General features: G+C 42.4%; 2 protein-coding genes across 2 annotated transcripts in view; one reads left to right on the forward strand and one right to left on the reverse strand.

Annotated features, from left to right (window-relative positions):
* LOC120046297 (60S ribosomal protein L19) overlaps positions 1-937 on the reverse strand; it is a 4,105-nt gene extending 3,168 nt beyond the window's left edge. Inside the window, exon 1 of the mRNA XM_038991386.1 lies at positions 887-937. Within this exon, the coding sequence (XP_038847314.1) occupies positions 887-891 (5 nt within the window). The 5' untranslated portion in view covers positions 892-937. The remainder of the gene's footprint in view (positions 1-886) is intronic.
* A 12,077-nt stretch (positions 938-13,014) lies between these two features.
* Positions 13,015-59,907, forward strand: gpam (glycerol-3-phosphate acyltransferase, mitochondrial). The gene is made up of 21 exons (XM_038991387.1): positions 13,015-13,148; positions 30,423-30,551; positions 30,847-30,966; positions 31,381-31,454; positions 32,192-32,305; positions 32,739-32,888; positions 33,292-33,391; positions 36,815-36,951; positions 37,333-37,432; positions 41,293-41,505; positions 41,700-41,813; positions 44,512-44,597; positions 44,899-45,014; positions 46,503-46,573; positions 47,015-47,279; positions 47,586-47,737; positions 51,409-51,486; positions 51,668-51,805; positions 55,069-55,258; positions 55,611-55,669; positions 55,900-59,907. The coding sequence occupies exons 2-21, from the start codon at positions 30,456-30,458 to the stop codon at positions 56,014-56,016; spliced, it is 2,490 nt and encodes an 829-aa protein (XP_038847315.1). The 5' UTR covers positions 13,015-13,148; positions 30,423-30,455; the 3' UTR covers positions 56,017-59,907.
* The last annotated feature ends 3,290 nt before the right edge of the window (positions 59,908-63,197 follow it).

Below are 63,197 nucleotides of genomic sequence, written 5' to 3' on the forward strand. Positions count from 1 at the left end.
GCGAACTTCTAGCAACCCAAAGGTTGCGTGTTCGAATCTCATCATGGACAACTTTAGAATTTTAGCAACTACTTACTACTTCTTAGCTACTTACAAAGTTAGCTTACCCTTCCCCTAGCCTAGCTAACGTTAGCAATCACAAATTGTATTTCGTAACATATCGCATGAATTGTAATTCGTAAAATAACATACTAATTGTAATTCGTAACATATCATACAAAATGGATGGACATCCACAAATATTTAATGCATACCACATGAAACATAACATTAAACAAATTATTATTTTGGCTTTACATACAGAATAATACAAAATGCTCTGAAACCAGGTTGGGCTTTGTACAACCATAAGATTACACTGCTTCTCTTTTAATGTGACTACTGACAGTGTAGGGAGCTCGTGGGCAAATTGCTAATGTCAGTAAGTAACGTTAGCTAGCTAGCCAACCACAAGTATAAGAGCCACAAATGAAGCATGATGATCGCTACCTAGAGATAACGTTAGTAACGTGCTGGCTATCAAGTTAACACTACTAAAACTGCTAAAAAGACAGTGGTACATTTTCCCTGTGCACTACACGAAGAAGTGTACATAACTATTAAACTATGCTGGTTGGCTAGATATCCACGAATCTAGATGACCATTGCATTAACTACCAACTTTGCAAAGCTAGGTTCGAGTACGAGACATGTCTCGACATGTTATGTTAGATGACATTTCCGACCGTGTACAAGTCAGCGTACAGCAACATCAACTGTTTTAGCTAGCTATCATGTGATGAGTTCAATGCATTTGTGCCACATTCATTGCCTTCATGTTACCCAAAACCAGGAATACACCTGTAATTTAAACGAGTAAAGTCATAACATATGTCTAGACCCTTACCTCATGACTGCGAATCTTAGAGCGAAAGGAATGACGTGTGGAGTACGGGGGCCCTACCATTATAACGGAGAAAAGATTGTTATCCATTATCGAGATGTGCACGGGGCTTAACTTAATTCGTGTTAATTAAGCAAATAATATGCGTCTGGTAGAATTTAAAGGAGTGTTTCTACATGGTAAAAATGTAAATCCTGTGTTACGATTATACAATAATATGATTAAGTACAGTCTCACTATCCTTTGTCACAGTGGTACATTCCAAATAATACAAATTGCATTATGGGATAAGCGTACTAGAGGGAACACACCACCAGATGGCATTGTTTATAAAAAATTTGGTTCAGCGTCAACATTCCAACATCTCTTGTGCCATTCTCTTTTATGTGCTTTCTCAGTTACAAACTGTACGTTTTCCAGTAAATTCAACTAATTAAATAAACCCTCAGATTTTAAAGAATGTGACACAAGCACAAAAAGTTGTTATTTTGGATGTTAATGATGGTCGAGTTTGTTTTGCATGGCCCTGTGCCCCAGGTGGGTTGAAATTTCACTTACTAATGGAATGGTCTAAAATGAGCAAACTTCGACCACCTCGTCGCCATGGAAAATTATACAAGGGTGGGTTAAAATCGAATTCCTGCAGGTGTCTATTACACGAGTTACCACCGGCTAATAAGTCTATGACATTAAAATTACAATTTACTCTGTTCCATCTGACTGCGCAATCCACTGTCTCATCAGCCCAGCCTGGCAATTTATAAACTATAAAAAGCATCTAAACATTATCTCACATTACTTTTAGACAAACATTTAGTTTTCAACAGTGCAGATTTGTGTAAACCTTGTTGTCTGTCTCCGACATTTGCAACATTGTTTCAATATTCAAGTTTGATCTCCAGCTGTCCCATAGTAAGGAACGTGTCGGGAGTCGGGACGAGACAGACAAGCAGGCAGCGTTTCTCAGCCAGTCGAAACCATGAATCAGTTGGCATCATTTTTATGGATATATACAAAGAAATGTCAATTGAAAAAAGGTAAAACGAAATGAAGTATGGCAGTGGAACATTTAGAACAAATGACTGGGTCACGTCAATAGATACAGAACAAAAAAGACTGAACAACTGGGTCGCGTCTCTAGCAACCAAACTGATAGAACGAACGACTAGCCGGCTTGGGTAGCAACCCTAGATTTGTGTTGGGACTATATCTTGTGGAAGGATGAAATAGTTAGAATAAATTTATTAAAATAACGTTTTTATTGAAAATATCTCAATCATTATTTGAATATGTTGGTAACCCGTTGTATAAAAGTGATAATGCCCTCAAATTCAGCGTTTGGAGGATATATTGGCACAGTTTGCCGGCCCTCGACTTCGTATCGGGCCTAACAACACCTGCGCCAATATATCCTCCAAACACCGGCTTCGAGGGCATTATCACTTATCCAATGATGCTGTAGACGGGTTGGCCAACAACATCACGAAAAGTATGCGCATCGATGAAGCAGAAGGCCTTGTTGTGTTATGATTTTGAACGGTCAGATTGCTAACAATAATAGCAATAAGCTGCCATGTGGGCAATCGTAGGTTTTTATTGTACACTGCTCAAAAAAATAAAGGGAACACTTAAACAACACAATGTAACTCCAAGTCAATCACACTTCTGTGAAATCAAACTGTCCACTTAGGAAGCAACACTGATTGACAATAAATTTCACATGCTGTTGTGCAAATGGAATAGACAAAAGGTGGAAATTATAGGCAATTAGCAAGACACCCCCAAAAAAGGAGTGATTCTGCAGGTGGTGACCACAGACTACTTCTCAGTTCCTATGCTTCCTGGCTGATGTTTTGGTCACTTCTGAATGCTGGCGGTGCTCTCACTCTAGTGGTAGCATGAGACGGAGTCTACAATCCACACAAGTGGCTCAGGTAGTGCAGTTCATCCAGGATGGCACATCAATGCGAGCTGTGGCAAAAAGGTTTGCTGTGTCTGTCAGCGTAGTGTCCAGAGCATGGAGGCGCTACCAGGAGACAGGCCAGTACATCAGGAGACGTGGTGGAGGCCGTAGGAGGGCAACAACCCAGCAGCAGGACCGCTACCTCCGTCTTTGTGCAAGGAGGTGCACTGCCAGAGCCCTGCAAAATGACCTCCAGCAGGCCACAAATGTGCATGTGTCTGCTCAAACGGTCAGAAACAGACTCCATGAGGGTGGTACCCGCTAACTAGCTAGCCATTTCACATCCGTTACACTCACCCCCCTTTCCCGCAGCAACCAGTGATCCAGGTCAACAGCATCAATGTAACAGTATAACTTTAAACCGTCCCCTCGCCCCAACACGGGCGCGAACCAGGGACCCTCTGCACACATCAACAACGGTCGCCCACGAAGCATCGTTACCCATCGCTCCACAAAGGCCGCGGCCCTTGCAGAGCAAGGTGCAACACTACTTCTAGGTTTCAGAGCAAGTGACGTAACTGATTGAAACGCTAGCAGCGCGTACCCGCTAACTAGCTAGCCATTTCACATCCGTTACACTTGCAAGCCGAAGAACACCATCCCAACCGTGAAGCACGGGGGTGGCAGCATCATGTTGTGGGGGTGCTTTGCTGCAGGAGGGATTGGTGCACTTTAAAATAGACGGCACCATGAGGTAGGAAAATTACGTGGATATATTAAAGCAACATCTCAAGACATCAGTCAGGAAGTTAAAGCTTAGTTGCAAATTGGTCTTCCAAATGGACAATGATGAGCAAGGAGGCCTACAAACCTGACTCAGTTACACCAGCTCTGTCAGGAGGACTGGACCAAAATTCACCCAACTTATTGTGGGAAGCTTGTGAAAGGCTACCCGACACGTTTGACCCAAGTTAAACAATTTAATGGCAATGCTACCAAATACTAATTGAGTGTATGTAATCTTCTGACCCACTGGGAATGTGATGAAATAAATAAAAGATTAAATAAATAATTCTCTCTACTATTATTCTGACATTTCACATTCTTAAAATAAAGTGGTGATCCTAACTGACCTAAGACAGGGAATTTGTACTGGGATTAAATGTCAGGAATTGTGAAAAACTGCGTTTAAATGTATTTGGCTAAGGTGTATGTAAACTTCTGATTTCAACTGTACATAAGTATCAAAAGTACATGTAGTTGCTCAAATATACTCAAGTATCAAAAGTAAAAATATAAATAATTTCACATTCCTTATGTTAAGAAATCTGTATTTTTGTTACGGATAGCAAGCGGCACACTCCAAAACTCAGACATAATTTACAAACATTTGTGTTTAGTGAGTCCTCCAGATCAAAAGCAGTAGGGATGACCAGGGACGTTCTCTTGATAAGTCTGCGAATTGGACCAATTTCCTGTCCTGCTAAGCATTTGAAATGTAAGGAGTACTTTTGGGTGTCAGGGAAAAATGCATGGAGTAAAAAGTACATTATTTTCTTTAGGAATGTATTGAGGTAAAAGTTGTCAAAATATAAATAGTAAAGTAGAGCTACTTTAAATTATTTTTACTTAAGTACTTTACACCACTGGTTTTGTTGCTAAACAACCAACCCGTCTATGTTATCATATCCGCAGCATCATACACATGGCATGCTGCTGCTACCTCTCTCACTCCGACTGTACCATGACCAAATTCATAATTGACCATGACTCATGACAGTCTACTCAGGTGCTGTTCTGGTCAATGATGTATACAAACACTAGATTGGTTATGCTACTGTATGTATTGACCAATGTGAGGCTTTGAAACCACTGTCCGCCATATTGGTACGACTCAAATGGAGCAGTCCTGCATAGGAATGAATGACATTCTGCGTCGGGGTGCGTCACTTGAGTGGGTTGAGTTACTGACGTGATCTTCCTGTCTGGGTTGGCGCCCCCCCTTGGTTTGTGCTGTGGTGGAGATCTTTGTGGGCTATACTCGGCCTTGTCTCAGGATTGTAAGTTGGTGGTTGAAGATGGTTGAAGATATCCCTCTAGTGGTGCGGGGGCTGTGCTTTGGCAAAGTGGGTGGGGTTATATCCTTCCTGTTTGGCCCTGTCCGGGGGTATCTTCGGATGGGGCCACAGTGTCTCCTGACCGCTCCTGTCTCAGCCTCCAGTATTTATGCTGCAGTAGTTTATGTGTCGGGGGGCTAGGGTCAGTTGGTTATACCTGGAGTACTTCTCCTGTCTTATCCAGTGTCCTGTGTGAATTTAAGTATGCTCTCTCTAATTCTCTCGTTCTCTCTTTCTTTCTCTCTCTCTGAGAACCTGAACTGTTCTGCCTGCGGTTACGGAACCCCTACCTGTCCCAGACCTGCTGTTTTCAACTCTTAATGATCGGCTATGAAAAGCCAACTGACATTTATTCCTGATTATTATTTGACCATGCTTGTCATTTATGAACATTTTGAAAATCTTGGCTCTCTCTAATTTTCTCCTTCTCTCTTTCTTTCTCTCTCTCGGAGGACCTGAGCCCTAGGACCATACGTCAGGACTACCGGGCATGATGACTCCTTGCTGTCCCCAGTCCGCCTGGCCTTGCTGCTATTCCAGTTTCAACTGTTCTGCCTGCGGTTATGGAACCGCCACCTGTCCCAGACCTGCTGTTTTCAACTCTTAATGATCGGCTATGAAAAGCCAACTGAAAATTATTCATGATTATTATTTGACCATGCTTGTCACTTATGAACATTTTGAACATCTTGGCATAGTTCTGTTATAATCTCCACCCGGCACAGCCAGAAGAGGACTGGCCACCCCTCATAGCCTGGTTCCTCTCTAGGTTTCTTCCTAGGTTTTGGCCTTTCTAGGGAGTTTTTCCTAGCCACCGTGCTTCTACACCTGCATTGCTTGCTGTTTGGGGTTTTAGGCTGGGTTTCTGTACAGCACTTCGAGATATTAGCTGATGTACGAAGGGCTATATAAAATAAACTTGATTGATTGATTGATTCTGCAGTATTTCAATGTAATGTTTCAAGGACAAAATTACATGTATTTAAGTATTTATTTGTTGTATATATATTTTTAGTTCACATAATGTAGGTTAGTTTAAAAGTATGCTTTAAGGTGTCTGTAATAGAATATACTTGGCAAAAAGGAATGTAGACATTAACTAAAACTAAAACTAAAACTTTCAAAACCTTATTTACGAATGCCAAGAGTGTGCAAAGTTGACATCATTGGAAAGGGTGGCTACTTTGATTTGTTTAACACTTTTTTGGTTACTATATGATTCGAAATGTGTTATTTCATAGTTTTAATGTCTTCAGTATTATTCTACAATGTAGAAAATAGTAAAAATAAAGAAAAACCCTTGAATGAGTAGGTGTGTCCAAACTTTTGACTGGTACTGTAAGTCATGTCAAAATGGGTAGAATTGCAGGAAATTAGCTTTAAAACTGAAGTCAGCTAGAGTCACCAGGAGTAGTATGGTGATGATTTATTGTGTCGGAAGAACAAAAGGAACGTGTATTGTGGCTCGGAAAAGGATGGGAGCATGAAGTGAAAAGCTTTGACTTTCTGAGCAGGGCAGCGGTAAAAGGTGTCATCTTTGGCGTCTCGTGGAAATTGAGGCTCAATGTCTTATACACCACATACGAGGAGTAGTAGAGGCACTTCGCCTGAACCATATGGTATGGTGGATGGAGGAAGAAGGGAAGCCTATCAGTATTATTACTATCTGATGAAGAGTTTCTCTCACACATGTATAGCTGGGGTATATGAGATACGCGGTGAGAGCTTTTCTGAACAGGCCGTTGCAATGTCCTAATTGTAAGAAGGTTTGGCCGTGTGTCAGACGGTAATAAATACTGCATATTGCTGGATGCACGGTGCTGCAATTGTGGTGGGAACCACATTCCTGAGTTCCATTAGTGCTGTGTAAGAGTGAAGGAGGTCAAAGTAGGAAGATTCTAGGCTGTCCAGCAGGTCTCCTGTGCAAAGGCATTGGAAATTGCTGAAGGAGCAAGTTGAAATGAGGAAGAAATGTCAATAGATGTTTTGCAGCCTGCAGAGAATTTAGCTTATCAATTGAAGGATCCTGAAACTTTGATAGTTAAAAAAAGGTGGATTTTGTTGTGTTAATTGTGCAGGCGATAAATTGTAGGGGAAAAACCAACGAGAAATCAAAGTAGTTAGACATCATTGTGAATGCGACTAAAAGGTTTTGGGATCTACAGGACTTTGCGGGGAATACTGTCTGAAGATGTTCCCACCTTGCAGGCCCCAGAGCTTGTGTAGGGTTTTGAGTAGACATTTGAATCTGACTGAAGGAGAAAACGTGTTTTTATTTGATTTTTTTTTAAGTTGACAGTTTTTGCCCTACCTAGTAGGTAGCGGCAATGCACATTTTTGATTGTAGTACGCCATAAAACCTAAGAGAAGAAGAAGAAAGGCGAGCATTTTTGCTAGCTTGGAAGCCAAACATTGTGCCAAGAAAAAAAGATAGCAGAAGTGAATATTCTGTTCAAAACTGATGGCACATCGAGTGGAGATGCGAGTGAGAAGAAACGGATTACAGTGCGAACAAAAATGAGACGAGAAGTAAAGTCTAGTAAATCTAGTAAATCCAAGGCTAGTTCTGACTTTTTTTTGTTGGAGTGAGGCTTTTGGAACGATGGAGTTATCTGGGAGATTAGTTTTGAGTCATATTTTTGGGTTATGTGATATACCCTGTAAGACTTTGTGCCAAAACCCATGCAGTGTGACAAATGCAGAATATTTGGACATGTGTCAAGTGTATGTAGACGGGAGGAGTATCGTATGCCAGCTGAGGTTAAATGCTGAAATTGTGGTGGGGAAACATGTGCCCGAAGTCCTGAACTGCCCTGTTAGGGTGAAAAGGTGGCAAGAATAAGGACTGTCCAGTGTGTCTCCTATCTGGAGGAGTTGAGAAGAGGGAACGGAGGAAGTGACGTTGAAAAAACAATGGTAGTTGGATTTGAGAGAGAAGTAAATGTTCCTTGCCAACAGAAGGATCCTGACATGTTGCATGTTAAAAATGTGGACTTTGTAACGTTTATTGCAATGGTTATAAACTGCACAGCGCAAACAGAGAGAAAATCAGAGAAAATAGGTGTCATTGTGAGTGCAGCTGAAGGTTTTGGGGGGATTGTACAGCAGCGACATCACAAGGAATCCCGTCGATTAATGTTTCGCCCTCACAGGCCCCTTGAGCCTGTCTAGGGATGTGATTTGGACTGCGAGTGCGATGGGTTTTGATTAATTAATTTATTTTTATGATGTCATGTTTTTTTCAAGCTTTCCCGGTCATGGCTAGAAGGGTTACGGCTTATGTCAAAGTGAAGTCACCCTCATGCTCTGAACTCAGACATTGAACAAGTCATCTACTTATGCTGGCTGGCTGGCGTTAATGAAAAATTGTAAAATAAAGTTATGCTTATTTCTATGGGGGAGGTGCACTTGCCGACATGAGTTGCTTCCTACTGTATCATTATGTCGCCGGCGGTAGCTAACATGGCCAACTTTTTTCCTCCCAAGATGTATTTATTTCGAGTAGGGTGGCAGCCTACATGCGAAATATATTGTAATATTGGTACGATAATTAGTTAGTAGCACAGTGATCAAAGGAGGCTGCTGAGGGTAGGACAGATCATAACAATGGCTGGAATGGAGTAAATGGAATGGTATCAAACGCATGGTTTCCATGAGTTCAATACCATTCCATTTATTCTGTTCCAGCCATTACTATGAGCATATCCTCCTCAATTAAGGTACCCCCCAACCTCCTGTGACCGTGATACAGTTTACTCAATCAATGTGGAGAGGGGAGCATGCACTATCCTTTGCTCCCATTTGCCGAGCACTGCTGTACAGCAAGGGAAATACCTTGTCAGTTGTACAACTGAATGCATTCAACTGAAATGTATCTTCCGCATTTAACCCAACCGCTCTGAATCAGAGAGGTGCGGGGGGCTGCCATAATCGACATCCACGTCTTCGGCACCCAGGGAACAGTGGGTTAATTGCCTTGCTCAGAGGCAGAACGACAGATTTTTACCTTGTTAGCTCAGGGATTCGATCCAGCAACCTTTCGGTTACTGGCCCAAAGCTCTAACCACTAGGCTAGCTAACGTTAGCTAGTGTAGCCAATATGGGTGACAGCTAAAGCGCCATGATTATAGGGATCTTCACCGAAAATGTACAACTCGGACATTAACGTCAACATTTTTGTGGGAAAAAAATGAACAATCACTTTGATCAAAAGAAAAATGTATGATTCTGAACAGTCTCCCAATAGTGCATGGGCCAGAAGGACAAATTTAACACATTTGAGTATGATAGCCACGTATCGAAGGTAGCTAAATGTGGTTATCACTGCATTATATGTTATGACCCCTATGCGGTTAGTTGGGCCAACAGGATTGAGGGTATTTCATGTAATTTTGTATTATCAGGGAACAATCTTCTCAAACTAAGGCAATTTGATATGTTATTAATTTCATAATAAATCAAATCAAACTTTATTTGTCACATGCACCAAATACAACAAGTGTAGACCTTACCGTGAAATGCTTACTTACAAGCCTTTAACCAACAGTGCAGTTCAAGAAGAAGAAAATAGTACAACACATATTAAGGTTTGAAAAAATAGGAATGGGAATGTCTATGGGCCCACTTTGGGGGGGGTCAAAGGTCATACATGTATGCATTTTGGGTTATATTGAGCCAGAATGGACAGTTTTGGGATGTGTTCTATTATCACATGGTACCCTAGATCAGTGTTTCCCAAACTGTTGGGCACGAGGGATGTCCAGATCAAATGTTCAGATCAACTTGCCCATGTCAGCTAACGTTTTTTAGCTAGGTTTTTTAGCCCATAGATTTTGTTGTAATGTTTGAGTCACTCAAATATCACATGAATAAACATTAGACATGGAAAAATGCATAACATTGCAAGAAAATTTGCATTAAAACGGCACAATTTTGGGAACTCCTGCCCTAGATGATGACTACACCAAATTTCACACAAAACAAGGAGACCCATTGGGGAAGTTTTTAAGTAATAATAGATTTTGTCAATAATTAGTCCCATAAGCCTACTGTTTTTAAAAATGGCTGCCATTCATTTCAATGGGGAGGAACTGCATTGATTTTGCATGGCCATAACTGAATTTATAATTGGTGTAAAAGACCAATAATGGATTAAAATGTGTGTTACAACGAAGATAAACCAAAATGATGGCCAAAGTATGTCAGAATGTATTCACACCTATTGACTTTTTCCACATTTTGTTGTGTTACAAGGTGGGATTAAAATGAATTTAATTGTAAAAAATTATCTCAAACACAACCAAAACAAATAGAAAATGCATCCAACTAATTTGTAGAGTTACAACTTTGATGTAGTCATTGCGTGCTATGAATAGGGGACCAAATACTTAACTTTTGACTACTTTAATACACATACGACACCATTCTGTATACTTCTGGCCCTTCTTTGGACACTGTGTTAACTAACTTCCAGACGAGTTTCAATGCCTCTCCTTCCGTGGCCTCCAACTGCTCTTAAATGCAAGTAAAACTAAATGCATGCTCTTCAACCGATGCCCGCACCTGCCCGCCCGTCCAGCATCACTACTCTGGACGGTTCTGACTTAGAATACGTGGACAACTACAAATACCTAGGTGTCTGGCTAGACTGTAAACTCTCCTTCCAAACTCACATTAAGCATCGCCAATCCAAAATTAAATTGAGAATCGACTTCCTATTTCGCAACAAAGCATCCTTCACTTATGCTGCCAAACATACCCTCGTAAAACTGACCATCCTACCGATCCTCGACTTCGGCAATGTAATTTATAAAATAGCCTCCAACACTCTACTCAACAAATTGGATGCAGTCTATCACAGTGCCATCCGTTTTGTCACCAAAGCCCCATATACTACCCACCACTGCGACCTGTACGCTCTCGTTGGTTGACCCTCGCTTCATACTCGTCGCCAAACCCACTGGCTCCAGGTCATCTACAAGTCTCTGCTAGGTAAAGCCCCACCTTATCTCAGCTCACTGGTCACCATAGCAGCACCCACTCGTAGCACACGCTCCAGCAGGTATATCTCAATGGTCACCCCCAAAGCCAATTCCTCCTTTGGCCGCCTTTCTTTCCAGTTCTCTGCTGCCAATGACTGGAACGAACTGAAAAAATCCCTGAAGCTGGAGACTCATATCTCCCTCACTAGCTTTAAGCACCAGCTGTCAGAGCAGCTCACAGATCACTGCACCTGAACATAGCCCATCTGTAAACAGCCGATCCAACTACCTGATCCCCATACTGTATTTATTTATCTTTCTCCTTTGTACCCCAGTATCTACATGCACATTCATCTTCTGCACATCTGCCATTCCAGTGTTTAATTGCTATATTGTAATTTACTTTCGCCACCATGGCCTATTTATTGCCTTACCTCCCTTATCTTACCTCATTTGCACTCACTGTATATATACTTTTTGTTTTCTTTTTTTCTACTGTATTATTGACTGTATGTTTTGTTTATTCCATGTGTAACTCTGTGTTGTTGTATGTGTCAAACTGCTATTCTTTATCTTGGCCAGGTCACAGTTGTAAATGAGAACTTGTTCTCAACTAGCCTACCTGGTTAAATAAAGGTTAAATAAAAAATATAAGTGAATTTGTCCCAATACTTTTGGTCCCCTAAAATGGGGGGACTATGTACAAAAAGTGCTGTAGATTTCTAAACGATTCACCCGATATGGATGAAAATACCCTCAAATTAAAGCTGACAGTCGGCACTTTAACATCATAGTCATTGTATCATTTCAAATCCAAAGTGCTGAAGTACAGAGCCAAAACAACAACAAAATTGTCACCGTCCCAATACTTTTGGAGCTCACTGTAACATGTAAGGTTAGAGAGCATAATATTAAGATCATGATGGTCAGGGACAGAATAGATTATAATCACCAATGTTCCTTTTTAGAGATAATTTGTGTTTACCTAAATCTTTCTGGGGACAACTCAACAAATGACAGAGCACACCTTTCATTTTAGCATGATGAGTATTGCTATACAACAGACTATTACAGGTGGCAACTACTGTAGAAAACACAAGATGCTACTGTATTTACATCTCATGGACTATTATTTCCCAGTATGACCAATTTCCATAAAACAAATATGTAGTTCTGCTATTTGTAACACTGTTGTTTCAATGATGAGTCAGGCTAGGTAAATCATTAGATCTGATGGCAAACATTTACCAAATCCACTCCACTCAATAGAATGTTCCATTGTTGTTTGATACAATAATTTTCAATGAGCATGTGAACGTTCCAACTTTTCTCCTTTATCCATAGAGATCCTAATAAATTACTATTAAGTATTCTAATTCCTAATTATATGCCTTTATCAGCCTGTGACCATTGACTCCTATTTAACAAGTTAGATAAAGGTGTGAAAAACATAGAACGCTTCCGTAGAGGCTATCATATATCAATTTGATCAGGGGCTTGTAGGGAACAATTTAGCACCGTCAAACCTTTGCCACCCCAAAGGGAACATTTTCAAACTCTCGCGGGAGCTATCTTTCCTGCAATGGATTTTTTTTTCTTGTTGTTCACCCGGTACAGTAGGTGGCGGCAATACACCAGTATGAAATAGATTTCTAACTAACCTACTTTGTTCAATAGATTGTAGCACAGAAAAAACAATGAGCCAGATATTTCACCGGATGTAAAAATGTGAAGCAACCGGTTCCCGTTTCCACTCACTACCAAATATGGTGATGAGCGGAAGCCCAGTGGCCGGCAGTGGGAGAAGATGGAGCGAGATGGATTTTGTCTGCCATTCTGCATATTTTCTCATATATTAAACATTTGATCTCCTTACAGGTTTCTGATTCAGAAACTAGAATCTGTAACAAACCGAGTGGACTGAGTTTGGAAGAGTTTGCCAAAGTAAAAAAGGCGTTTAGGAGTGCATGGGCGAATTGAGTTGTTGTACACGTGCACTTTACATAGTAGGCGTTCCCTAATGGAAATATGCAAATAAATGCTAGAACACGCCAATAGGATCTCACCTCTCGTGTTTGTCTCTGCCCACCTCCTTGCTTGTTCGGCCAACTAGGATAAATTTTCTGCCATTGGAAACGACAGGCTCTGGTCTATCTTTAAAAAAATCTTTGATGATGGTCTGCCATTAACTCTCGAAGAAGAACATTGCGCCAACGGGGGTATATTCACAAGACATGGTGGTGCAGCTAGAGGTCGTATACAAGGTAAGACTGAGAAACTTTTTTATTTAAATATTAACGCTAGCTAATATTGTGTTGGCTTGTACCACGACGTTGATTAAACGGTTCGGTGCGGTTGCCTGCGGGTTTCTGTATAGTCGTTCTAGCCACTATGCTAGCTAGCTAAACTAACGGTAGCTAGCTAGCCTGAGTGAATGGTGTGAATTAGGTTGACCATTGAATGAAATAGCGTCATAGTACTAGCTTATGTTAGCTTAACGTCAACTGGTTTTGTCTAGAAGGTTGCAGATTTTGTCAAAATTGACTTTAATAACCGGTTTAGGAGGATTTCCATGCACTATCGGCTGCCTAGGCAACTTCTATTTTACGCAGCAGGTTATAATTATTAACGTATTATGTTAGGATCATTAGGATAACAAGGTCAGGAAGAGGGTTAAGTTAGCTCAAATGCAAAAACTATTTTCGACGTAATTTGACAAAAGCTCTATCCCATCTAAACAACCGAGCCAACTGTGATTTGATGACCAGGCAACAATGTGAGCTAGCCTGTGCTGTATAGCTAAACACTGCACCTGTCCTTGCCTATGCAATTTACTCAGCCATGAAGCTACTTCACACGTCACTTTTATGTTCACTATAACAACTTGCGAAATCATTTTTGTTAAGATTTCATTATCATCCCCCACCATGGCATCTGTCTTGTCCGGCTTCATTTGACCTGTTTAGTGAAGATTAACAGGCAGTTTGTGAGTCGGATTAACCTAGTTAGTAGCCACCCACGCATGGATAAAATGTTTTGGCATGCAAACGACCTACTCAGCGTTCCCTTTCTAGGAAGAAAACATTAATGTATGTTCATGAGTCCAATAAGCGATGTGTGCAGTACCTTTCATATGTATGCCTAGCTTGCAAGATGTTTGAAAGGTCAATGTACCACATCTATAATTTTTTATTTTACCTTTTATTTAACTTGGCAAGTCAATTAAGAACAAATTCTTATTTTCAATGACTGCCTTGTTCAGGGGCAGAACGACAGATTTGTACCTTGTCAGCTCAGGGATTTGATCTTGCAACCTTTCGGTTACTAGTCCAACGCTCTAACCACTAGGCTACCTGCCGCCCCATACGTCCTTTCAATTGAAGCATTAATAGGATTAATGATAATAGCTCTCTTAGATTGTTTTGTAAATATTGATGGCCACAGGCAATTCATATGCCTATACCAGGATCAGTGAAGTGTCCATACGTGTTAAGATTTCTATGAGCAAAGTCCCAAACCCCTGTTTGCCCTGCTTTTTTTGGGGCAGGCGTAGTGAAGCCAGTTTTTTATTTTTATTATAACAAAAACAAAACACCTTCAAAAATGTTATGAAGCCTGTGTTTGGTGTTATGATGCTAGTCCTACCATCAATAATTTCCTCACCACCCCTGTTTGAACATGGCAGGCCATTGACCTTTGCAAACCCAGCAGAATTCTAGTCACACTTCTGTCATCAATGTGCGGGTCACCTACTACAAGAACACAAAGGGACAATGCAGCAAAGCTCAGTATGTCATTCATTGCTTGCTTGAGCTGGGCAGGAGCATTTTGGCTTAGTTTATGTCCTATTCAGTGATTAGCCCCCCCCCCCCCCCCCACATACACACACACACACACACACACATACATACATACTCACACTTACAAACATGCACGCTTGTTGGTGTAGCTGTCCATTTATAAAGAGATTCTCTCAGCGTCTGATGGTGACCTAGTTCTAAACTGGAAGGCACTACCCATGGTGTGATTTTCCGATTAATTACATTAGGAATTCCTCCCGAAGCTATCTGTCCACAATTTAAGTTTTGTGTGTATACCCGTTTTCTTGTTTGTCAATGCACAGTGATTAGCATAAGCCTACCACAGTGAATGTTGAGCTATTATATTGCCCATGGATTTATACTGTAGCCAGGTTCATTTTAGTAATAGGCTTGATGAACTGTAGTAGCCTTTCTGCTTCAGGATCAGAACCGTATTTCAAGCCAGTGAATCAGCCTCATTGAAACTGTTTTTATATAGACTTGGCATGAACTGCCAAACATAAGAAATGGAATGATCAGAAGAATAGTCTACATGTCACTCAGCCCGACTGAGACTTGCCATTGACCTACATCAAAAACAGAGGGACAAAGGGACCAACGGAGGGAAAGGAAAAGCGAAGGAAGGGGGGGGGGAAGAAAGGTTCACTTGACTTCAATTCCACATGGTCCCATAGCTTTGTGCCAGACCTACGTTTCTGAATAAGGATAAGTCATTTTCAATAGGTTGGTAGCAACTAACCTAATGCTTTTTATACGAATGCTTTCCTTCGATAAAGTTAAGCTGCCAGGTTACGTACAGCAGTAAGGGCTTTTGTGAGGACAAACACTGTTCTGTTGATGACTCAAGCTAGAAGTACTGACGATGGGCTTTTTATGATACTGCATCTCATGTCACCCCAAGGTTGGCTTGCTGCTATGTTACAGTGAGTGGGTTCATTTGACTGCAGGACTACAGGGAAAGGCAATAGTACAGAATATGTTGCTCTTTGTTTAGTGCAAAGTTCCTCTTTCCAGACTGCCCGGGCAATGTGATAACAAGAACTTCGGCTACAGATGCGTATCAGATTGGAGGAAATTGTATTCTCATTGTGCGCTGTTGTATTTTCGCTGAGCTCACTTGGAATAGGCAAACTCCCTTTTTTGCTCAATTTTAGAGGAAAAGACAAGCTAGATTTTCTGTCCATATTTTCTGTTAAACAAAGAGCCATTTTTCAAAGTAAACACAACATGGTTCCCAGGGTTTGGGTTAAGTAAATAACATTTTTTTTGTGCAGCAAGAAAAAACATTTATTGCAACGCAGCTGCAAGAGCAATTGTGTTTTGGTGTTAACCTAGGGTTAGGCGATTCCATATTGAAGCAATCGCCTGTTCTCCCCTATTTATGACCTTGGATCAGATGAGACATCCCGCTGAATTTGAACTCAAAGCAGAGTGAAATTGGAAGAAAAAAAAGTCTTATGTTTACCCGTTAGAGAAATGGTTAGAATGTGATTTCTGGACCTGCCATGTGTATTTATTAATTAGATAATGTAATGTTGAGTCATAGGGAAGACCTTGCCCAACAGCAGTAGACTGCCAAGTCATCATCCCAGTATTGTAGAGATTTGGAAGGGGATATTTCAAGGGTCAACAAAAAATATTCTTATTATGGCTAGTAGGGCATGGAATTGCCAGGGACCTCACGATACTTAGGTGCCGATAGTGCATTTGGAAAGTATTCAGACCCCTTTACTTTTTCCATGTTTTGTTACAGCCTTAGTCTAAAATTGATAAGGGAAAAATAAATGTTATCAATCTACACACAATACCCCATAATGGCAAAGTGAAAGCAGGTTTTTAGAAATGTTTGCAAATGTATTAAAAATGCAAAACAGAACTTCCTTATTTAGTTGCTGTCACTGGCGGTGCAGTTGCCGTACCAAGCGGTGATGCAGCCCGACAGGATGCTCTCACTTGTGCACCTGTAAAAGTTTTAGGTGCCACGCCAAATTTCTTCAGCCTCCTGAGGTTGAAGAGGCGCTTTCACCACACTATCTATGTGGGTGGACCATTTCAGTTTGTTAGTGACTTGTATGCCAAAGAACTTTAAGCTTTCCACCTTATCCACTGCGGTCCTGTCAATGTGGATAGGGGGTTTCCTGAAGTCCACGATCATCTCCTTTTGCTGATGTTGAGTGAGAAGTTGTTTTCCTGGCACCACACTCCTAGCCCTCACCTCCCTGTAGGCTGTCTCATCATTGTTGGTAATCAAGCCTACTACTGTTGTCGTCTGCAGACTTGATGATTGTGTTGGAGGCGTGCATGGCCACGCAGTCATGGGTGAACAGGGAGTACAGGAGGGGGCTGAGCACTCACCCTTGTGGGACCAGCATCATTGCGATGGTTAACACACTTAAATGTCTTACTCACGCCGGCCACGGAGAAGGAGAGCCCACAATCCTTGGTAGTGGGCCGTGTCAGTGGCACTGCTATCCTCAAAGCGGGTGAAGAAGTTATTTAGCTTCTCCGGAAGCAAGACGTCCGTAATTGTCTGTAGACCCTGCCACATACGTCTCATGTCTGAGCCGTTGATTTGAAACTCCTTTGTCTCTATACTGCCGTTTTGCCTGCGATTGCCTTACGGAGGGAATAAAAACACTGTTTGTATTCGGCCATGATCCCAGTCACTTTACCATGGTAAATGCAGTGGTTCGCGCTTTCAGTTTTGCGCGAATGCTACCATCTATCCATGGTTTCTGGTTAGGGTAGGTTTTAATAGTCAGTTGGTACAGCATCTCCTATACACTTCCTGGTAAACTTTATCAGTGTAATCGTCGATATTATTCTTTGAAGCTACCCTGAACATATCCCAGTCCGCGTGATCAAAACAATCTTGAAGCGTGAATTCCGATTGGTCAGACCAGCATTGAATAGTCCTTAGCATGGGTACTTCCTGTTTGAGTTTCTGGTCATATTTGCCGAAAGGAGGGCGTGGGAGGGCCTTGTAGGCATCTTGCCAGTTGGAGTAGCAGTGGTCGAGTGTACTACAGTCTAGAGATCGACCGATTTTAATCGGAATGCCAAATTTAATTAGGGCCGATTTCAAGTTTTCATAACAATTGGCAATCAGCATTTTTGGACACCGATTATGGCCGATTACATTGCACTCCACGAGGCGACTGTGGCAGGCTGACTACCTGTTATGCGAGTGCAGCAAGGAGCCAAGGTAAGTTGCTAGCTAGCATTAAACTTATCTTGTAAAAAAAACAATCAGTGTTGACATAATCACTAGTTAACTACACATGGTTGATGATATTACTAGTTTATCTAGCTTGTCCTGCATTGCATATAATCGATGCGGTGCCTGTTAATTTATCATTGAATCACAGCCTACTCCGCCAAACGGGTGATTTAACAAGCGCATTCGCGAAAAAAGCACTGTCGTTTCACCAATGTGTACCTAACCATAAACATCAATGCCTTTCTTAAAATCAATACACAAGTATATATTTTTAAACCTGCATATTTAGTTAATATTGCCTGCTAATATGAATTTCATTTTAACTAGGGGAAATTGTGTCACCTCTCTTGTGTTCTGTGTAAGCAGAGTCAGGGTATATGCAGCAGTTTGGGCTGCCTGGCTCGTTGCGAGCTGTGTGAAGACCATTTCTTCCTAACAAAGACCGTAATTAATTTGCCAGAATTGTACATAATTATGACAACATTGAAGGTTGTGCAATGTAACAGCAATATTTAGACTTAGGGATGCCACCTGTTAGATAAAATATGGAACGGTTCTGTATTTCACTGAAAGAATAAACGTTTTGTTTTCGAAATGATAGTTTCTGGATTTTACCATATTGATGACCTAAGGCTTTTATTTCTGTGTTATTTATAATTAAGTCTATGGTTTGATAGAGCAGTCTGACTGAGCGGTGGTAGGCAGCAGCATGCTCGTAAGCATTCATTCAAACAGCACTTTCCTGCATTTGCCAGCAGCTCTTCGCTGTGCTTCAAGCATTGCGCTGTTTTTGACTTCAAGCCTATCAACTCCCGAGATTAGGTTGGCAATACTAAAGTACCTATTAGAACATCCAATAGTCAAAGGTATATGAAATACAAATGGTATAGAGAGAAATAGTCCTATAATAACTAAAACATCTTACCTGGGAATATTGAAGATTCATGTTAAAAGGAACCACCAGCTTTCATATGTTCTGAGCAAGGAACTTAAACGTTAGCTTTTTTACATGGCTCATATTGCACTTTTACTTTCTTCTCCAACACTGTTTTTGCATTATTTAAACCAAATTGAACATGTTTCATTATTTATTTGAGACTAAATAGATTTTATTGATGTATTAAGTTGGTGTTCATTCAGTGTTGTTGTAATTGTCATTATTACTATATATATATATATATATATATATATATATATATATATAAAAATCGTCCGATTAATCGGTATCGGCTCTTTTTGGTCCTCCAATCGGTATCGGCGTTGAAATATCATTATCATATCATAATCGGTCGACCTCTACTACAGTCTGATAGAACTTCAGCAGCCTTTTTCCTCACATTTGCTTTGTTAAAATCCCCAGCTACAATAAATGCAGCCTCAGGATATGTGATTTCCAGTTTGCTTAAAGTCCTGTGTAGTTCCTTGAGGGCCATCGCGGTGTCGGCTTGAGGGGGGATCTACACGGCCGTGACTATAACCAAAGAAAATTCTCTTGCGTTAATAGTTGGTATTTTTGGGGGGTTTTCTAGGTTGGGTGAACAAAAGGACATGAGTACCTGTGTGTTATCACAATTACACCATGAGTCGTTAATCATGAAACATTCACGCCCACCCTCGCCACCCTTCCCGGAGAGATGTATTCCTGTCTGCGCGATGAACTGAGAACCCAACTGTCTGTATGGACTCTGACAGTATATCCCGAGAGAGCCATGTTTCCGTGAAACCGAGTGTTACAATCCCTGATGTCTCTCTGGAAAGATATCCTTCCACTGAGCTCCACAACTGTATTATCCCAAGACTGAACATTAGCGAGTAATATACTCAGAAGCGATTGTGTGTGCGCCTAAGTCGGACTAGAAGACCACTCCGAGTACCTCTCCTCCACCGGCGTTGTTTAGGGTCGGCTTCTGGAATCAGTTTAATTACCCTGGGGGGTGCGAACAAAAGATCCGCTTCTGGAAAGTCATATTCCTGGTCGTAGTGCTGGTGAGTTACCGCCACTCTAATATACAATAATTCTTTCCGGCTGTATGTAATAACACATTTTCTGGGGGTAACGATGTAAGAAAAAATACTGCATAGTTTCCCAAGAGCTAGAAGTGAGGCAGCCCTCTCTGTTTGCGCCATTATAAAACATTCTCATGGTTCTATAGATATTGCAATTTGCTCACTGCAGAGAGACGAGTCATGGAGATAAAAGTTCTAAAAAAACATGTTAGTTCACCATTTTAAAAGTTGCTTAGTGCTTTTTTTTTCTTTTTAGATCGGTTCGATTCTATAAAAATTTTCACATGTTTCGGTTTAGATAAAACATTTAACGTTTTAAAAACATTATGAAATAATGACATTAAATTATTTTTTAGCTTTTTAATGGAAGTTCCAAAGCCCAAAATGGTGAACATTCATTTCACAAAATATTCTATTGTCTCTGTCAGGTCCACATTGGGTATATTTTGCATAGTTTTTATTTTACTTTATTTTCCATTCCTTTAAGCCCTAAAAATCTAAGCTGTGGGGAGATTCTACCAAGTTTATGTATGGAATTGATTTAACCTTTCTAGGACACACGTTCCGCTAGCGGAACCCCCCCCCCCCCCCCCCCCCCCCCAACATTCCGCTGAAAAGGCAGCGCGCGAAATTCAAAAATATTTTTTTGAAATATTTAACTTTCACAAATTAACAAGTCCAATACAGAAAATGAAAGATAAACATCTTGTTAATCTACCCATCGTGTCCGATTTTTAAAATGTTTTACAGCGAAAACACAACATATATTTGTTAGATCACCACCAAATCCAAAAAACACACAGCCATTTTTCCAGCCAAAGATAGTCACCCAAAAGCAGAAATAGTAACTATTTCTGCTTTTGTAAACTAATCACTAACCTTTGATAATCTTCATCAGATGACACTCATGTTACACAATACATTTATGTTTTGTTCGATAATGTGCATATTTATATCCACAAATCTCGGTTTACATTGGCGCCATGTTCAGAAATGCCTCCAAAATATCCAGAGTAATTACAGAGAGCCACGTCAAATAACAGAAATACTCATCATAAACTTTGATGAAAGATGCATGTTTTACATATAATTAAAGATACACTGGTTCTTAATGCAACCGCTGTGTCAGATTTTTAAAAACCTTAGTAAAAAGCACACCATGCAATAATCTGAGACGGCGCTCAAATATAAATAACATTTCTCCGCCATGTTGGAGTCAACAGAAATACGAAATTACATCATAAATATTCCCTTACCTTTGATTATCTTCATCAGAATGCAATGCCACGAATCTTATTTCCACAATAAATCGTTTTTTTTGTTCGATAATGTCCATTACTTATGTCAAATTAGCAACTTTAGCTAGCATGTGTAGTACACGTGTCCAAACACTGGCGCAAGTGAAGGCAAACGTCGGACGAAAACTTAAGTTATATTACAAGTCGAATAAATTGGTCAAACTTAGTAGAGAATCAATCTTCAGGATGTTGTTATCATATATATCCAATAACGTCCCAACCGGAGCATTTCTTCATGTCTGTATAAGTAATGGCGCACATTGCCATTCCATGACTAGCGCGCCAGACCAGTGACTGAAACACCTCCCATCCGGTCCCACATCACACTAGAGGCTTCATTCCACGTTCTACTGACTGTTGACATCTAGTGGAAGGTGTATGAAGTGCAAACAGATCCATAAATTACAGGGAATTGAATAGGCGATGACTTTCACAAACTTCCTGTTTGGAAGTTTGCCTGCCAAATAAGTTCTGTTATACTCAGACATCATTCAAACGGTTTTAGAAACTTCAGAGTTTTCTATCCAAATCTACTAATAATATGCATATCCTAGCTTCTGGGCCTGAGTAGCAGGCAGTTTACTTTGGCCACTCTTTTCATCCGGATGTGAAAATACCGCCCCCTAGCCTAGAGAGGATATTAGCTTTCTTAGACAGCTTAGCAAATATATACATTTATCCCCCTTTTTTTATGGTACAAAACTGCTGACCTACAAACATGGCTACAAAGAGAGGCCCATTAGGACAATTCAAGTTGCTTTTACAATGGCAAATATACTTCAAATGAGTAGACAACACTCTCCAATAAGCCATCCATTGTCAACAGCTCCCTCCTGTAGGTGTATAGGCCAACATTGCTGTTCTGCAGAATGAACGAGTTGTGTGTTTTTTGCCCTTCACATAACCCATCACCTGTACATTAAGAGTGGAGGCCTTTTCTGTTCTAGTTGAACTAGTTTTGAGATGGTGCTTTTATGGTGATGTGGGTTTCCACCGCTAAGGGCGTGCGTAAAAGTGTATACTTCTCTATCCGAGCCGGAAAGAACGGGCACTATGGATTAGGGTCTTAGTAGTTAATAACTACGTTTCTGCGCTGACCGGGTTGAATATTTGCTTAATGAAAACAACTCCCTTTAGCCCAGCGTCCCACATAGTCCTTGACTTCATTTCTCTCGTGAATTATTTGATTTCTCTACAGGAATGGCATGTTGGGCTCCCAAAAAAACGAACTAAATGGAACCAACGTTGTTTAATAACCAAAACATTTATAAAAGTTAGTGACTCGCTCAGCACTAGAATTTGGAGAACAAGCTATACGATGAAAAATAGTGGCTTTTTGGTGCGGATACAGTCGACTAGCACTAGCTAATGCTAAAATGAAAACACAGTTACATATATCGATACTTTGACTCCAAGTATCGATTTGCAAAAAACTATACTTGGAGTCAAAGTATCGATATGTAACTTTTTATTTTTTCATCACTAATGGCTAGGCTATATTTAGCAATAAGGCATGCAGGGGTGTGGTACATGGCCAATATACCAAGGCTGTTACTATGTACAGTGCACTGCAGAGTGCTTGGTTACAGCCCTTAATCGTGATATATTGGCCATATATCACAAACCCCTGAGGTGCCTTTATTGATATTATAATCTGGTTAACAACATAATTAGAACAGTAAAAATAAATGTATTGTCGTACTCGTGGTATATGGTCTGATACCACGGCTTTCAGCTAATTCGCATTCAGGGCTCGAACATTATAATAACTTGATGATGGGCCTAGCCTAGATAGTCTATCTTAGTCAGTGTTCAAGAACACAGAGCAGCAGCTCCACATGCGTGCACACAAGCGCAACACACACAGCCCTGTGGCTTTGGTGGACCCTGCCTCTGCCATGCCCCTCCATAAATACGGAGTGTCGGGACCCCTATTCCCGATAGCTAAACAATCAGGCGCAGGTGCTACTTTACACACACACACACACACACACACACACCCAGGCTCTGGCCCCCGTCGCTGCTTCTCCATTCCTGTTCTCACACACCCCGTGGTGATTGGAGGTCTTTGTCTGGTGTGAGACATGGTCTGTTCTGTTGTATTTTCATCAGATCAAAACTGAATCAATGTCTGCTTGCATTTTTCTCTCGTGGCCCAAACTCAGCAGCTTGCGCCATTAGGCCAAATTATATGCTTTGATTGAAACAAAACATGGTGGTTGGTAATTGGCGTGCAGATGCTTTATGGACGTTTAACCGGTAAAACGTGTTGAGCTATCCAGGGATTGGCGTTAGTCTGAAAGGCACTTGCCCATCAGACAAGTCAGCAGTATTTTTTTGGGGGGGGTTGCGATAAGTCACTTGCCTGAAAATGTGAGAAATGGTTCTTCAGTTTTGAGACTCTCCTATTCATTTAAATGAAACCTGGGTGTGAGCATGCCGGCTCCGCGAGAGGCCTGCGCTGCTGTAGCGTAAAATTACCTTCAGGTTTTTGTTTAACATTTCGACACACAGCTCATCCCCGGGATCAAAAGGATGTACAGTGCATTCGGAAAGTATTCAGACCCCTTGACTTTTTCTATATTTTGTTATGTTACAGCCTTATTCTAAAATGGATGTGGTGAAAAAATCCCCCTCAATCTACACACAATAGCCCGTAATAACGAAGCAAAAACAGTTTTAATACATTTTAAAATTTACGTAAGTATTCAGACCCTTTACTCAGTACTTTGTTGAAGCACTTTTGGCAGCTATTACAGCCTTGCATATTTTTGGGTATGACACTACAAGCTTGGCACACCTGTATTTGGGGAGTTTCTCCCATTCTTCTCTGCAGATCCTCTCAAGCTCTGTCACGTTAGATGGGGAGCGTCGCTGCACAGATGTTTGATTGGGTTCAAGTCCGGGCTCTGGCTGGGCCACAAGGACATTCAAAGACTTGTCCCGAATCCACTCCTGCGCTGTCTTGGCTGTGTGCTTAGGTTTGTAGTTCTTGTGGAAGGTAAACCTTTGCCCAAGTCTGAGGTCCTGAGCGCTCTGGAGCAGGTTTTCATCAAGGATCTCTCTATCCTGACTGGTCTCCCAGTCCCTGCCACCAGAAAACATCCCCACAGAAAGATGCTGCCACCACCATGCTCCACCATAGGGATGGTGCCAGGTTTCCTCTAGATGTGACGCTTGGCATTCAGGCCAAAGATTTTAGTCTTGGTTTCATCAGACCAGAAAGTCTTGTTTCTCATCGCCTGAGAGTCCTTTAGGTGCCTTTTGGCAAACTCCAAGTGGGCTGTCGTGTCTTTTACTGAAGAGTGGCTTCCTTTTGGCCACTCTACCTACTTCCGGCGCCGACAGAGATGGCCGCTTCGCGTTCCTAGGAAACTGCAGTATTTAGTTTTTTTATGTGTTATTTCTTACATTGGTACCCCAGGTAATCTTAGGTTTCATTACATACAGTCGGGAGGAACTACTGAATATAAGAGCAACGTCAACTCACCATCATTACAACCAGGAATATGACTCTCCCGAAGCGGATCCTGTGTTTTGCCTTCCACCCAGTACAATAGATCTGATCCCAGCCGGCGACCCTAAACAACTACGCCGTAAAAGGGTCAAACGAAGCGGTCTTCTGGTCAGGCTTCGGAGACGGGCACATCGCGCTCCACTCCCTAGCATACTACTCGCCAATGTCCAGTCTCTTGACAACAAGGTTGATGAAATCCGAGCAAGGGTAACATTCCAGAGAGACTTCAGAGACTGTAACGTTCTTTGCTTCACGGAAACATAGCTCACTCGAGACGCTAACGGAGTCGGTGCAGCCAGCTGGTTTCTTCACGCATCGCGCCGACAGAAACAAACATCTTTCTGGTAAGAAGAGGGGCGGGGGTGTATGCCTTATGATTAACGAGACGTGGTGTGATCATAACAACATACAGGAACTCAAGTCATTCTGTTCACCTTATTTAGAATTCCTCACAATCAAATGTCGACCGCATTATCTACCAAGGGAATTCTCTTCGATTATAATCACAGCCGTATATTTCCCCCCCCAAGCAGACACATTGATGGCCCTGAACGAACTTTATCTGGCTCTTTGTAAACTGGAAACCACACACCCTGAGGCTGCATTCATCGTAGCTGGGGATTTTAACAAGGCTAATCTGAAAACAAAACTCCCTATATTCTATCAGCATATCGATTGTGCTACCAGGGCTGGTAAAACCTTGGATCATTGTTATACTAACTTCCGCGACGCATATAAGGCCCTCCCCTACCCTCCTTTCGGAAAAGCTGACCACGACTCCATTTTGTTGCTTTCAGCCTACAAACAGAAACTAAAACAGCAAGCTCCCGCGCTCAGGTCTGTTCAACGCTGGTCCGACCAATCTGATTCCACTCTTCAAGACTGCTTCGATCACGTGGATTGGGATGTGTTCCGCATTGCGTCCAACAACAACATTGACGAATACGCTGATTCGGTGAGCGAGTTCATTAGAAAGTGCATTGACAATGTCGTATCCACAGCAACGATTAAAACATTAAAACAGCATTCGCGTGAAACTGAAGGCGCGAACCACTGCTTTTAACCAGGGCAAGGTGACCGGAAACATGACCGAATACAAACAGTGTAGCTATTCCCTCCAAGGCAATCAAACAAGCTAAGTGCCAGTATAGACAAAGTAGAGTCGCAATTGAACAGCTCAGACACAAGAGGTATGTGGCAGGGTCTACAGTCAATCACGGGTTACAAAAAGAAAACCAGCCCCGTCGCGGACCAGGATGTCTTGCTCCCAGACAGACTAAATAACTTTTTTGCTCGCTTTGAGGACAATACAGTACCACTGACACGGCCCGCTACCAAAACCTGCGGGCTCTCCTTCACTGCAGCCGAGGTGAGTAAAACATTTAAACGTGTTAACCCTCGCAAGGCTGCAGGCCCAGACGGCATTCCCAGCCGCGTCCTCAGAGCATGCGCAGACCAGCTGGCTGGTGTGTTTAAGGACATATTCAATCAATCCTTATCCCAGTCTGCTGTTCCCACATGCTTCAAGAGGGCCACCATTGTTCCTGTTCCCAAGAAAGCTAAGGTAACTGAGCTAAACGACTACCGCCCCGTAGCACTCACTTCCGTCATCGTGAAGTGCTTTGAGAGACTAGTCAAGGACCATATCACCTCCACCCTACCTGACACCCTAGACCCACTCCAATTTGCTTACCGACCCAATAGGTCCACAGACGACGCATTCGCAACCACACTGCACACTGCCCTAACCCATCTGGACAAGAGAAATACCTATGTGAGAATGCTGTTCGACTACAGCTCAGCATTCAACACCATAGTACCCTCAACTCGTCATCAAGCTTGAGACCCTGGGTCTCGACCCCGCCCTGTGCAACTGGGTCCTGGACTTCCTGACGGGCCGCCCCCCAGGTGGTGAGGGTAGGTAACAACATCTCCACCCCGCTGATCCTCAACACTGGGGCCCCACAAGGGTGCGTTCTGAGCCCTCTCCTGTACTCCCTGTTCACCCACGACTGCGTGGCCATGCACGCCTCCAACTCAATCATCAAGTTTGCGGACGACACTACAGTGGTAGGCTTGATTACCAACAACGACGAGACGGCCTACAGGGAGGAGGTGAGGGCCCTCGGAGTGTGGTGTCAGGAAAATAACCTCACACTCAACGTCAACAAAACAAAGGAGATGATTGTGGACTTCAGGAAACAGCAGAGGGAGCATCCCCCTATCCACATTGACGGGACAGTAGTGGAGAAGGTGGAAAGTTTTAAGTTCCTCGGTGTACACATCACGGACAAACTGAATTGGTCCACCCACACAGACAGTGTTGTGAAGAAGGCGCAGCAGCGCCTCTTCAACCTCAGGAGGCTGAAGAAATTCGGCTTGTCACCAAAAGCACTCACAAACTTCTACAGATGCACAATCGAGGGCATCCTGTCGGGCTGTATCACCGCCTGGTACGGCAACTGCTCCGCCCACAACCGTAAGGCTCTCCAGAGGGTAGTGAGGTCTGCACAACGCATCACCGGGGGCAAACTACCTGCCCTCCAGGACACCTACACCACCCGATGTCACAGGAAGGCCATAAAGATCATCAAGGACAACAACCACCCGAGCCACTGCCTGTTCACCCCGCTATCATCCAGAAGGCGAGGTCAGTACAGGTGCATCAAAGCAGGGACCGAGAGACTGAAAAACAGCTTCTATCTCAAGGCCATCAGACTGTTAAACAGCCACCATTAACATTTAGTGGCCGCTGCCAACATACTGACTCAACTCCAGCCACTTTAATAATGGGAATTGGTGGAAATTATGTAAAAATGTACCACTAGCCACTTTAAACAATGCAGCTTAATATAATGTTTACATACCCTACATTACTCATCTCATATGTATATACTGTACTCCATATCATCTACTGCAACTTGCCATCTTTATGTAATACATGTATCACTAGCCACTTTAAACTATGCCACTTTATGTTTATATACCCTACATTACTCATCTCATATGTGCATATACTGTACTCTATACCATCTACTGCATCTTGCCTATGCCGTTCTGTACCATCACTCATTCATATATCTTTATGTACATATTCTTTATCCCTTTACACTTGTGTGTGTATAAGGTAGTAGTTGTGGAATTGTTAGGTTAGATTACTTGTTGGTTATTACTGCATTGTCGGAACTAGAAGCACAAGCATTTCGCTACACTCGCATTAACATCTGCTAACCATGTGTATGTGACAAATAAAATTTGATTTGATTTTCTACCATAAAAGGCCTGATTGGTGGAGTACTGTATAGATGGTTGTCCTTCTGGAAGGTTCTCCCGTCTCTACACAACTCTGGAGCTCTGTCAGACTGACCATCGAGTTCTTGGGCACCTTCCTGACCAAGGCCCTTCTCCCCTGATTGCTCAGGTTGGCTGGGCGGCCAGCTCTAGGAAGAGTCTCGGTGGTTCCAAACTTCCATTTACGAATGGAGGCCACTGTCTTCTTGGGGACCTTCAATGCTAAAGAAATGTTTTGGTACCCTTCCCCAGATGTGCTTCGACACAATCCTGTCTTGGAGCTCTACGGACAATTCCTTCAACCTCATGCCATGGTGTTTCTCTGACATGCACTGTCAAGTGTGTGACCTTGTATAGACAGGTGTGTGCCTTTCCAAATCATGTCCAATGAATTGATTTTAACCACAGGTAGACTCCAATTTGTGCAATCTCAATTTCTAGTCCTATAGCAAAGGGTCTGAATATTTATGTCAAAGTATTTCTGTTTTAATTGAATACATTTCTTAACCTGTTTTCGTTTTGTCTTTATGGGGTATTGTCTGTAGATTTGAGGATTATTTTTTAAATCCTTTTTAGAATAAGGCTGTAATGTAACAAGATGGAAAAATTAAGGGGTCTGAATACTTCGAATGCCTAGGCCTGGTTGATAGTGCTCTGCTCACACTGACAAAGTTGTGCTTCAGCGTAGCAGGTAAAATAAAACATTTAAACAGTGTAGCACCTATGTAAGGCTATTAGATGTGTTTTTGAATGCCTTAACTGGTCGACCACAGAGCAGGCTCAACCTGCCCGGCTACCTTAAATGCCATACATTTTCCATCTTTCACTTAAACTTTAAGGATGGGCTAGGTATACTGGAATTCTTTGCAGTTTTGTTGATTTTTAATTTGAGGTGTCTTGGGTGGACGGGGCGGTTCGGGCTGGTGGCACACTTCTGCCTCAAATATCCCTCTGAGATGGTGTGAACACTCCAAATGCCCTGTTTTCCCCTCGACTCAACCAGCCAGCTCGGTTGTGCTTACTAGGGCTGGGACGATACCAGTATCACTTTTTTTTTCTCCCATGGCAAAAAAGAACAAAGCAAACCTAAACTCTTTGGTCCTTTAAAATTCTGCTGTATGTAAAATATTGTATGCTATAGCTTGGAAAGTAAATTTGACTCGGAAGGCAACATGCGCGGTTATGTGAATGTATGAATCTATATAGAGGTTAACTTATTAGTTTATACATGAGTTTATCTGTGTGTATTTTTACGTGTGTGTGGGTCTGCGTGTATTTGTGTCTGCATCGGGGCCCCCGATGCAGGGGGGGGGGTGTTCAGTGGCCAGAGCCTGGGTAGCCTATAACCTGACACCGAAGGGGAAAAAAGGCTCTCGCCCACAGGTCAGCAAATTGGTTTCTGGTGGTAATACATACGTAGGTCATGAAGGACGTGAAGGAAAGAACTCAGGCTGGGAAAAAAATATCTCCACTCTTTTTGCCACGTGCCAGTGGTGATGCCCCATGATCTATTTTGAGTAGCTGGAGAGGTCACTCACACCCCCAATTTTGTCATTCCCAGTCCCAACTCTAGGGCCCTATAAAATCTACGACGCAGACGGAATCGCAGAAATCGGACAATAAAACGGAATTCAACAATTATATTTTAAAAAACTTAGCAGGAAATCAATTAAATGTATTCAACTTATTTGCATTTATTTGCCCAAGTTTATCATACGACATGAACAGAATGCATCAGTGACTTGTATTTCCTGCAACTTTCTGAAGAGGCAATGACACAGGAACGCCCGTCATTAAATTGCGCAGCTAGCAGGGGACGGTTTTCTGGACCACACATGATCATGGCAGAGTTTGAAACAAATCCCCACTGGATTGAGACAAAATGTAATGATATAATTCTGCCAGGGGAGGCATAAGTCAACATTGAATTGAGGAGGTTTTTGGGACAGCCTTTCCATCTACCATTATCATCGCGCAACGCACACATACAGTGCGCGATGATAATGGTAGATGGAAAGGCTGTCCCAAAAACCTCCTCAATTCAATGTTGACTTATGCCTCCCCTGGCAGAATTATATCATTACATTTTGTCTCAATCCAGTGGGGATTTGTTTCAAACTCTGCCATGATCATGTGTGGTCCAGAAAACCGTCCCCTGCTAGCTGCGCAATTTAATTAAAAAATAACTACACTCTGAAATTGACATTTTTAATTTGACACAAACCAAATTCTATCATCTGTCACCCCAGTCCAAACCCCCTCAATTGTTTGGCCTGCTCTGTTAGGTATGTAAGCGCCGTATGGCTTGGAGCTCGGTCATGGCTGTGGGGACCTCTATTGATGGCATTTGTGTTGATCTGTGATTGTCTCTCTCGATCCCGCAGATTCCTAGCTGGTGTGTGATATAAAGGGAGGAGATGGAAGTGGCCGTCACGATTGGGCCAGACAGCCTGCTCCAGGTCAATGGAGCCGACCAGGGAGGCAGCCGCTGGAAGCAGCCTAACGATGACTCAGTAAGATGGGATTGAACGATGACGTAGTGATGTGGTTCCCCATGTTTATTTTTTTTTAGTTGCTGGGATTTTTATTTTAGGTGGGTTGGCGCTAATTTAGGGAGGACTGTCTTGCTCAGTAATGGTAGAGGAAACACTAAGAAAGACTTGACCACTGATAGTGAGGAGAATTGCTGTTGGTTGAGAATTTTAGTGTGGGTGTGAAAGACCAACACGGCGCAAAAATCTATCTATTTCCTATATGGGATTCTTTTGTGTTTTGAACAATGGCGCAAACTGAAGTGTCTGTGTCCAGGACCGCAGTTCCAGTCCGTCTGTCCTGCGCTGTGTGACCAGCACGTGGAAGGAGGGCTTGCTGAACAGAAAGAGGCCATTCGTGGGCCGCTGCTGCCATTCTTGCACGCCGCAAAGTCAGGTGAGCCGAGCCGTGGTCTAGTTTACTCCAGTCTAGCCGTTGGGTTACTCAAGCCCCAGCCTGGTGATCCCAGGTTTTGCTTGGTTGTGTTCATTAGGGCAGGATGTTTTGTGACGGGAAAAGAGTCATTTCATGTTTTCTTCTGTTTGGTGCCTACATATTCATTACACCAAACAGAAGAAAAAGACTGAAACAGGAAGGGACTAATTAATTCCACCTGGAGGACGGAAAAAGTATTCCACTGAATAGATTCTATGGATGATTCTCCCCTATCTGCTCCATCCTCCATTTTAGGTAGAACCACTGTTGGTGATATTCGATTTCTTAGAACCCCAGAGCATTAACTTATGCATACGTTTCTGTGTCCCAGCTTGCAATAGATTTACCTGACAGAGCTCCTCTGTTTTCTTCCAGGCGAGACTCTTCAACTCGAGCATTCCTTCTCTAGGACTGCGCAACGTGATTTACATCAATGAGACACACACCAGGTAAGCCCACCACAGCACTTAAGTCATTGGTCGGAGAGCCCATAGTGATCGTCTCTCTTTAATAGACCTTTTTCACGTGGCTGTGTATTCAAACGCTGTTCAACATGTTGTGCCAACATACAACGTATTTCAAGCGCGCAGGTTTGAAACCTGGTACAGTGTAGTAGATATGCTGGCCTCGTACTGTACTTCAAACGACATGTACTCACCACTTGTCTATGAAGCTCAGGGTGTCCCTGTGAAACAGTGGAAACCTAAAGGATGAATAATTGACTGTCAACGGACACCAGCCACTCCTATCCGGTGACTGAGCTCAGTGTTCCCAAAGTGGGCGATGGCTGCCTTGTGCCTTACAAAACAACAGGACAAATGCATATATGTTCATGTCAACAAAACACTAACTTGTACATTTGACAAGATGAGTCTTATGACAGGTGGATTTTGGTGGTGGTAGGGTTGTAAAATGACTAAGTAGAAATTGCTCTTTTTAAAAAGAATGACAAGCGTTTCACTAACCATATTACTGTACAAGATAATATAAAGATTTCAATTCCACCCAAGTTGCTCCTGTGCTTTGGTGGACTACAGCTGTAACAATGTAATCATTTTTAAAATTTGTTTCTGTAAGGCCACGGTAACTATGTTAATAGTATATACTTGTGATTGGGTGCACTCTGACTGTTGTGGTTACCTTGTATGCACAGTATGTGACAAGAGTATTCCCTGTGGTCTTGCAGACATCGGGGCTGGCTGGCCCGCAGGCTCAGCTATGTGCTGTTTGTTCTGGAGAGGGACGTCCAGAAGGACATGTTCGCCCGCAACGTGGTGGACAATGTACTCAACAACAGCAGGTATCACAGAGAGACACAGAGGGAGGGAAGGCTGAAGGGAACCAGCAGGGATTTGGAAGAAGAGACAATGATGTACCATGATTATTCAGTAAATTACTTCCTCATCTCCTTTTGAACTGACTTCATAGACTTGAAGACAAACCAGCCCTTGGTTTCATCTCTAATGTATTTATATCAGAAGTTGTGAAGTGACGGAAAGGAGATCATGTATTGGTGCACAGCCAAAGAAACAAAGCAGACAACTCTCATGAGTTTAGCAGTGCGTTTGTAACAGTAATTTCCCATGAACGGTACCCTTGAAACTGTCATAACCTGAGCATAGCTCCCTAGAAACTCTAAGTATAATGCCTTTCAAAACTCCATTAGCTTTTGATTTTCCAGTAGAAGAAGAATCAGAAGAATGCTTGTCTCTGACAGTACTTGTCTGTCCCAGGGTGGAGAGTGCAATTGTGGAGGTGGCCACTGAGTTGGATCCTGCGGCCACCGAGGCTGGGGTGGAACATAAAGCGGTCAGCAAGGTGAGGCGGAAAGCCAGAGGGTTCCTGCAAGAGATGGTGGCCAACATCTCACCAGCCTTCATCAGGTACAGTACCTTTCAGCGAGTCCTCTACTCTCAAATCACTTAATGTAATGTTCTTTGGCGCTGGCAGGGTTCCCACCGGCCTTTTGAAATAATTGAAAATGGGCGATGTCGTGGTTGAGGAATCACAATGTCCTTGATAAGTCTGTGAAAATGTGTGGTTATTTTCAAACAAATGTATGGTTTTGTCTATGGATATTGCTGCCAATCAGATAACACAGATTTGTATCAATCCTCAAATGCTAGTTCTAATCCATGTAAGTAGTGCTCAAATGAGGAAGACCAAAGCATGCCGTTTTGTCCCTGTTACAACGAAAGTTGCTCAACTAAAAAAACAAAACAAAAAACACCACTGGCAGTGACAATGCCACTGAAGGAGCCATACTTGTACGTTTTTGTCTTTCAGGTTGACGGGATGGGCGCTTCTCAAGCTCTTCAATGGCTTCTTCTGGAGCATCCAGATCCACAAAGGCCAGCTGGAGATGGTGAAGAAAGCTGCTACGGAGGTTAGAATCACCGCTAACACTTTATACTGCTGGCATGATACTGTTGCGCCAGCGTGAAGAATGTCTTCATGTTTTAGAATATGTAAATAACTTTTTGATTAACATTTTATGCATAATCTGTAACATTTGTCATTAAAGGTACACTATGGAATTGAGTTGTTTACCTCAAATGTTGGCGTGTGTTGACTGTATGGTTCATGGAATTATATCAAAGTTTCAAAGTTTATTTTATATAGCCCTTCGTACATCAGCTAATATCTCGAAGTGCTGTACAGAAACCCAGCCTAAAACCCCAAACAGCAAGCAATGCAGGTGTAGAAGCACGGCGGTTAGGGAAAAACTCCCTAGAAAGGCCAAAACCTAGGAAGAAACCTAGAGAGGAACCAGGCTATGAGGGGTGGCCAGTCCTCTTCTGGCTGTGCCGGGTGGAGATTATAACAGAACATGGCCAAGATGTTCAAATGTTCACGAATAATAATCAGGAGTAAATGTCAGTTGGCTTTTCATAGCCGATCATTAAGAGTATCTCTACTGCTCCTGTGGTCTCTAGAGAGTTGACAACAGCAGGTCTGGGACAGGTAGCACGTCCGGTGGACAGGTCAGGGTTCCATAGCCGCAGGCAGAACAGTTGAAACTGGAACAGCAGCAAGGCCAGGTGGACTGGGGACAGCAAGGAGTCATCATGCCCGGTAGTCCTGACGCATGGTCCTAGGGCTCAGGTCCTCCGAGAGAGAGAAAGAAAGAGAGAAGGAGAGAATTAGAGAGAGCATACTTAAATTCACACAGGACACCGGATAAGACAGGAGAAGTACTCCAGATATAACCAACTGACCCTAGCCCCCCGACACATAAACTACTGCAGCATATAAATGTCTTGCTTCATTAAACCATATAAACCTTAGAAAGGGTCCCATGATTGACCAGGACTGTCTACCCCGGGGACAGAGCTTCCGCAATGTTACCTTAACCGTCTTTTTTGGTTGTTGATAAAGCTACGTCAGTCTTATGTCAAGACAGCTAAAACTAAGATGACGTTTACATAACCTTTACCACCTTGAACCATCATTGATTGCCCATATCACATCCATTGATTGTTAGCTATTGATGGCTGGAGTTAGCTGAGGTTTGTTGTGGCTGTTTTTAAAGAACCAAACCATGGATTATAATGTCTCCTGGCCAATACTGTTGACTACTTCCAGGGTTAGGAAACGTCTAACATCCTGAACTTACCCTTTTTTTTATAGGGCGTTCACTCACTGCTCTAGCATGTAGTGAAATATGGGTAAATTCAAGAGGGTGCTACTAAATTAATGTCTAAACCTAGTTTTCTTCAGCCTTTGTCATTATGAATCGCATACAAATAATCAATAGATTGTTCTCTACAATAGTACAACCTTTAATGTGCTTGTACTTAATAGTGTTGATTAAATAATAATGTCAGTTTGTTGTGACCGTTGCTAGTTGAGATCGCCCTACTCTTGGTTGTATTTCTTCCATATTTCAGCATTGGGAGGTGGTAACATTAGGCGTTTCCACGCTTTGGGTCAATCAATGTTATCTTGACACCCTTGTCATTATAATCTCCAGATCCGTGGCTTTCTATTCCTCTAACCCCGGTCAATCAATGTTGAGGGGCTGTTTCTATGGCAATTTTAAAGGGGAAGACTCACAAAATTCACAATGCAAACTGGAACAAATTTATTTTATTTTTTTCGGGGAGGGTATATATGGAAATTCAGTCTGTTCGCTTTATACTGAACAAAAATATAAACGCAAGATTTTGCTGAGTTACAGTTCATATAAGGAAATCAGCCAATATAAATTAATTAATGAAGGCCCAAATGACTGGGCATAGGCCCACCCACTTGGGAGCCAGGCCCAGCCAATCAGAATGAGTTTTGCCCCACAAGGGCTTTATTACAGGCAGTAATACTCATCAAATTTATGAAACAACAAAAACAGGTATCACGTTTACATAGGTATTCAGACCCTTTACTCAGTACTTTGTTGAAGCATCTTTGGCAGCGATTACCGCCTCGAGTCTTCTTGGGTATGACACTAAAAACTTGGCACACCTGTATTTAGGGAGTTTATCCCTGTCTTCTGTGCAGATCCTCTCAAGCTCTGTCAGGTTGGATGGAGAGCGTCGCTGCACAGCTATTTTCAGGTCTCTCCAGAGATGTTAGATCTGGCTCAAGTCTGGGCTCTGGCTGGGCCACAAGGACATTCAGAGACTTGTCCCGAATCCACTCCTGCGTTGTCTTGGCTGTGTGCTTAGGGTTGTTGTTCTGTTGGAAGGTGAACCTTCGCCCAAGTCTGAGGTTCTGACTGCTCTGGAGCAGATATTCATCAAGTATCGTTCTGTACTTTGCTCCATCCATCTTTCCCATCTTTCCCTGACTAGACTCCCAGTCCCTGCTGCTGAAAAACATCCCCACAGCAAGATGCTGCCACCACCATGCTTCACTGTAGGGATGGTGCCAGGTTTCCTCCAGGCGTGACTCTTGGTTTCATCAGACCAGAGAATTTTGTTTCTCATAGTCTGAGTCTACAGCTGCCTGTTGGCGTCTGTCTGGCCACTCTACCATAAAGGCCTGATTGGTGGAGTGCTGCAGAGATGGTTGTCCTTCTGGGAGGTTATCCCGTCTCCACAGAGGAGCTCTGTCAGTGATCCATAGGTTCTTGGTCACCTCCCTGACCAAGGCCCTTATCCCCTGATTGCTCAGTTTGGCTGGGCGGGCAGCTCTAGGAAGTCTTGGTGGTGCCAAATTTCTTCCATTTAAGAATGATGGAGGCCACTGTGTTCTTGGGGACCTTCAATGCTGCAGAAAGTGTTGGTACCCTTCCCCAGATCTCTGCCTCGACACAATCCTGTCTGAGCTCTACGGACAATTCCTTTGTCATGACTTGGTTTTTGCTCTGACATGCACTGTCAACTGTGGGACCTTATATAGACAGGTGTGTGCCTTTCCAAATCATATCCAATCAATTGAATTGACCACAGGTGGACTCCAAGTAGAAACATCTCAAGGATGATAGATGGATACAGGATGTACCTGAGTTCAATTTCTTGTCTCATAGTAAAGGGTCTGAATACTTTTGTAAATAAGGTATTTTTGTTTTTAATAAATTAGCAAACATTTCTATAAACTTGTTTTTTTTTTCGTTTTGTCATTATAGGGTATTGTCTGTAGATTGAGAAATGTATTTAATACATTTTAGAATAAGGCTGTAACATAACAAAATGTGGGGGAAAGGAAAGGGTTCTGAGTACACTGTATATATGGTAGAGACCCAGGGTCTGGACTACTGTTTTTCAGATGCAGTTCTCTATTGAATAAAATAATCCATTTTATGGGTGAACACCATGCTCTTTAACCATGGCCTAAATTGTGTGGGGGTTTTTCCCTCTGTGTTTTGCAGTACAACGCTCCCCTTGTCTTCCTGCCCGTGCACAAGTCTCACATCGACTACCTGCTCATCACCTTTATCCTCTTCTGCCACAACATCAAGGCTCCCCACATCGCCGCCGGCAACAACCTCAACATCCCCATATTCAGGTGAGCCAACTGGAAGAAGACCCATCTAGATGCTGATCTAGATCGGTTTTGCTGAGCTTGGTCCGCCCCGTCCCCTTCGCCTAATGATTTGGGACGGGTAAACTGATCCTAGATCTGTGCCTAACTGTCTAGCACTACCTGGTGAAAGCTGATCTCAGGTCTGATAATGAATGAGGTTAAAATCAAGGTAGGAGAAACTGAACCTAGATCTGCACTTGGAAGAAAATGTATTTCAAGTCACCTGTGCAATGTGGGAGTTATTGAGCTAGCCTAGCCATTAGAGTTGTTTTGAAATATGCCATCCAGATGCGGGATTGGTTTAGTTTTCTTATTAGACTGTATTGTTTCAGTGAACGACTGGGCTTGCTTGTTTTTTTTCAGCACATTGATACGTAAACTGGGAGGATTCTTCATTCGGCGAAAACTTGACGAGACGCCAGACGGAAAGAAGGATGTCTTGTACAGATCTCTATTATATGTAGTAAGTCTACAGAGGATAATGGTATCCCCTTTACGGTACTTATTAGCCTGACAGCGCACTATGTGTGTCTGTCCATGAGGGGAAAAGGAATCTGTGCGTGTGTCCATCTGCCTTAGTGTAAAGTGCCTCTGGGGCTCTGCTAATGGCTTTAGTCTATTACACCATGTTTGGTGAAATGTGGATATGCTGGCTAAACCGGCACTAGCTGTGTCTCCCTTGTGACATTGAGGGATTTATTTTAACAAACCTAACGCAATCGTAGCGCAGCCGTACAGCGCTGTCAAATGGTTGTCGGAAATATTTCTGCTATTACAGCGGGAATCATGGGCGCAATAGCTGGCAGTGACGCGAAAGGTCGATTTTGATGAATGAATAAATAAATTGTAGGTGTGAAGGGCTTGACCACTCACTGGACAATAAATGTTCTCCGAGGCTAAATACTGCATGCGATTTGTCTCAAGTTGTGTAGGTTATTGAGGGTCTTTGTTATCATCAACTCTAATTCGACTGGAGGGCACGGAATGTTCTCGACCTAGGACATGGATTGATACTGTTTATTAAATGGCATACAGTAACGAATAATAATAACAGTGAAATGCATCCAGATTTGCTTAATATGGTTGGCATGTTTGCAGTCCACAATGTTCTAGTTGGCTTCAACATGTAGTAGGGCTGGGCCATATTTCCTAAAAATCATCTCCATTTTCTTTAACTTACGCTATGTATCGTTTAAAAAAAATAAAAAATAAGCATTGTTGCACAATTTAAAGATCAATACACTGTATTCCAAAGAGCCAGGAATGATATAATTAGCCTAAGTATACTTTTACAATTTATTTTAAGCCTTCCACAACCATAAGACCCACTAATAATTTTATTTTTTAGTGTAACCTGCTTTTTTACAATAGTCATTGATTTGGCTTTCAAGTCTATGAAAATGCCATTTTTGTTACAAATTTAACCAGAACCATGCACAATGCACCTCCACTAATAATGACTGACTAACTTGTAGCAGGTATTATAGAAAATGAACACGGGTCTCTCAAGCACAAGCCCCACGTGCTAGTGAGTAGCCAGCTAATCTTTATATTTTAAGTCCCACCAATTTGGATTTATTTGCTTTGCTAACAAGGTAGAACAGTTGAACTGTTATGAATACACCCTCCTGTCCATCTCCAACTGTTGGACAACACAACCTGTTAACTTATTTAGATATTGTAATCAAGTGGCCTACCTGGATAAGGAGATACATATTTCTCAGAATGATAATGATTTACAAAATCCTCCTCCACGGCCTCCTCCACGTCTCCTGATGTACTGGCCTGTCTCCTGGTAGCGCCTCCATGCTCTGGACACTACGCTGACAGACACAGCAAACCTTCTTGCCACAGCTCGCATTGATGTGCCATCCTGGATGAGCTGCACTACCTGAGCCACTTGTGTGGGTTGTAGACTCCGTCTCATGCTACCACTAGAGTGAAAGCACCGCCAGCATTCAAAAGTGACCAAAACATCAGCCAAGAAGCATAGGAACTGAGAAGTGGTCTGTGGTCACCACCTGCAGAACCACTCCTTTATTGGGGGTGTCTTGCTAATTGCCTATAATTTCCACCTGTTGTCTATTCCATTTGCACAACAGCATGTGAAATTTATTGTCAATCAGTGTTGCTTCCTAAGTGGACAGTTTGATTTCACAGAAGTGTGATTGACTTGGAGTTACATTGTGTTGTTTAAGTGTTCCCTTTATTTTTTTGAGCAGTGTATATATATTTGAGATACTTCAAAGTAGCCACCCTTTGCCTTGACAGCTTTGCACACTTGGCATTCTCTCAACCAGCTTCATGAGGTAGTCACCTGGAATGCATTTCAATTAACAGGCGTGCCTAGTTAAAAGTTCATTGGAATTGATTTCCTTCTTAAGGTGTTTGAGCCAATCAGTCCTGTTGTGACAAGGTAGGGGTGGTATACAGAAGATAGCTCTATTTGCTAAAAGACCATGTCCATATTATGGCAAGAACAGCTCAAATAAGCAAAGAGAGACAACAGTCCATCATTACTATAAGACATGAAGGTCAGTCAATGTGGAGAATTTCAAGAACTTTTAAAGTTTCTACATGTGCAGTTGCAAAAACCATCAACGGCTATAATGAAACTGACTCTCATGAGGACCGCCACAGGAAAGGAAGACCCAGAGTTACCTCTGCTGCAGAGGTTCATTAGAGTTGCCAGCCTCAGAAATTGCAGCTCAAATAAATGTTTCACAGAGTTCAAGTAACAGACACATCTCAAAATCAACTGTTCAGAGGAGACTGCGTGAATCAGGCCTTCATGGTCGAATTGCTGAAAAGAAACCACTAATAAAGGATACCAATAAGAAGAGACTTGCTTGGGCCAAAGAAACACGAGCAATGGACATTAGACCGGTGGAAATCTGTCCTTTGGTCTCATGAATCCAAATTTGAGAGATTTGGTTCCAACCGCTGTGTCTTTGTGAGACGCAGATTAGGTGAATGGATGATCTCTGCATGTGTGGTTCCCACCGTGAAGCTTGGAGGTGGTGTGATGGTGTGGGGCTGCTTTGCTGGTGACACTGTCTGATTTTGAGTTCAAGGCCCACTTAACCAGCATGGCTAGCATTCTGCAATGATACGCCATCCCATCTGGTTTGCGCTTAGTGGGGATATAATTTGTTTTTTTCAACAGGACAATGACCCAAAACACACCTCCAGGATGTGTAAGGGCTATTTGACAAAGAAGGAGAGATGGAGTGCTGCATCAGATGACCTGGCCTCCACAATCACCCAACCTCAACCCAATTGAGATGGTTTGGGATGAGTTGGTCTGCAGAGTGAAGGAAAAGCAGCCAACAAGTGCTCAGCATGTGTGGGAACTCCTTCAAGACTATTGAAAAAGCATTCTTCATGAAGCTGGTTGAGAGTGTGCAAAGCTGTCAAGGCAAAGGGTGGCTACTTTGAAGAATCTCAAATATAAAATTAATTTGTATTTGTTTAAACTTTTTGGGGGGGTTACTATATGATTCCAAATGTGTTATTTCATAGTTTTGTCTTTACTATTATTCTACAATATAGTGAAAAAAATAAAAACCCTTGAATGAGCAGGCGTGTCCAAATTTTTGACTGGTACTGTATGTGATTAATGCAAACGCATGAGGGCAAAAACCTCCATAGGCTACTTGGCTAATGCATGGCCAGAATTTTTAAAAGACACACCAACACATTGCTCTTGAATCAGACTTTGTTATAGTAGGGTAGTCTGAGGGCTTGGTTGTTTATCTAATGAACCGGGAGGAAGCAATTGTGCAGGGAAAATAACTGACTAAATACAAGGGCCACTGGCATCATCGCATCTCTTGTTCCGTGATGGGTCTATTTCCCAGCTCTGTCAAATGTCACAGGACTATTTAAAGCCAAAGCATTGCTTCCCTAAAGCTTTTACACTGTCCCGAAGCTGTAGACCAGTTGGAACACACTGCATTTATTACAGAATGGGGACAAAAGCTCACGCACACCATAACTGTGGTCGGTTGACCGCAGTAGGGGGCTGTTGCATCTCTTGCTTTCGCCGCTGTGTGTTATAGGGACCACCTGCTGGGTGCAGACGAGTGGTGGCTACTTGCACCAATTCAACACACACAATCGTCAGAATTAACAAATGTCAGCTGGTATTCTGGTCCGATGCACTAGGTTGCGCTTGGCTGTCCATTGTTCTGGTGTGTGTTGTGCGCCCGGGAGTAGAAATGTGCAATTTAGTTCTAGATGAGTAGATTAAACCCATGTAAGCATGTCTCAAAAACAGCTAATTTATCATATTGCTAATATATTTTCCCCCCCTCCCTCTAGTACACAGAGGAGTTGCTGAGGCAGCAGCAGTTCCTGGAGGTCTTCCTAGAGGGCACGCGCTCCCGCAGCGGCAAGCCCTCCACCGCACGCGCCGGGATGCTCTCCATCGTCGTGGACGCCCTGTGCAACGGCGTCATCCCCGAAGTGATGGTGGTGCCCGTGGGCATCTCCTATGACCGCATCCTCGAGGGCAACTACAACAGTGAGCAGCTGGTACGGACGTGTGTTTGCGGGCGGGGCAGGCAAAGGAGTGTGTGTGCATGATGGGTTCTGTGTGTTGGATTTGTGTTGGCGTATGTTTTGTAGTTGGGGGAATATCTCTGAATACCACCCTAAATGTGTATGTATTTGCTATAAGTATATAACCATAGAGCTGTGTGAATTATATTTCTGTCTACAACCCTCAGGGGAAGCCGAAGAAGAATGAGAGTCTGTGGGGTGTCGCGTGCGGAGTGTTACGGATGCTGCGGAAGAACTACGGCTGTGTGAGAGTGGACTTCACCCAGCCGTTCTCTCTGAAAGTGAGGACTGAGAGCGAGACCTTAACACAAGCCCCCTCCGTGAAGCTCCTATGTTAACTGGACCTTTGAAAATGTCAACTAGCCTACTCCCTCTTTTAACCTACCAAAAGTCAACTAATTCCCATTGTAAAGTACACCAGAGTCGTGCTAAGGGCAAGATATAGAAAACAATAGTTAGCGTTTGTTACTGGATAAGTCCAGGTAGTCCCTACCTGTTTCAGTCCGTCGTCTTTCGTGTGGTGCCTAATGAACACGTCCCAGTCTTATCCGCTCACAGAGGAGATGAAATTCATCTTAAATACTTCCTAAAGAAAGTTATTGTGTAAGTGGGGCAGACTTGTGGAAAGGTTGTTGAAACACTGTGGGTGAAATTTGTCACACGAGTACTAGACCCGGTTTCCAAAAGCATCTTAAGGCTAAATTCATTGTTAGAACCTTCATAGGAGCGTTGATAAATCTCTAAGCTGTTGCTCAAAACCATTGCTACTTAAGTTGCACTGAAACGCTTATTTACCGACTTCCTCAGACCACTCGTAGAACGGCTAAGTACAGCATTAGATGCCCCCCCCCCTTTCCATGGCACTTTACACAGAAGATCTCCGCTAAACATGGAATCAAGATGTTTATCTGTCTCTGAACGCTGATAACTTGAAATTGATACAAACGAGGGAAGGGTTGAAAGATGCTTCAAGTGCAAACCGAGATGACTGCATTTAATAGATAAATACAGTATCGGCTACTTAGACCTATATATTTAAATCATATTGAAATAATACAGTTTATGTTCTACACGGTGTACAAAACATTAGGAACAACTGCTATTTCCATGAGACTGACCAGGTGAAAGCTGTGATCCCTTATTGATATCACTTGTTAAGACAGACATGGATGGACTGAGACATGGATTGTTTGTCATTCAGAGGGTGAATGGGCAAAACAAAAGATTAAAGTGCATTTGAACTGGGTAATGTAGTAGGTGCCAGGCGCACAGGTTTGAAAGTGTCAAGAACTGCAACGCTGGCGGGTTTATCACGCTCAACATTTTCCTGTGTATCAAGAATCGGCCACCACCCATTCTTGATACAGAATGGTACTGTAACAGTGTATTTTGCTAATTGTAGGCTACGGTGTAATTTTTCCTTCAATAGATTTGTGTGCAATGATGTGCCACATCTGTGATTTTAGTGCATTATTATAGCCTAGGGTAAGCGTTAGAATTAGCTGCCTTAATATTTGCAGCCATATACAGTGCCTTCAGAAAGTATTCATACCGCTTGATTTATTCCACATTTTGTTAGTCTGAATTCAAAATAGATTTTTCCTCACCCATCTATATACAATTCCCCATAATGACAGTGAAAATGTTTTGGGGACATCTCCGGGACGCTGGCCTAGAGTCATCTCTTCACTATTGACGTTGAGACGGGTGTTTTGCGGGTACTATTTAATGTAGTTGCCAGTTGTTTCTCAAACTAGACACTAATGTGTTTGTCCTCTTGCTCAATTGTGCACCGGGGGCTCCCACTCTTTCTACTTTGGTTAGAGCCAGTTTGCGCTGTTCTGTGAAGGGAGTAGGACACAGTATTGTCCCAGATCTTCAGTTTGTTGGCAATTTCTCACATGGAATAGCCTTAATTTCTCAGAACAAGAATAGACTGACGAGCTTCAGAAGAAAGTTCTTTGTTTCTGGGCATTTTGAGCCTGTAATCGAACCCACAAATGCTGATGCTCTAGATACTCAACTAGTCTAAAGAAAGCCAGTTTTATTGCTTCTTTAATCAGGCAACCGTTTTCAGCTGTGCTAACATAATTGCAAAAGGGTTTTCTAATGATCAATTCGCCTTTTTAAAATGATAAACTTGGATTAGCTAACACAACGTGCCATTGGAACACAGGAGTGATGGTTGCTGATAATGGTCGTCTGTACACCTATGTAGATATTCCATTAAATTAGCCGTTTCCATTTACAATAGTAATTTACAATATTAAAAATGTCTACACTGTATTTCTGATCAATTTTATGTTATTTTCATGGACAAAAGCAACAATCTTTCAAAAAACAGGAAATTGACCCCAAACTTTTGAACGGTAGTGTATGTAAATGAAAAACAGAGATGTCTCATTTTCAATAAATGTGCAAACAATTGTAAAAACATGTTTTCACTTTGTCATTATGGGGTATTGTGTGTAGATTGATGAATGGGGAAAAGTATTTAATTTTGTATTCATGCTGTAACATAACAAAATGGATTAAGTCGAGGGGTATGAATAGGTTCTGAAGGCACTGTAGGTGATTTCTCTCCGTCAGTATTGTGAGGTAACGACGCAGTTAGGGAACGTTCTCTCCGGGGGGTTTTGGGAAATGCGCGTTACATCTTCAACCGTTGTAGGAATGATGCATCGTCAAAACACTCGTTAGCCTAAGTTCCATCGCTATCGGGAAACCCAGGCTTGATCTGTGCAAAAAATACTGTATAACTCAATCTATAGCACAATTTCATAGGAAATGTTAGAATAGGAAACGTTAATGATGTGTGTTACAAACAGGTGAATATTTAACAAGGAGTTTAGTCAACTGTTGTTCAAGGGTCGGCGTGACGCCATGCCTTCATCTTTCAGTCGATTTGAAATATGTTTATTTTGCTCACTGCCAATTACTCATGCAAGATGTCACCCTATTTTTTTGTGTGTCCTTAAGGAGTACCTGGACACGCAAAGAAGTCGACATATTCCTCCCACCCTCTCCCTGGAACAGACCTTGGTGCCCACCATCATCGATGCACAGTATGTACACATACACACTGTTTTTTGGACCAGGCCTACGTGATTCCATTGGATTTAATTGAACTTTATTCTCAAGTGGGAAGTAAATATGTTCAAAGGCGTACATACCACCACATCATAAAACATTTAACATTCACATTACGGACATAGTGCTGATTCCATGTATTTTTACTAAATGTTATTCTGTTTTCAAGTGAAACTCAATACCTTGCTCTTGTCAAAGCTTTTAGAATTGATTTGTGTGTGTGTGCTGATATTTATTTAATTTTTTCCCACCCCCTCCCTTTGTGTGTTGGTTCAGGCCGGATCAGGCCCAGTTTGAGGGCGAGCAGGGGGAGCAGCCCAACTCCAGGGACCTGTCGGACGAACCCTGGAGAAGACAGGTCATCGCCAACCTGGCCAAGCACGTGCTCTTCAGTAAGTAACAATAACACCCCCTCTTATAGGCCTTAGTCCTATGTTGATCTTGTGTGGCTCAGTCGGTAAGAGCACGAGGCTAGCAACACCACAGTGGCAGTTTCAGTTCCTGCAGGGATCACAAACGCATACAAAAGAATGTATGCACTTTATTATAGTCCGAGCGTAGTCATTTATTGAAGCTACTCTCCACGTGCACCGTCAGTGGGGCCACCAACGAAAAGCGTAAGCAAATGATGGTTCAATTGCATCCCATGACACTTTCAGATACAGATAATTGGTTTAGAGTAGCGCACTCTTCAGCCCACGACTTTGTCTAGAGTAAGGGCATTTTCTTCATCCAATTTATTTTATTAATATAACACGTGTACTTATGTACCTGTAAAATGTGTGCATTTGTAAAAAGTATATTTCCTGTGTTATTCACATTATCTCCACTTATCTAGTCCCCCTCACATTTGTTCTCTTGTTATCTGCTTACTGCACTTTGACTTTCCTTATCACTCCTCTCTCCAAGAGCACCCCCTTTTTTACTAAACAAATCCTTATACTTAGAATCTATACTGAAGGATATGACCTTAGAACTTCATTTTTCATGATCCCCCGACAACAATCTGCTTTGTGCTGTGGTCTGAAAACAAACCGGTTCTCCCTAGCTTCATTCAGGGGCATTCTCCTCAGCTAGTCCTATTCGTGTCAGCCAATCAGCTGCTACGGAGCCATATGGCATGTTGTTTTCAGCCAATCCCAGCGAGGGGAGGATAGAGGATCTGGTCAGAGGTGGAATTGCAGTATCAGTGGCTGCAGTTGTAAATGTTTTACACCCAAGCTGACATTCAACCCAAGATTAGGCACGAAAGACACCCTCTTTGCGGTCAGATTGTACTGTATTATTTAAATTATGTTTTTTGTAAACCCACACACTCTCTTGCTCTTTCCCTCTTGCGTCTAGTTCTCTCCCTCACGTCTAATTATCTCTGTCGCTTTCGCTCTCACCCTCTATCATGTTCAGCCTATTCCCAGTCCTCTTATCTTGCACCCTTTTTTTGTCCCTTTTTTTCTTAGAACAATATAGAAATCACAAACCCTAGGCAAATATAACACATTTTCCACCTTTTTATAGAGCTCCATCTCACTTCAAGAAGTGACATCTCATCTACTTAGTTGAGAGTTCAAAAGGACTAATTTCACAAGGGCCCGTATTCAGTGTCTCAGAGTAGGAGTACTGTTCTAAGATCAGGTCCCCATGTCCATGAAATTGTATTCATTATGATCTAAAAGGCCAGGCTGATCCTAGATTAACACCCCTACTCTGAGACGCTTTAGGAATACAGGCCCTGACCCGTCTTAGCGCCAGCTGACACTGTCATGTTATTTAGAGACAGTTGCTCACTGTTTACTGTCCTTTCTTTCTCTCGGTCATCCATCTGGGCTTCCTGACTGTGACCCTGGTCAGATAACATGTCATCTCTGTTTCCCCTCCCACAGCGGCTAACAAGTCCTCAGCGGTCATGTCCACCCACATTGTAGCCTGTCTGCTCCTTTACAGACACAGACAGGTAAGCAGCCCTACTTTTCACAAGATCCAACGATCACTTTTTGATTCAAGGCCTTGCATTAAAGTAATTGATCCCCATTCACGGTTTGATGCGCTTAACGCTTAACTCCTTGTTAACAGACGTTAACGACAATAATTTGAATCTGCCTTGACTGTTTATTGGCTCTTCCCAATTTGAGGCCCCTGAGTCATAACCCACATCGAGATGAGCCAATCGTTGCAGATTTGAATTTTGTCTTTGTTGATTTTATGTAAAAAAGGAATTACTCCTAGCTGGGTATGATGATGTCATAATGTGGATTTTACCCTTTTAAGTTGTCGATAAAATTACACATTGCTACTCAAAGTATAATTGGTATTAGTGCTTAATTATCCTCAGTTTGAATGAACTTTGTGGAAGTATTATTTTTTTCATCACGTCTGTGTCTCCCCTTTTTTCCAGGGGGTTGCGCTGTCTAAGCTGGTGGAGGACTTCTTCAACATGAAGGAGGAGATCCTGTCGCGGGACTTTGACCTGGGCTTCTCCGGCAACTCCGAGGACGTGGTCATGCACGCTCTCCACCTCCTGGACAACTGTGTGAACGTGACCAGCACCAACCGCAACACGGAGTTCACCATCGCCCCGAGCAAAACGGTGCCGGCGCTGTTCGAGCTCAACTTCTACAGCAACGGCCTCTTCCATGTCTTTATCTCGGACGCCATCATAGGTACTGACACCGCACATTGTACTCCGCCGCTGTGTTTTGACATAGGGAAACGTGTTGAGTGAAATAAAGTACACCAATTCATCCGTGTTTCCTAATTGTGTGTTGCGGCCAGTCCCTTTTGGGTTCTGTTCAGATTTCTTATTTTTGTAGAAAGTTTTGCAGACATGACTTTAATATATTGAATTGCCTCCACTAATGTACATTTATTTTCATCAATGTCTCAACACCGGTTTAATTTTGTTGTCTCACCATCCATTCTGTGTCCCCTTTTTTTGTTGTAATTTAAAAAAAATGTTGCCCTCTCAGCATGCAGTGCTCTGGCATTGCTACGGGAACAGGCGGCATCTGAGGTGGAGGGGGAGCAGGGCGGGCCCAGCATCCTCCTCAGTCAGGAGAGACTAATCCGGAAGGCCGCTGGTCTCTCCCACTTCCTCACCAACGAAGTGGCGGTTGCACCGGTCAGTCACATTTTCCACCCCCCAGTACACCTATCCCGTGCACTTAACAACCTTGTAACATTCTGTGCATGTGTTAGTTTACACACACAACTTCTTGAACAGCCACTCCGTTTTAGTTATTCTCTCGCAATCTTGTTCAAAATCCCAAAACTATTTTGGTATTTCTTTCATTAGTCCGCTGTTCATATAGTCCAAAAATGTTTTGCATTTCAGCGATCAACTTATAAAGAAATATAACTTGTATGTCTTGATTGCTGACATGCAAAACATTTTGGGACTATATCAACAATGGACTATCGAAACAAATACCAAGTTTTCCTTTAAGTGCTAAATGGAAGAGATGAGACTGCTTGTACAGTATTTTTGTTCTGCCAAACCGGTGTTTTCTACCATTTTAATAGAACTATGATCTAACTGCACCCCCTAGCGGGGAAGATAAAGCACTTTCCTTGAGCCAGGAGTAGGCTTTGGTGGTATACCTGGGTATTTGGAAATGGCCACAGGATGGTTTTTCAATACCATCAAAACAACAATTTATTTTTGAATTATTATATAAAAAAGTGAATATTTTTAGCTACTTTTTAAGTTAATACCTGTAGTCAACTTGTGTAATACCTTAGAAGATCAAGCAGATTGCATTCTTCATTTCACCTGTCACATTAGTTTACATTATGAAGCTTAACGTAGTTCCCCAGGACAGTTGAGCCAGTCAAGTGTTTGTTTGTAAATGGCACAACGGAAGAAAGCGGGAGCTGCTATTTGGTTTAACTTGCTTGTAAGCTAAGTAAGTGGCTGAATTAATAAGGAGACGGCACATCCTATTAGTGTTAGCTTTCTGCTGTGTTTGAGAATTCAAAGCTCTTTGGATGAGTTATCTGTACAGCTGCCACTGCTATTTTGATTTCCTTGCATTTTCTCTCTCTCATCTCTGTTCTCGGCCCTTCTCCAAGCAGAGCAGGTAGGCCCATTGCCCTAGCGACTCAGTCTCTGCACAGACAGCGTAAACACATGCTGCTTCAGAGCTGGTGTTTTTCTGTCAGACAAGCATACGTCAACTTTGTTAATTTGCACAATGTCTCTCGTTCACGTTCACTTGTAAATGTCCAAACTCAACAAAAATGTGTCCCTGTGCCCAAGAACGCCAAGGTAACCTATCTATATGACTATTGCTCGGTTAGCACTCACATCTGTAACCATGAAATGCTTTGAAAGGCTCCCCCTCAGGAGGCTGAAAATATTCTGCATGGGGCCACAGATCCTCAAAGTTCTAGAGCTGCACCATTGAGAGCATCTTGACTGATTGCATCACCGCTTGGTATGGCAACTGTTTGGCAGCCGGCCACAAGTCGCTACAGAGGCTAGTGCATACAGCTCAGTATATCACTGGGGCTGTGCTCCGTGCCTTCCAGGACCTCTATACCAGGCGGTGTCAGAGGAAGGATGAAAAAAAGTCGGACTCCAGCCACACGTCATACTGTTCTCTCTGATTTTGTTTTATATTGTTCAATCAAACTTCAAACAAAAATAATTTTCATAGATTTCTGAATTTCCAGCACTCATTTGAGGGCCACATAGGGCTGCACATATGGGCAAAACATCTTAGCCTTATTTTTAACAAAATATTGCACTTGCAATTTAGATCGCAACACTTGGGTGAGCTGTTGGAGTCATGGAAATAGAATGACTATTTTAATTCTGTAGTTAAAATATAATAGTGGGCACTTAGAATATGGTTTTTGACATGAGAACAAATAAAAAAAGCCAGGGAGTAGTTATTGTGACAGGGTATGGACCAAAGTGTTGGGCAGTGTTTCCTAGGGGACCCTATAATCTTTGGCTAGATTCAGTGTTTTTCTCTGAGCTACTTTGTGTAGCTAACATAGTCCATGCTTCACCTTTCCTCTTTGATTTAGAAGATGGTGTTGCACAAACAACATGCTGATTTAGGCCTACACCATCTCTGGTATCAGGCTGTATTGGCTAGCTATGTTTACTCAGACTCAGTACATTTACTAGCTAGCCAGCAAACTAGCAATTAGCATTAGCAGCTAAAACAATTTATTTTAGCCACAACTTGCTAAGAACTTACTGTTTGTGGACTGTAAGATACACAAACTAATAGTGTCATTGTAGAACGCTTGTGGATTTATATTAAGACGCAGTGGAAATCAGCATCGTTGTCATCAACATCTTGATGCATGTGCTGCATTGACCTTGCAGACTGAACGCAAGTGGTCTCGTGGTTGAGCAGCAACTGTGCTCCTTGAGTGACGAGGTGGGGCTTGGTCTGTGTGGAAAGTGGCAATGAGAGGGTGGGAGAGGAGAGGGATGACTCAAGTACCGGAGTAAATGAATACAAATGGATGCAACACACAACAGAGTAGCGTATCACATTTAACAAACCAAACATTGAAATACTGGTATAGAAGGTAAAGTAAAAACCCAAACTGGTCCATGCATCAATAACGGTGTATATAGTATACTCTACTACCTACAGGGCCTTCAGAAAGTATTCACACCCCTTTTTACTTTTCCCCCATGTTGGCACTAAAGTAATACTGCAAAAAATGTGGCAAAGCATAACTTTTTATCCTGAATACAAAGTTTTATGTTTGAGTAAATCCAATAGAACACATTACTGAGTACCACTCTCCATATTTTCAAGCCTACTGGTGGCTGCATCACGTTATGGGCGTGCTTGTAATCGTTAAGGTCTGGGGAGTTTTTCAGGACAAAAAAAAATGTAACGGCGCTAAGCACAGGCAATATCCTAGAGGAAAACCTGGTTCAGTATGCTTTCCACCAGGCACTGGGAGATGAATTCACCTTTCAGCAGGACGACCTAAAACACAAGGCCGAATCTACACACTGGTTACTTACCAAGAAGACAGTGAATGTTGCTGAGTTACTTTTGACTTCAATCTACTTAAATTGATGGCAAGACCTAAATGGTTGTCTAACAATGATCAACAACCAATTTGACAGCGCTTGAAGAATTTTGAAAATAATGATTGGCAAATGTGGCACAATCCAGGTGTGGAAAGCGCTTAAAGATTTAGTCAGACTCACAGCTGTAATTGCTGCCAAAGGTGCTTCTACAAAGTGTTGACTCAGGGGTGTGTTTACTTATGTAAATGAGATTTCTGTATTTCATGTTCAATACATTTGCAAGAAAATTATAAAAACATGTTTTGCTTGGTCATTATAGGGTTTTGTGTGTAGTTTGGTGAGGGGAATAAGAATGTCATTAATCAATTTTGATAACGGGCTATAAAACACTGGAATAAGTTGAGGGGTATGAATACGTTCTTGTATGACTTCGAGCTGGATTGCCTGTCTTTGCCATTATCTTAGTTTGTGCTCATTAGCATATTTAGCTAGCAGTCTAGAAATTTGCGAGTAAAATGTGTTCAATAGGCTTTTTTTCCTAAATTTTTTGCTCCCCTTGTGTACTAAGACGGTAATACCGTAATTCCCGGAATGAGGACGATATGAAAATCTGGGTACACCCTAGTCACTAGAGCGGAAAGGGAAAATGTTGCTTAACGGTCCACAATATATCACGTTCACCCAGGGTGAAAGCTGTATCAATGTGGGGTCTACACTTTATTTAACACTATCTGTATTGTGTGTCTCTCTCGATAGTGACCTTTTGTCTCCTCCATCTCCAGCCCTGTCAGACTATCTATCAGGTGTTCCACGATGCTGTCAGCCGTTTGATCCAGTATGGAGTTCTGTATGTGGCAGAGGTGAGTTGTACATGACAAGGAATGCTGTCCGGCTGCAAAATGCCAAAACAAGGTCTTCAGGCTCAAATGAAATCTTGATTGAAAATGCTTATATTTAACTGAATTTTCTAGCAAATGTTCTGAACCGTGTGTGTGCGCACGCACGTTTTGTGTAATTGTGTGTGTCCGTGTATTCATCCAGGAGGACCAGGAGGAGCTGACCCCCAGCCCCACCGAGGAGCCATGGCCTAAGAAGTTCCCTGAGCCCCTGTCGTGGAGGAGTGATGAGGAGGACGAGGACAGCGACTTTGCAGAGGAGCAGAGGGACCGCTACCTCAAGGTAAGCCAGCCGCACTGACCTTGGAAAACGATCACCACAGTCAGTTAGCTTGGGTGTCCAAAATGGCACACATTATTGATGGTGGTGGAAAACGTTGTCTCAGGCACCGCTGCAGGATCTCACGTCTTCAATTGGGTTGAGATCTGGTGACAGACACACACACACACACACACACACACACAATATGCTCCTTTGAGGGCATATTTCAAACCCACTGATCTTCTAGCCATGGTATCCAAAATAATGGGCAACTGGGCTTTTTTTATACATGACCACTAAGCATGATGGGGTGCTAATTGCTTAATTAACTCATAACCAAACCTGGGTGAAAGCACCTGATTTCAATATACTTTATATACCTCATTTATTCAAGTGTTGCCACTAAACCTGGACACCCATTCAAATGAATGTAATCGGCTATTTCAGCCACACCCGTTGCTGACAGATGTATAAAATCAAGCACACAACCATGCAGTCTCCATAGACAAATATTGGCAGAATGGCCTTACTGAAGAGCTCAGTGACTTTCAACCTAGCACTGTCAGAAAATGCCACCTTTCCAACAAGTCAGTTTGTCAAATTTCTGCCCTGCTAGAGCACCCCCGGTCAACTGTTATTGTGAAGTGGAAATGTCTAGGAGCAACAATGGCTCAGCCGCGAAGTGATTTTGCCACACAAGCTCACAGAATGGGACCGAGTGCTGAAGCACGTATTGCATAAAATAATCTGACCTTGTTTACAACACTCGTTACAGAGTTCCAAATTGCCTATGGGAGCAACACTCGAACAAGAACTGTTTGTCGGGAGCTTCATGAAATGGGTTTCCATGGCTGAGCAGACGCACACAAGCCTAAGATCACCATGCGCAATGCCAAGCGTCGGCTGGAGTGGTGTAAAGCTCACTGCCATTGGACTCTGGAGCAGTAGAAACGCATTCTCTGGTGTGATGAATCATGCTTCATCTGGCAGTCCGACAGACGAATATGTGTTCGGCGGATACCAGGAGAACACTACCTGCCCCAATGCATAGTACCAACTGTAAAGTTTGGTGGAGGAGGAATAATGGTCTGGGGCTGCTTTTCATGGTTCGGGCTGGGCCCCTTAGTTCCAATGAAGGGAAATCTTAATGCTACAGCATACAATGACATTCTAGACGATTCTGTGCTTCAACATTTTGGAGAAGGCCCTTTCCTGTTTCAGCATGACAATGGTGCACCCCGGTGCACAAAGCGAGGTCCATACAGAAATGAATTGTCGAGATCAGTGTGGAAGAACTTGACTGGCCTGCACAGAGCCCTGACCTCAACTCCATCGAACACCTCTGGGATGATTAGGAAGGCCGACCGAGCCAGGCCTAATCGCCCAACATCAGTGCCCAAGCTCACTAATGCTCTTGTGACTAAATGGATGCAAGTCTCTGCAGCAATGTTACATCTAGTGGAAAGCCTTCCCAGAACAGAGGCTGTTATAGCAGCAAAGGCGGACCAACTCCATATTTAATGATTTTGGAATAAGATGTTCGATGAGCAGGTGTCCACATACTTAAGTCCATGTGCTGCATTTTTGATAGATATAGCAAATTTAATTAGATTCTACTGAGTTACAGTTAATATGAGGAAATTAGTCTATGAAATAAATTCTTTACATTTTAGTCATTTAGCAGACACACTTATCCTAACAGTAGTGAGTACATACACAATACTTTTTTCGCACTGGTCTTCCGTGGGAATCGAACCCACAACCCAAGCGCCATGCGCTACCAACTGAGCTACACAGGATCACTAGGCCTTAATATATGGATTTCACATGACTGGAAATGGATATGCATCTGTTGGTCACAGATACCTTAAAGAAAAATGGCCCTCAGGATCTCGTCACGGTATTTTTGCGTGTTCAAATTGATATAGATAAAATGCAATTGTGTTTGTTGTCCGTAGCTTATACCTGCCCATACCATAATCCCACTGCCACCATGGGGCACTCTGTTCACAACACTGACATAGGCAAACCGCTCGCCCACATGACACCATACACGTGGACAATTGTGCATTAATCTGCTGCCGACAAAGTATCTGCGCAGTAGCTAATATTTTATTTATTATTGTTATATTTTTAAATATATTTTTACATTCAAATATAAAAATGTATGATGACTTTTCAGGTAGCTGAATAAGAAGTGATAAACAAATCTGAAGTTCAGTTCAATCAAAGCTACCGGAGATAAGATGTGCATTTTATCTGTGGCCAATGACCGTGAGGCTTCTTGTGTGGGGCAGTACTTCTGTGACTCTATGGCAGCACCCAAGGGGGCTAAACCTGCCAGGACCTCCCAGTATGTGCTGCAGTCACACACTATCCTTCACTCACCCACCTGAAGCCCTTGCGCATGCTCCAATTACGCTCATCCTATCACGCACAACTGGAGAAAATTGAGGGCTAGCCCCTCTGTAAAAGCACCAAAAGAGTCTGAAATAGCTGAATACGGGAGCTGCCTTACTCAAAGAAAAAGTACCAAAACGTCAATACAACTGGGAAGCGGCCACGTATGATTTATTAACTCAAGCAATTAAAAAAACGAAAACATGTTTGCTAACTGATATATAATATGTTGTGGCATGAATGTATGCCAGAATTACATGCAAAACCGATGTATCTGCTGAATGGTGGTGCGGCTGAGACCCACTTGCCCTGAATGACGTGTCGCCACTGAGCTGTCGGCTCTCACTCACTCTATTTTTCTAATGTGTTTTTAGTTCCCACTTCTTCAGGTGGTAAATAGCCTAGGCCAATGTGCACAAAAAAAGATGCAGGCAAATTAATCTCTAAAGATCCAAAAAGAAATCGGATCCTTCTGGATCCTATTTTGACATGTTACACATCAATCATGCTTTCCCTGATCATGTTAGCTCAAATAGCTAACTTCTTTTTTGTCTTGCTACTAAATGGCACTGGAAAAAGTTAGTCTACAGCCCTGACGATAATAGGAAGTAACTGCTGTATCGTTATCAAGCAAAATATGTCAATTTATTGTGCTATTACTTTATATCCATATCGAATAGGATGCAGCCCTTTTGTTCTGCAATTATACCTTGACTCATACACCTGTACATTACAAACTCATACTACATACACCCTTACACACACTGATATTGCCTACACCTTTATGTACCAGGTCCAGTGTTTGTGCTGCTGTTTCTTCCACAGCAATCCTGAGCTGTCAAACTTTAAAGACATCTCTGACCATTTGCTGTGTGTCTCCACAGGTGAGCCTGTCCCCCGAGCACCAGGAGTTCTTTGTCTTCCTGCAGCGTCTCCTCAGCCCCGTACTGGAGGCCTACAGTGGGGCGGCCATCTTTGTCCACAGCCTGAGCCAGCCCATGGCCGAATCAGAGTACACGCAGCAGCTCTTCCGATACCTGCTCACACGCACCGAGAAGGGAGTGGCCGCCTACGGTACGAACCGTTGTTAGACATTTTATTTTCTGTACTGCGGCTTTTACCAGATAAAGACCTCGGAGCTCTGAAAATCGTACACTGTAACGCTGCCTAATATCACCTTTGTTATTCTAATCTGGGGCCATAAGTATGAAGCTTCTCAGAGTAGGAGTGCTGATCTAGGGTCAGCTCCCAACGTCCATGTACTCTAATTCATTGTCATCTAAAAGGCTAAACTGATCCCAAATCGGCACTATTCTGAGACTACTACATACAGCCCCAGAGGTTGATCATCTTCGTCAGGACGAACAACCCGACGTAAGATCCTCTCTCGTCTTTCTACCCTTTGTCTTCTGTTCTCTTCTCTTAGGTGAAAGTGCGACACACTACCTCGTGAAGAACACCGTGAGAACGTTTAAGGAACTTGGGGTGAGAGACCGCTAAGTTCTAGCATGTAGCATCCATCCTCCCTCTCTGTTTTGGTAGTTCTGAAGACTGTCTTGTTAGTCAACTTCTGAAAAGATCTATGCACAACTCAGTGGTGGCTCACTGCAGAACAAACTCTGCTGATATTCTAATCTAAATTCCAAAAAGCTTTTCAAATTTATATATATTTTTTAATGTCCATCTCTGGTGTTCTCTAATTTAAATGGCTGCAGGTCCTGAAGGAGAGGCGGGAGAACCGTGTGTCATTGGTGGAGCTGAGCAGCACCTTCCTACCTCAGGCGAATCGGAACAAGCTCCTGCATTACATCCTGGGCTTCACCCTCCTGTGACCTACAACCTTCCCACCGAGCTCCACCCACCCTGTCTCCCCTCCACAAGGGCTTTTACTGGCTAGTTCTAACCAATCAGAGGTGCTACTCTATGGAAAGCTTTACCAGGAAGTGCCTTTCGTGAAACCACTATTAGCCAGAAGAGACTTGAAGTCAGTCTTCCTCCTCCAGTTGAGACCCTTCCACCTGTAGAACTGTGCAGCTAGATTGAAAGGAAAAAAAAACAAAACAAAACTGTCCCTCATCTGACTCTATAATCGTCCTTCAGTGAAAGTCAGTTTTTAATTGGATTGGTCTTTTAACTATAGGAATACGGATTCTTTAACTGTAGGAATACTTATTCATCTTCGTTGGACTAATCATATTGTTTTTCTCTCAGTCCAGTAAATGAATGTCATCTTTACAAACACAAAAAAACAATGCCTTTGGTGTAAAAAAATAATAATAATAAAGAGATTGAGGGCATTTTTTTGCACCAGAATGCATGTAGAAAATTTGCTCATTGCTAGGCCCCTATCCATACGTTAGAAACTGAAACCACATATTAGAAACGGACATAATGAAGACTATATATTAAAAAAAAAAAAAGCATGCAAGTCGAAGATCTCACTATATACAAGTGTTACTCATCTCAAGTTTAGTCCATGGGCATATCTACAGTGAGCAGGCAGCCCATGGTTCTGTAGACCTCTAAAGACATTAACCTCGTGTGTTGTTATTTTTCTATGTTGTATGAATGAAAGGGCATTCTGGTGCAACCACCACATGAAACTTGTGCTTTGTGTTACCTTGAACGTGGGCCACTCGCTTTGATGTCTGACGATCGGCAGACTCGTCGCGCCGCCTTTTTTTCTGACTGAATTGGCAAACGTGGCTCAGATTCCAAGGCACTTGCCGCTGTTCAACATGAATTCCTGGTGTTAAAACCTAGTATGATTTCCATAGCCATTTGGAACAGCAATGTAGCGACCATGTAAAACATTTTGTTAGTGTTTTACATCTGCCGAAATGGAATTAGAATTTCTCAATGTGTAACTAAAGCAGAGAGCTGATATGAACAAATATTAATTGCTGCACAATATTTAATAAAAATAAATACTCTTCCCGAGAGTCATAAAGCATTACGATACCTTGCAAAATCCAGCACTTCCTCTTCATGCACGAGAGTATGTAGTATAGTTTAGGTATTAAAACTGTTGTCCTGCAAAGGTTACAGTACAGCCAAGTAGGTCATTGCAATGCTGGCACCCTTTTTACAAAATGATTCAAATGTAATAACTGATTTTAGTGTTGCTAAAACAACACGTGTTGTATATTACTAACTGTACTTGGAAGCCTTAAATAGCATACAAGGCTCTTGCAATGTATACTTTGACTTTGTCGTGAATCATTTTTGGGTACGGGGGTGGGGGATCCGATTTGTGCGTTTACCCAACATCTACATGAATGTTACGCATCAGAGCACATAAACTTCCTCAAACCTGTCATACATAAGATCAGCATAGCAAGCCTTTTATTTTCCATGAACTTATCTATGGTCTCCCGTTCTATCTTCCTTGTAGTGGGTGGGATGGGAAACTACTCTGTCAATTTTACTTGTTCTTACTCGTAAAGACCGTACTGTATATTAACTTTACTTAGGGCGACATGGTTGCCTCCACACACAACTTCCAGACACGGTTCTGTCGTTAGCATAGTCACAGGAGGACCTTTTGGTTATGAACAGTAAATACCTGATGAATGTGTAATTCGGTTCATCAAGCAAGCTAACTGGTCCTCCTGAAGCTAGCAAGTTAGATGGGAGGTATTGGCTTAGATGTGTGTGTGCCCTATAGCTAGCTTTGCACGCTGGAATAGGTTATTTTTAGTCACTTCGAGGAAAAGATCTGTCTCCCTTTTTTGCTTTTTAGCCTCATGTAACGCCGCAAAGCTTTAGCTAGTTAGGATAGAGGGACTATTGATGTACCAACTCCATTTCTCCTGGTTGTCTCTAGTATGGAGTGTGACCCTAAAAATCCATCAGCTGCACGGCTTGTCCTTTTACAAGTGTGTGTTGACCCTTCTCGTTGTGGACTAGCCCCTCTGGCTGGGTAATAGGGCCCTGTTTTAAGACTTTTAGAAATGCATCCCTCCTGTCTTTAACATCTCTGATCTGTGAAAGCAAGGTTTCTACTCTACTTTATTACTCTGTCTGATCCATCCTTGCCAAGGAAGGAAAGAAGGAATGATTCAAGTTCTAGATGTATATGAACTGGGCCCAACTCCCTGTCTGGTAATATTGTGTCTCTGAGGCGTTGGGGTCGTTCATGCCGATGTGCAGCACAAGCTAGTTTGAAAATGAAGGTTTGAGGTAATGGGAGCAGAGGGAAAGCCAATGAAAGTGCAAGGGATGGCTGTGACGACACAAACGTTGAAAAAGATGAACTAGAGAGATGACAAAACAGAACGTCTCAAGACCAGTCTAGTTTACACTATTGCTACCAATTTTGATTTGAAGAAATATACTAATTTGGTGTTGTAGGGTGTTAAGGTGGAGAAATATGGGTTTGTGTATAATCCCTATTGTGGTATTGTTTATTCATTTGGCAATCATGGTCTGCAAAGGCACATTGATATGTAACGCATCAAAATGAGTTTCAATGCATTAAGCTTAGCTTGAGTCAATGTCAACTGTAGCAGATTCAATTTCCCTGTATTTCTAGTGTAGTTGTGTAAAACTGTTTAGATTAAACACTGGAACTCTGCGTTGGTGTCGGCTGTTTAAAAATGTTGGAGCTGAATCTGAATGCAACTCTGCATTATGATATGGACCGTCATTTTTCCATTTGAATTGCACGTCTTTAGTATTCATTAGGATAGAGTTGACACCATTGAACAGCAGAGGCTCGCAAGGGGACTTAAATGAACACAGAGTATCAAATCCTCATTTTGAAACTTGGTGTTGCCAGGGCCTGGATGTTTCTTCTGGGAACCACACATGGGGAAATACACTTTTGTAGCAACTTGTTTGCTAGGTGCCACATGGTACCTATGGTATGTTGAACAGATATGGTATGTGTATTGAATGGGGACACCGGTGTGCAAGTGCACACTATAAGAACACAATCACAGCTAACGATCTACTCTCTTGGTACAGACTGTCGCTCCGAGAGCCCAGTATTTAAAGCAATAATAAACGCAGATTCTGTAAGTTACTCAAACTCACCCCTGTGGCACGCCCAAGTCGAGACGAGGCTTTGTGCATGTATCCGCTGGTCGCCATCAATTTCATAGGTACCTAAATGTGAACTCTATACTTAACCTGAGAAATGTAGACTAGTGTGTGTGTGTGAATACTTTATTTGAAGAGAATGATAGTAGTTTGAGTAGGAAACCAAGTTGGGCTTGTTACTTCTGTTACTACTTCCCCCCCCCCCAAATAGTTGATGTGTTAATTGTAAGACTCTCGCTCAATCAGCGCACAAACATGTTTAGTTTTGGCACATCTGGATGGTGGTTGAATCATGTCACTAATGTGGGCAACATGTTGATGCCAAAAGGATGCATACAAAATGACGTTAACCTGTTGTAGACACTAAACCTTAATTGTATTCTTTGAGCATGATGCCTTTTAATACACTAGAGTTTTCTTTGTGTTTTTTGTTGTATGTTGTGCATGTTAGCTGAGGCCCATGTAGCATGGCCACTAAAAGAACTCGCTGTAAGAGTAGTAACTCGTTTAAAAAAAGAAAGTCATTATTTTCTTACAAGAACACAAGTGTACCATAGTCACCAGCTACTAAAAATCAAATGTCACTCTTTATGTTCCTGCTTCCATAGAACAAAAACAATATTCAAGCACAGTTGTCAGCGCATCTTTTTTGTTTTTAAATAAATGAATGATTAACAATGCAGCTTTGTCTTGTCGTTTTTGAAAGGAATGATGATCAATCACAAATTGTGGTGATACATTCATGATTCTGCGTTTTGAAAAGAAAAATTGCCTTTTGTCCATAACATTTGTAATCAGTTTACATTGCTGTGTAGGCAAAGTCCCTTAATGAGATCCTTTTGTGAGGTGAAGAGATGAAGACAATGCTCACACACGTGCCAAACCTTTTATTTTGATATGAGGGGGAAGTCGCTTGAAAATGACAATGTAACATTTGGATTTCTCCAGAACTATATGACGTTAATCAACAGATGAGTAATAAACCAATTTTTCCATCTCAAACATTTCCTGATCAGACCCTCTCACTGCTGGATTTGTTCTATCACTCCTGGACTGTAATGCAGTACTCTTTGGACTCTCACTGCACTAGAAAGAATACAATAGTTTCGAAACTCAGCAAGGGTCCTCCTGACACGATCTCGCTAGAGGTTAGACCATGGGAACCATACACTTAGACGACTTCTCCTTTTGTATCTGTCCTATTAGGCCGTCTGAGAGCACAGGCAGCACCATTCAAGCCATCTCTATAGACCGGTTGGTTGTTTGGCAACGAACAGATACAGGGTTGGCTTAGATCAGGGATAGGCAATGCCAGTCCTCGGGGGGCCTCACCGTGTGATAAATGTTTTGGGACCCCCTCTTGGCAGTGAAGAGAACATTAAGTTATTCTACACATTTTGCCATGGGGTGTAGAGAAATGTGCTTTTTTATGATATCTGAATAAGTGACTAACAAAATTGGACAAGGTAAGCTGGGAATCCAACTAACTTTTCAGAAAGTGATATAGTTCTTATTCCCACTACAATCCGATCTCGGATCAGCTCTTCCCTGAGCGCGCCAAACTGACAATGTTCTGCTAGTTTGTGAACAGCTGTGATAAAACTGTCGGTGGTTTCACCCTGCACCTGTTTGCGCATATTAAACCTAGCTCTCTCAAATGTTGTGTCTCCCTACAAAATGCGTTTCAAAACAGTATTTAACGGCACTGTAGTTAAGTTTCTCTTCCTCAGTCAATGATAAAGCATTTAATATATCCTCGGCTTCATCACCCAGAGTAGATCAGTGTATTAACTTGAAATGCCTAATTTTTCACGTTTAAGCCTGATGCTACCCTGTACCTTTCAAAGCGCCTGATCCATTTCGGCCAGTTTTGAACGTCCATACAATCACAATTCTCCGGGGGACTAATGCGAAATCCGTCAGCACTAGCCACTGTCCTGTCCGTGTTTGCGCCATAGCCCATTGAATTTGGAGTCGCGAACACAGACATTCCGCCAGCTTCTTCCTCTTGCAACATGTTGCTTAGCAGTAATTTAGTCCTTGCTAGTTAGCTATCAAAATAATGATATGCGCTGTTTTATCTCCAACACTGTGCCCTCCCTGCTTTGAAACAGCCTGAATGTATGATTTACTTGGTACGTCCTTCACGCTTATGTGAATTTTAAAAACACTTCTGACACCATGTAGTATTATCTAAAATAAGGACGCACGACAACGAGGTTCTAGCTCCAGCATGTTTACTAACCTAACCCTCGCATGTCATACACTGACACAGAGCAGTCTGGATCAAAGCCATAGAGCTCCTCCAAAACGTACGATACCCGATGGTCTAGTTACTTGAGTAAGAAGGTTCGTCGGGGAGGGTGCATGGGTGCGCGTAATCTGAGACAGTAGCAATCCAAAGGTTCATGTCGTGTCGGGAAAACGGTTGCATTGAAGATAACCTTTATTCCAAACTTAACCCAATTTACCTAAACTTTTTAAAGTTTGGAATAAGGGTTATCTTCAATGAAACCGTTGTCCCGACACGACTTGAACATGCAACTTTTGGATTGCGACTGTCGCGGATCATGCACCTTCCCCGACTAACCTTCTTACTCAAGTAACTAGACCATCGGGTAGCGTACGTTTTTGAGGAGCTCAGACATTCGTGAAGTATGTTTCCTATGGCTCTGATCCAGACTGCTCTGTGACAATTAGCCTACAAATTCTGCGCTGTTCGCAAGGCTGGTATTCAATCACAATTTGACAATTGATAGTCACCCATCAGACTATTGTCAATGTAATATGTCATTGTCTTTAGGCTATATATCTATTATATGTGAAATCTGTTTCGATATAGTTTAGGTTTCAGTTAGTGCCGCAGTTTCTAGGTTATTTTGGAGCCTCTGCCAGTGCCACATAGCTAAAGTTAAAAGATTTGTGAGATGGAGATTGCCTAACTGCATGGAGAGGTCCCGTGTAGCCATACACATGATAGTTATCAATGCAATTGATAGGCCTAGAAGTCATGCAAGTCCTGATGTTTTCTATTGGGGACTTTCTGTTGAGTAGGCCTAAATATGGAAGGCTACCATTGTTGTGATGGCTGGTCAAATGTGTGAATGTTATGTCTGTTTCCAGCAGCTATTTGCACGTGCATATTTTGTGTATTTGCATGTACGGCATAGAAATGGTCTGTCATTGGTTCAGGTTCCCATCACTTTTCTTCTCGGGAAACGAGAAGGAGCTTTGTCAGGAAATCTCGGTATCCCAGTTACCTAATTATTGCTCCTATCATTGGTATTAGCAAGGTTCTTAGTTTTCGGTTATGGTAATGTAAGACAGTAATCAGACCCTTATATAACGAAATAGCTTAATGACTGTTTATGAAAAAAATCTAAGTAAGCCTACCAATGATTCTGTGTGACAGTTGCACATAGCCTACATACATTTGAGCATTTTTTTTGTTCCAATTGCAATGTTCAACGGAATGATGACACCAATCAGACAGCAGTAATGCGGGAAACAGGGAGAATGCAATCGTTTGTTTACTCACATATTATCCAATTGGCCGCTCTAACAATGAAAAGAAATGTCTTCAAACATGGAAAACTGTTGGGAGGAGGCACGATCAGGTGGGACCATTCTAGCCAATGAGATGGCAGATACGCGTGTGAACATCCCGCACAACTCCAATAGTGTTTTTTTCTCAAAGTTGCAGGGATGTCACGTGTTCTACTTATTACAGTACACTCCTAACAACCTAACACCATGCACAGACCGGACACGCACGTGCGCAAATTCATTTTGTCCTCCCACACCAAACGCGATCATGACAGGCAGGTTGAAATATGAAAACAAACTCTGAACCAATTATATTGTAACGACCCTGGGTTTATAAGCGCGGAAATCGACTCTGCCGCTCGAGCATGCTTTTGCGGCACAGTCGATAGCGCGCCGGACCTCGGGCTAGAAGGTTGAGGGTTCG

The sequence above is a fragment of the Salvelinus namaycush genome, chromosome 4 (genome assembly GCF_016432855.1).
Source record: "Salvelinus namaycush isolate Seneca chromosome 4, SaNama_1.0, whole genome shotgun sequence".
Classification (NCBI taxonomy): Eukaryota; Metazoa; Chordata; class Actinopteri; order Salmoniformes; family Salmonidae; genus Salvelinus; species Salvelinus namaycush.

Bases quoted from the DNA above. Each gene is read 5' to 3' on its own strand.
- gpam (XM_038991387.1), top strand. From the start codon at position 30,456: ATGGAAGTGGCCGTCACGATTGGGCCAGACAGCCTGCTCCAGGTCAAT. The intron at 47,280-47,585 runs GTACTGACACCG...TTGCCCTCTCAG, and splicing joins TATCTCGGACGCCATCATAG to CATGCAGTGCTCTGGCATTG. The intron at 55,259-55,610 runs GTACGAACCGTT...CTCTTCTCTTAG, and splicing joins GAAGGGAGTGGCCGCCTACG to GTGAAAGTGCGACACACTAC.